Below are 72,089 nucleotides of genomic sequence, written 5' to 3'. Positions count from 1 at the left end.
GATATTACTCAAAATTGTACTATATACAACTCTTCCAATTATGAAAATGTAAAAAGAGAATGTTACAAAAACAAAATCAGCTGTAAGCTTATTTATAAAAATAATAATTATAAGCCTTAATCAATTTTTTTGTAAAAAAAAACGAAACACAAATTAAGTGCACGATAAATAAATGCTAACAATAAATTCACTTCATGAAGAGAGTTAATGCCTAAAGATGTTTCTCTATAAAGATTGTTAGATATGTGGGCAAGGAGTAAGACATGAAAATGTGGTACTATTACTTTCCTCGCCAAGTTCTACGAAGGCAGTGGAGCTCATGTCATGGCCGAGTGTTTTCCCTATTTGTGAATGCCGAAAGGAGAATAGATGAAAGGTTATTGTTCGGATTATATAAAATAAAGTAAATTGTTTTTTTTTTTTTTAATTTACATCTGTATGTAGGATTATATAAAAGAATATTTATTGTTGGAATATACATATGTACATATGTAATGTGTGATTTTACTTGGTTTTAGATGAAGTTATACAATGTCATATAATGTTGACAAGTAGTTGTTGATGATCATGCAAAAAAAATTGTCTTTTGCCGGAACGATTATTGCAATTAATAAAATGTTGGATTTGATCTAATAATGAAAATATTGGATATACGAGGTGAAGTTTTCTGATGTCTACTTGCATTCTATAGAGAGAATGGAGTAACTGATGAATTTGACTGATAGAGTTGGCGGAGTGATGTGTTAGAATGTTTAATCTAACAATGGACGTAGTGCAAGGTCGTCACTGCCCTCTCTTTGATTTTTTAGCGATTTTCCTGCATGATCAACATATCTCAACATACTCCAATTTCCTAAAAAAAATTGCTTTCTAAATTAAATAACTCCTAAAGTGTAAAATTGAACAAGTCTCAAAAATGCAAAATAGCTCCCAGTGAAACAAAAATATGAAATAATTTAATTAATTAATAAGTCGAAGAATTATTTATGTAAAATAACTTCTTAATACAATGGCAACAATAATGAAAGAACTCCCAATTTTAACAAAATATGCTTAAAGCAACATTCACAATGCTAGCAACAATTTGGTTTTTTGTCTATTCGTTTCTTGGTCATAATTTTTAATATATTTATACACTTCATCTTCGTGAGAAGGGTATATATAAGTTTATCGTTCCATTTGTAATTTCTATAATATAATTTTCGAATCTATAAAGTATAATATATTCTGGATCCTTATAGATAACGGTGTCGATTTAGCCATGTCCGTCTTTCTATCTGTGTGTATGAAGTCGAAGTGCTGGCATGTTGCCCTATCTCACGGTGGTACTTTTTCAACCACTGGGTGAGTAAAAAGTAATCAACTTACCACTGTTCCTTTGTATATCTTACACACAAATTTTGTACATGGATTAACATGTTCAAGCACTTTGCTCAAGTACTCGAGCTATCTAGTCTATTGCCATAGTAGTCACGTTGGGGAAAGACAGGTGTCATGATCAAGCTCAATTGCCATACATAATGTCGCTCACAACCACACTACTATGGCTCTGCTTTTCGGCAACAGCACCTAGAAGGGACGTAATTGGTAGTCTGAAACACGGATCATATTAATTGAGAAGACTTTTTTTCAGCAATCAAAAAGACCCACTGAGATATGTTGATCATGTAGGAAATCGCAAAAAAATCAAAGAGAGGGCAGTGACGACCTAGCACTACGTCCATCCTTTCCTTCTTGCTAGATTAAACATTCTAATACATCACTCCGCCAACTCTAATCAGTCAAATTCATCAGTTACTCCATTCTCTCTATAGAATGCAAGTAGACATCAGAAAACTTCATAAATATTCTTTTATATAATCCTACATACAGATGTACATTAAAAAAAAAACAATTGACTTTATTTTATATAATCCGAACAATCACCTTCCATCTATTCTCCTTTCGGCATTCACAAATAAGGAAAACACTCGGCCATGACATGAGCTCCACTGCCTTCGTAGAACTTGGCGAGGAAACTAACAGTACCTCATTTTCAAGTCTTACTCCTTGCCCACATAATCTAATAATCTTTATAGAGAAACATCTTTAGGCATTAACTCTCTTCATGAAGTGAATTTATTGTTAGCATTTATTTATCGTGCACTTAATTTGTGTTTCGTTTTTTTTACAAAAAATTTGATTCAGCTTATAATTATTATTTTTATAAATAAGCTTACAGCTGATTTTGTTTTTGTAACATTCTCTTTTTACATTTTCATAATTGGAAGAGTTGTATATAGTACAATTTTGAGTAATATCGGAAGGATTATGTCTATGATAAAAAAATAACGAATCGCTAAAAAGACAATATCATTATTATGATATACACTGAAAAAAACTGAAAGAAAAATTAAAAAGGATTATCAATGATTTTTAAATGGATTTCATAAATTTTATATTTGTTTTGCTATAATTTAAAATATTTTCAATATTTCAGAAATAGTTTTAACATACATATTAGATAAATGAAATGCTAATTTTTAATTAAATGGTGTCTCCAAATAATGTGCAGGCATAATGTAGAGTTTGATTCATTCATGATCTTAAACTAAATAACGAAAATAAATTGGTGAGTAAGAAGCGATGTATTTAATTTATGGAAAGGTAAACTTTTTGTTTCAACAGTATAAGTTGAACAACTCTACATTTGGTAAAATTTTTATGGCACGAGATTTGGTAGTTTGTATAATTTACTTTTACATTTTTTTCTTCGACTCTATGGCAGAAACATTCGAATTTACCATACAAAACTAAAATAGAAGTTTAATATTAATTTTGAATAAAATCAATAAATAAAGAAAATTAATTTAATTGTGTGACAGTGAAGAAACTCATTTGCAGTCAAATTATCTTCAATTATCTCGAAATTTATATGGAAAATCTACAAGTGCAGGGAGTCAAATGAACTTATGCTCCCTGCTGATATAATAATCTTAACCAGCCATATAATATTAGAGAACAACTATATGCTTTATATTGCTCCATCAAGGTATTAATACCTCATATCAAGCTAAAGCCAAGCATAACCTTAACAGCCTAAAATCGGTTTCCATATTACTACACACATAACGGATCATGAACAACCTTTTACATAAATACACCACAAAGGTTAAACCAAATTAATCTTAAGCACAACATCATCATCGTCATTATTAAGATCTGCATTAAATGCCAGTATAGTTTCAACTTATTATAAAATCGAAATTGAACTTTAATTATCGCTAATTAATGTTAAGTAATCATTGCTCAGATTGACTAATCACATGTTAAAATCATAAAGTATACAGTTTAAACACAATTAACCAATTAATACAATTAATTAATTACGTTTTAAAGCTTAAAATTATTCTACCTAACCTAAAAACGTGATTATGAAACTATTAATTACCAAATTAATCTAATCATTTACATTATTCTAAAAGTTATATTTTTAAAATTATTTTCTAAAATTATTTAAACACTAATCCAAAATCAATTACACACTATGCTAAAATCTAATATCTAATTAAACACTTTTCTTACATTTATTAAACTTAAAGGAAATACAAATCAATATAAATGTGGGGGAGATATTAATTCAGTTTTTGCTTTCCATGAACTCAAATACCTAAGCATAAAGTGTTCCTACATTTGTATTCATTTATATTACAATTCTAACCTAATATTCCAAGTTTTAAGTCTAAATATCACAGAAATTTATAAAAGTTAATGCTAATTTTAAAATCTATTCGTAAAATATAATCGGAACTATAATATGCTTACTTAATAAGAAGTGAACTATGTATATATCATAGAAGTCTATTAAACTTATCTATCTTATCTTGAACTCTACTTTTAAAATATAATATGAATTTAATTATAATATGATAAACTAACAAAAAGCACAAATAGATATTGATAAACTAAAACGTATTAACTAATCTGGAAAAAATATACCTATAATCAACGTTAAATCTAATTTCAACAAAAAAATTCCCATCATCCTGTTCCTGTTGGAGGCCATCTTCAGTGCTGAATGATGGGGTAAGTCAAGTTTAAGTATCGTAAAATCTTGAATTCATTAAACATAAAGGGAAGCAACATCATAAATTTAAATTTATGGAAATATAAATTAAACTATCAGGGTGTTTTCTTTAGGTAAATATGGAAAAGTAGTGTAAGATTTAATTTGAGTTATCTTTGGGGTTTTAATAACATTATGGCCTTTGAAACAATGGTAGGCGCGGGTTTTGAGACTAATCCTCTCTGTTCCATCTGAGAGAGATGTTAAAATAGGACATAAATTCTGACACCTTTTTCTTTAGTAATTTTATTTTGTTAATAATGTCTATTGCAAATAATCAATGGTTAAAAATATTTTTCAATTTTTACACTCATATGTATTCCATAATTTGTAATAAATTGTAATTAAAACAAGTAGGAAAGTATAGTCGGGCATGGCCGACCATATAATACCCTACACCATGAGTATATTTTTAAAATTTTTACTTTTTATAAAATTTTTATTTTTGTAAAGAAACTTTTATGTTGAATATTACCATAATTCCAAAATATTTAAGCCATTTATTGATAAAAAACTAAAATTTCTAAATAAGGCATTATATAGGTCAAATATGGGCCGATCCTCGGTAAATTTGGGAAAAGGATATATTTCTAAATAACAGTTAGTTTTGTTGAGTTTCATTGCGATACAAATGGTTACAAGTCAATTTTAGACGTTTAAGTCATTTTTTGAAGGGGGGTTTGTATGGGGGCTAGGGTCAAATATAGGCCGATCCTTACGAAAATCTGTAACAAAAGGACGTGTTTATAATAAAATACCATTAATAGCACACAAAAAATAACGTCCAAAAATTAATTTTTTATTTCAACAACTGTGTTTATGTTTGTGCTTCTGCTAATACATTCTCACCAGTTACTACTATATAATAAATACTATAAAATATATTTATTATCTGTAACAAATAGTTTGACGATTTAATGACGATTCCCAAAATATCTATAGTTAGTTAGATAGTTAGTTAGTGAGATAGTTATTTAGTTAGTGAGTTAGTTAGTTATTTAGTAAAATCAAATTTGTAAACAAAATCTTGCGCATTGCGATAAGTCTCATTTTTCGCTTGTCTCTATTTGACTCCTGCTGTAGTGATGTTTTCTTGTATAACTCTATATAAAAATACAGATTTTAGGATTTATCTCATGATACAACCATAGAAAGATGGAATCAGTAGGAAGAGTTGTCAATTCTCTGCCCTTGTTAAGTCAAAAGCGAAGAACTAAGAAGAGAAAAACACTGAACACTAAGAAGTGAAACGCTGTCAAAACTTACCTAAGTATACTGTCAGTAGGTACCTAACTCTAAGAATGTATTAGTAGAAGTCTCAAGCCAACATATTTGCAAAAAATCGTGTTTAAAAATACTGAAAAAATTATTATATATAAATTTATATTTGATTTATATAGATTTCTTTAAATATTTTGCAACATAATTTATCTATAAACAATATATATGGAAGTATATTTACTTTTTAATCTGTAATATTGAAATAATAAATAATTTAGCTTGAAGTTTTTCTCTTGTACCATACGAAAACTTACAACATTGTTTTTTTTCAGTTTTAATTTCAACAACAAAAATTAAATGTCAAAAAAAAATATAAAAAAATATTGTTTTAGTTTGTAAAAAATTTAATCTTTTCGGGCTTTAAATATATTAAAAGTGTGCAAAAAATAAAAAAAATATAACGTTAAGTGATAAAAAATATTTTCAAGTGCAATAAGCTATTTTTTAAATTTGTTGACAATTAGAAACTAGAAAAAACCAAGTTGTAAATATAAGTATTGAAAATGGAAAGTAAATATAAAATAAACATAATGTTGTGTAAATACGTGAAAAACAAATTAAAAAATGTATTTATTAAATCTTTACAGATCAAAAAAATCTGTGAAAGTATAAATTTAAATGCTCTATATTTTTCCTAAAATTTTTAAGTACGTTTTTAAGCAAATATGTAGGTTTGGAATCAATGGTGAAAGTTTTCAGAGTTACAAAACTTATACAAAAATTCTACCAATGCATTATTAGAGTTAGGTACCGAATGACAACTCCTTAGGTACCAACTGACAAGCCCCAATTTATGTTCATTGGCTAAAACAGTAGAGGGTTAATGTTAGTAAAATATCATAAAAATATTTATTTCATTCGATCGTAATATTTAAATTGTTTTTACTAAAATTATCATTGTACTACACAATATTAAAAAATATTGAGCATTTTTACCATTGTCCCTGTATAATATTAAGTTAGTATGTTAATAAAATATTGGTTCAGTGAGTAGGCCCTTAATAAAAAATTAAACAAAGCCTAATAAACGAAATAAAGACCAATAAGTACGAATTTTATTACAAAAAATACCAATTGCAAAACGGTAAGGTACCAAAAAGAACCTTTTGTAGAACGAAAAAGTACCAATAAGTCCCCTTTTATACGATCTTACCTAATCAAGGCCCTTCATGCTAAATTCCATGTTTCTAGGTTCAATAGTATAGTCATGCTTGGGCGACCATATAATGCCCTAGTTTGTATAGGGGCTAGGGTGAAATAAGGGTCTATCATTACGAAATCTGCACTGAACAGTGGGGCAGAATGGAAATTTTTTGGAAATAAATCTGGCATTTCTAAACGGCTGATCCGATCGGGATAAAATTTGGCGTGAGCGTAGCCAAGGAGTATTCGAGTTTAAGTTTTGAAGATGAACCCCGCAGATGCCCCAGGGACGGAGCTGTGGCGGCTCAAAGTAGGGTACCTACGACATGTAAAATTTTTAAACTCGTACTACTACTTATCTCTTATAATATCCGAGTTATAGGTATTTAAAATTTTAGTGATACAAAATTTACCATACCTTGGTCCGCCTTTTTTTGAATACCGGGCGTAATTTTGGACCAAATGGACTCAAAGTTAGACAACAAAATTTCCAATAGTATACAAAAAATTTCAGATCAATATCATTTACAGATCCAAAAATATACGTGTTTTAATTTAAAAATTCAAAAAAATTTAGATTTTTGCCGTTTTTTTGCCCAAAATGTGTCTTAACTCTTTTATTAATAAAATAAAATTTTCTTTAAGAACATATAACAATTTTATAGTTTTCTAAAAGGTATCTTTATTTTTTGAAAATGTTGCCACTGCGTCCTTCCGAATATGATCAGAAAACTGAAAGCTGTTTTGGAAACCTCAATATGTTTTCTATTTACTCCAAAAGTATTTTCCCAGCCCTGAAAGAAATGTGGACCCTATGGGCAAAAATGTAAAAATCTAATTTTTGGGATTTTCATTCCTATTTTTGGGAATTGCGAGATGCTCTTTGACCTTTTCAATTTTTTTTTGCATTTTCTTATTTGAAATGGCAAATTTAACAAGCGTTGAAGATTTCATTGAGTTTTGTTCATAAATAAAGATTTTGTCATATATTACATATTTGTTAAATTTCTAAAACTATGATTTATATCAAAATTTTAATAGGGTCGCAGATAGCTACAACAATTTAGTCCATATTTATCCCTTAATATCTTTTTTTAGTTAGATATGGAAATTCTCGACCCTTTACAAAAAATTTCAAGCCAATATCTCAATTACATTCAAAAATATGTTCATTTAAACCTGTGTCCTTTAATTTCATCTTTTTCATATTTTAGTATTAAGTATGACAGAACATACATTTTGTGTTGAATAAAATATTTGGACAATTTTTTAAATTCCCGCCCACCGAAATATAAATACAATTTAATACAATATCATCAGTTAGTATAATAGCTTTTTTTATTTGAACTGTTTATCTTAAACATAATACAATTAATTCTTACAACCTACTTATATAGTTAATTCCTAACACTACTTATTTTCTATAAAATAATCTGTCATATCGGTATACATATCCAGAAGGTAATATAAGTCCTTTAAATCTTCCTCGTTTTGAGATGATAGAGTTTCATAACAAATCCATCTTTTTCGCATAGTTGAAAGAACAGGATCAGAAGATAGAATTAAACTATTAAAAATATCTTCATTCTGTGATTGCCTGGAGCATTTTCTTGAGCTGAAAAGTTGAACATGCTTCAAATCACGATTCCTCGCTTCTTGGGCTTTTTCTGTTAACTCTCCAAGTGGAAGAATATTCGATTCAATTATTATTTGACCATGACACAATACTTTGTGTACTGTTGGTTTTTACTATTTAGTGCCATTAAAATAGTGTTAACTCTTCGAAGCAATTCCTTGTCGATTCCAGTTATTTTTAAAGTAATTTCAAAATCACGAAAAAACCTTCTCGCCGTATTACCGTCATTTGTACTACCGCAACTTGGAAGTGGTTTGTCGATGTTTAATCCCATCTGAACTTTAAATTCTTCTTGGATTCTGCTTTTTTCCGCAGCTCTCAGTTCTTTCAAGAGATTCTCTGGCACACTTCTATATTTGAGGTCGTATGCCATGTGTAAAAAGTAATCCAAAAATCGTATTCTGGCATGAAGTGGCGAAATTCCGAAAGACAGAACTTCTTCATTAATACTTCTGCTTTTGTTTATATTTGAGAATTGCGACTTTTTCTCATTACATATTGAGCATCTCCAGAAGGAAGAAGTTTCTGTTATGGCATTGCTGACCTTTCCATCAATCATTGTTAAGCTTAGCTGATATGATACGTTAATAGAGAATTCCTTTATTTTTATGCAAATGGGCTCCAGTGCATTTATTTCATCTTTTAAATATTCCACTAAATCTTTTGATGTTTTCTTTGACTCCTTTATATATTAAAATCCAATGGGTCTACAAAAATTATTGAACACGGAGTTGTATTGATCCATATATCTTCAAATGAATTTCCGATGCTTGACGATGATGGATTAAGGGAATATGAACGAATTCGTAATGGCACTAATGATGACATAAATACACTTTTGTAGTCTGCCACAAGCTTGTTTGTATTCTGGAAGTGCTGATAAACCGTCACATCCCCACTTACACATTAAGCCAACATCACATTTATGAATTTTCCTTAGTTGGTCTTCTGAAAAGTCTGACACAATTCTTGATGCTGTGTTTTCGAGCAAAGATGATATATCAATACAAGTTCCACATCATTAACAGTAATAGGTGATGGTAGGATAGTTTGTTTTTTTCCTGGATCGCCTTGTATGATGGTAATATATTGTGTCCTTTTTATGCAGAGCTTTCCTTAATATTTGGTACTTATTTCGACTGAGACCCAGTTCCAACATAAGCGCTATTGCTTCCTCTTCAGTAAAATTTGATTGTGATGTTGGAGTTGGTATATCTTCCACAATTCGCTTAAGTCGTTTTGGTGATGCATTAGGAAGAATAGTTGCAATATGTACGGCATCCATAGGTTGGTTTTCCTTTTTCAGCATTTCGTTAAATGTATCAGCAATTTCTTCGTATGACTTGCAAGGCGCTCCTGCTGATGTGTTGTAAGTTGAGATTTCCGTAGTAGTTTCCATCCAACTACGGAATTTTAATCGAAATTTCTTTTGATTTCCATTCACAGACTTACTTTTTACATCAAAAAGTTTTCAATTTTTGATATGCCTGTTTTGTATAATTTGAAATGTCTTCAATTCTTTCTGGCCCTTTTGAAGATACACTCCATAAAACGGAACACAACTCTTCGTACTTTAATGTAATCTTCATTGTAGATTTATTAAATACCAATTCTTGTCATTTCCGATACAGGTATTCTAAAAAATTACGATTTTACGATTTTAGGACTATATTACTATAACCTGAAATTATCATCACCTGTATATTTTTACCTACATGATCATAAACGAAATAGAACTAAATGATCTGTCGAAAAAATTGAGGTAAAAAATAGTTATAAATTTCTGAAAATTTAAGCATAATAGGACCTTTCAATTATAAGGATAAGCAAACAAATAGAAAATAGGTAAATATAAGATTTAAACATGTTCTGTCATATTTAATACTAAAATATGAAAAATATGAAATTAAAGGATACAGGTTTAAATGAACATATTTTTGAATGTAATTGAGATATTGGCTTGAAATTTTTTGCGAAGGGTCGAGAATTTCCATATCTAACTAAAAAAGATATTAAGGGATAAATTTGGACTAAATTGTTGTAGCTATCTGCGACCCTATTTTTGTCAAATAGTTTTAGAAATTTAACAAATATGTAATGTATGACAAAATCTTTATTTATGAACAAAACTCAATAAAATCTTCAACGCTTGTTAAATTTGTCATTTCAGATAAGAAAATGCAAAAAAAAAATTGAAAAGGTCAAAGGGCATCCCACAATTCCCAAAAATAGGAATGAAAATCCCAAAAATGGAATTTTTTACATTTTTGCCCATAGGGTCCACATTTCTTTCAGGACTGGGAAAATACTTTTGGAGTAAATAGAAAACATATTGAGGTTTCCAAAACTGCTTTCAGTTGTCTGATCCCAGCTTTAGGATTTTAGAACATGTCGCCCAAAGTTGAAGTTTTGATAAAAAATAGGTCATATTCGGAAGGACGCAGTGGCAATATATTCAAAAAATAGGACAAGTTTTTTACGCCAAAGCGTTCTGCGTAAAGATACCTTTTAGAAAACTATAAAATTGTTATATGTTCTTAAAGAAAATTAAAATTAATAAAAGAGTTAAGACACATTTTGGGCAAAAAACGCAAAAATCTAAAATATTTTGAATTTTTAAATTAAAAAACGTATATTTTTGGATCTGTAAATGATATTGATCTGAAATTTTATGTATATTATTGGAAATTTTGTTGTCTAACAAGAAAAAATTGAGTCCATTTTGTCCAAAATTACGCCCGGTATTCAAAAAAAGGCGGACCAAGGTATGGTAAATTTTGTATCACTAAATTTTTAAATGCCTATAACTCGGATATTATAAGAGATAAGTACTATGTCAATGCATGTTTTTTCAAGATCTCGAGCGCTTTCAGAAAATATAATCTTTGTATTTGGGTGAAAAACAAAAAAATTGCACGAGTTTAAAAATTTTACATGTCGTAGGTACCCTACTTTGAGCCGCCACAGCTCCGTCCCTGGGTTATCTGCGGGGTTCATCTTCAAAACTTAAACTCGAATACTCCTTGGCTACGCTCACGCCAAATTTTATCCAGATCGAATCAGCCGTTTAGAAATGCCAGAATTATTTCCATTCTCATTCTTCAAAATTTCCATTCTGCCCCACTGTGCACTGGCATTTATGCTTATGTAAAACTTATTTGTGCCAATTTTTAGATAAATACTAGTATATTTGACGTAATTATGGCATAAAAAGTCCAAATAGGGAGGTATGGTTGTATGGGGGCTAGGTGAAGTAATGGACCGATTTCACCCATTATCAATAGGCTTCGTCCCATGCTTGATCCAAATTTCATGAAATTATCTTAAAAATTGCGGCCTGTACCTTGCGCACAAGGTTTACATGGACAGCCAGCCAGCCGGGCAGACGGACGGACGGACATCTCTTAATCGACTCAAAAAATTATTCTGAATCGATCGGTATACTTTAACCAATATTCTTGTGTGTTACAAACATCAGCACAAACGTATAATACCCTCCCCACTATAGTGGTGTAGTGTATAAAAAGTCCCAGAAAATCCCCTTTCATTGGTTTTTACCTAATCAAGGCTCTACATACTAAATTTCATGTTTCTATGTTTAATATTATAGAAAATTCAAAAAGTATTATTGTAGAACGATTTAGAGAACGAAATTTCATGTTTCTAGGTATAATATTATAGAAAATTCAAAAAGTACCAAAAAATCCCCTTTTAAGTGTTTTCTCCCAATCCGGGCTCTCGCAGATATGTGGGATCTTCTGAAAACTGATTTCAAAATACACATATACAGCCCCCCGGTCATGTTGCCTTGATAAGTGTCACATTATGGTGTATTACAATGCGGGATAAGTGCTACCAATACCTGTGGTCTTCCGGGACTATAAATTGGTGTAGACAATTTACTGCCTGCCTGACAATTTACTGCCAAGGACTAGCCTTGCATAAATTGAAAAGACCTCGAACCAGATCACCACATAATCTGGTACTACGGGTGGTCAGTTGCCCGCAGGACTATGTCCTGGCTGGTCAGTTGGTTGAGATTCCTTTGGGATCCACGAAGTGGCTGTGGTTAAAACTTAAATAGCGGGAAGAGGGTTGCATTGTTAAAAGACTGATACACGGTGAATATGATTTTCATTATACATTCTGTTCCTTGATACTGGAGCTGTACGAACTAAACATCTGCAAGGGTATACTTGTTCTTAAATTCACAGTAGTATCAAAATACACGTACACTATTGTAAAAATATTAAACAGGCATGTGCAGGATGTGTAAGTTCGAACAAATGAGTTATAATTACATACAACTTGCTTAATTTAGAAACCGGATATTACTCGTCTCGCTAGTTGAGAGTTGTGTAGTGTTTGATTTAATTAATGATAGCAAAAACTTTTACGAAATTTTACGTACAAACAGCCTTCATGCTTTGTAACCATAGTACGGCGGTACATAACACGATCGTAAACGAACCTCTTAACAAGAGCATAAAAAATACAAAAATTTTATTTAGTTCAACAAAGCATGGTGATGTCGTTTTTTATACCCTACACCACTATAGTGGGGAGGGTATTATACGTTTGTGCTGATGTTTGTAACATACAAAAATATTGGTCCAATACCCACCTTAAGGTATACCGATCGATTCAGAATCATTTTTTGAGTCGATTAAGACATGTCCGTCCGTCCGTCCGTCTGTCCGGCTGGCTGTCCATGTAAACCTTGTGCGCAAGGTACAGGCCGCAATTTTCAAGATAATTTGATGAAATTTGGACCAACCATGTTTTTTGGCACAAGGACGAAGCCTATTGAAAATGGTTGAAATCGGTCCATTATTTCACCTAGCCCCCATACAACCGTACCTCCCGATTTGAACTTTTTATGCTATAATTACGTCAAATATTCTGCTATCTCTCTAAAAATTGGCACAAATAAGTTTTATATAAGTATAAATGATACTGCAGATTTTCGTAAGGATCGGCCTATATTTGACCCTAGCCCCCATACAAACCCCCCTTCAAAAAATGACTTAAACGTCTAAAATTGACTTGTAACCATTTGTATCGCAATGAAACTCAACAAAACTAACTGTTATTTAGAAATATATCCTTTTCCCAAATTTACCGAGGATCGGCCCATATTTGACCTATATAATGCCTTATTTAGAAATTTTAGTTTTTTATCAATAAATGGCTTAAATATTTTGGAATTATGGTAATATTCAACATAAAAGTTTCTTTACAAAAAATAAAAATTTTATAAAAAGTAAAAATTTTAAAAATATACTCATGGTGTAGGGTATTATATGGTCGGCCATGCCCGACTATACTTTCCTACTTGTTTTAATTACAATTTATTACAAATTATGGAATACATATGAGTGTAAAAATTGAAAAATATTTTTAACCATTGATTATTTGCAATAGACATTATTAACAAAATAAAATTACTAAAGAAAAAGGTGTCAGAATTTATGTCCTATTTTAACATCTCTCTCAGATGGAACAGAGAGGATTAGTCTCAAAACCCGCGCCTACCATTGTTTCAAAGGCCATAATGTTATTAAAACCCCAAAGATAACTCAAATTAAATCTTACACTACTTTTCCATATTTACCTAAAGAAAACACCCTGATAGTTTAATTTATATTTCCATAAATTTAAATTTATGATGTTGCTTCCCTTTATGTTTAATGAATTCAAGATTTTACGATACTTAAACTTGACTTACCCCATCATTCAGCACTGAAGATGGCCTCCAACAGGAACAGGATGATGGGAATTTTTTTGTTGAAATTAGATTTAACGTTGATTATAGGTATATTTTTCCAGATTAGTTAATACGTTTTAGTTTATCAATATCTATTTGTGCTTTTTGTTAGTTTATCATATTATAATTAAATTCATATTATATTTTAAAAGTAGAGTTCAAGATAAGATAGATAAGTTTAATAGACTTCTATGATATATACATAGTTCACTTCTTATTAAGTAAGCATATTATAGTTCCGATTATATTTTACGAATAGATTTTAAAATTAGCATTAACTTTTATAAATTTCTGTGATATTTAGACTTAAAACTTGGAATATTAGGTTAGAATTGTAATATAAATGAATACAAATGTAGGAACACTTTATGCTTAGGTATTTGAGTTCATGGAAAGCAAAAACTGAATTAATATCTCCCCCACATTTATATTGATTTGTATTTCCTTTAAGTTTAATAAATGTAAGAAAAGTGTTTAATTAGATATTAGATTTTAGCATAGTGTGTAATTGATTTTGGATTAGTGTTTAAATAATTTTAGAAAATAATTTTAAAAATATAACTTTTAGAATAATGTAAATGATTAGATTAATTTGGTAATTAATAGTTTCATAATCACGTTTTTAGGTTAGGTAGAATAATTTTAAGCTTTAAAACGTAATTAATTAATTGTATTAATTGGTTAATTGTGTTTAAACTGTATACTTTATGATTTTAACATGTGATTAGTCAATCTGAGCAATGATTACTTAACATTAATTAGCGATAATTAAAGTTCAATTTCGATTTTATAATAAGTTGAAACTATACTGGCATTTAATGCAGATCTTAATAATGACGATGATGATGTTGTGCTTAAGATTAATTTGGTTTAACCTTTGTGGTGTATTTATGTAAAAGGTTGTTCATGATCCGTTATGTGTGTAGTAATATGGAAACCGATTTTAGGCTGTTAAGGTTATGCTTGGCTTTAGCTTGATATGAGGTATTAATACCTTGATGGAGCAATATAAAGCATATAGTTGTTCTCTAATATTATATGGCTGGTTAAGATTATTATATCAGCAGGGAGCATAAGTTCATTTGACTCCCTGCACTTGTAGATTTTCCATATAAATTTCGAGATAATTGAAGATAATTTGACTGCAAATGAGTTTCTTCACTGTCACACAATTAAATTAATTTTCTTTATTTATTGATTTTATTCAAAATTAATATTAAACTTCTATTTTAGTTTTGTATGGTAAATTCGAATGTTTCTGCCATAGAGTCGAAGAAAAAAATGTAAAAGTAAATTATACAAACTACCAAATCTCGTGCCATAAAAATTTTACCAAATGTAGAGTTGTTCAACTTATACTGTTGAAACAAAAAGTTTACCTTTCCATAAATTAAATACATCGCTTCTTACTCACCAATTTATTTTCGTTATTTAGTTTAAGATCATGAATGAATCAAACTCTACATTATGCCTGCACATTATTTGGAGACACCATTTAATTAAAAATTAGCATTTCATTTATCTAATATGTATGTTAAAACTATTTCTGAAATATTGAAAATATTTTAAATTATAGCAAAACAAATATAAAATTTATGAAATCCATTTAAAAATCATTGATAATCCTTTTTAATTTTTCTTTCAGTTTTTTTCAGTGTATATCATAATAATGATATTGTCTTTTTAGCGATTCGTTATTTTTTTATCATAGACATAATCCTTCCGATATTACTCAAAATTGTACTATATACAACTCTTCCAATTATGAAAATGTAAAAAGAGAATGTTACAAAAACAAAATCAGCTGTAAGCTTATTTATAAAAATAATAATTATAAGCTGAATCAAATTTTTTGTAAAAAAAACGAAACACAAATTAAGTGCACGATAAATAAATGCTAACAATAAATTCACTTCATGAAGAGAGTTAATGCCTAAAGATGTTTCTCTATAAAGATTATTAGATTATGTGGGCAAGGAGTAAGACTTGAAAATGAGGTACTGTTAGTTTCCTCGCCAAGTTCTACGAAGGCAGTGGAGCTCATGTCATGGCCGAGTGTTTTCCTTATTTGTGAATGCCGAAAGGAGAATAGATGGAAGGTGATTGTTCGGATTATATAAAATAAAGTCAATTGTTTTTTTTTTAATGTACATCTGTATGTAGGATTATATAAAAGAATATTTATGAAGTTTTCTGATGTCTACTTGCATTCTATAGAGAGAATGGAGTAACTGATGAATTTGACTGATAGAGTTGGCGGAGTGATGTATTAGAATGTTTAATCTAGCAAGAAGGAAAGGATGGACGTAGTGCTAGGTCGTCACTGCCCTCTCTTTGATTTTTTTGCGATTTCCTACATGATCAACATATCTCAGTGGGTCTTTTTGATTGCTGAAAAAAAGTCTTCTCAATTAATATGATCCGTGTTTCAGACTACCAATTACGTCCCTTCTAGGTGCTGTTGCCGAAAAGCAGAGCCATAGTAGTGTGGTTGAGCGACATTATGTATGGCAATTGAGCTTGATCATGACACCTGTCTTTCCCCAACGTGACTACTATGGCAATAGACTAGATAGCTCGAGTACTTGAGCAAAGTGCTTGAACATGTTAATCCATGTACAAAATTTGTGTGTAAGATATACAAAGGAACAGTGGTAAGTTGATTACTTTTTACTCACCCAGTGGTTGAAAAAGTACCACCGTGAGATAGGGCAACATGCCAGCACTTCGACTTCATACACACAGATAGAAAGACGGACATGGCTAAATCGACACCGTTATCTATAAGGATCCAGAATATATATACTTTATAGATTCGAAAATTATATTATAGAAATTACAAATGGAACGATAAACTTATATATACCCTTCTCACGAAGATGAAGTGTATAAATATATTAAAAATTATGACCAAGAAACGAATAGACAAAAAACCAAATTGTTGCTAGCATTGTGAATGTTGCTTTAAGCATATTTTGTTAAAATTGGGAGTTCTTTCATTATTGTTGCCATTGTATTAAGAAGTTATTTTACATAAATAAATTCTTCGACTTATTAATTAATTAAATTATTTCATATTTTTTGTTTCACTGGGAGCTATTTTGCATTTTTGAGACTTGTTCAATTTTACACTTTAGGAGTTATTTAATTTAGAAAGCAATTTTTTTAGGAAATTGGAGTATGTTGAGATATGTTGATCATGCAGGAAAATCGCTAAAAAATCAAAGAGAGGGCAGTGACGACCTTGCACTACGTCCATTGTTAGATTAAACATTCTAACACATCACTCCGCCAACTCTATCAGTCAAATTCATCAGTTACTCCATTCTCTCTATAGAATGCAAGTAGACATCAGAAAACTTCACCTCGTATATCCAATATTTTCATTATTAGATCAAATCCAACATTTTATTAATTGCAATAATCGTTCCGGCAAAAGACAATTTTTTTTGCATGATCATCAACAACTACTTGTCAACATTATATGACATTGTATAACTTCATCTAAAACCAAGTAAAATCACACATTACATATGTACATATGTATATTCCAACAATAAATATTCTTTTATATAATCCTACATACAGATGTAAATTAAAAAAAAAAAAAAACAATTTACTTTATTTTATATAATCCGAACAATAACCTTTCATCTATTCTCCTTTCGGCATTCACAAATAAGGAAAACACTCGGCCATGACATGAGCTCCACTGCCTTCGTAGAACTTGGCGAGGAAAGTAATAGTACCACATTTTCATGTCTTACTCCTTGCCCACATAATCTAACAATCTTTATAGAGAAACATCTTTAGGCATTAACTCTCTTCATGAAGTGAATTTATTGTTAGCATTTATTTATCGTGCACTTAATTTGTGTTTCGTTTTTTTTTACAAAAAAATTGATTAAGCTTATAATTATTATTTTTATAAATAAGCTTACAGCTGATTTTGTTTTTGTAACATTCTCTTTTTACATTTTCATAATTGGAAGAGTTGTATATAGTACAATTTTGAGTAATATCGGAAGGATTATGTCTGTGATAAAAAAAATAACGAATCGCTAAAAAGACAATATCATTATTATGATATACACTGAAAAAAACTGAAAGAAAAATTAAAAAGGATTATCAATGATTTTTAAATGGATTTCATAAATTTTATATTTGTTTTGCTATGATTTAAAATATTTTCAATATTTCAGAAATAGTTTTAACATACATACTGGATAAATGAAATGCTAATTTTTAACCAAATGGTGTCTCCAAATAATGTGCAGGCATAATGTAGAGTTTGATTCATTCATGATCTTAAACTAAATAACGAAAATAAATTGGTGAATAAGAAGCGATGTCTTTAATTTATGGAAAGGTAAACTAAACTGAGAAAATGGTAAATTATGGTCATTAGTAAATAACCAATATTCACTGATTACCACTTATAGCTAAATTCACTACTTTTTGTTTCAACAGTATAAGTTGAACAACTCTACATTTGGTAAAATTCTAATGGCACGAGGTTTGGTAGTTTGTATAATTTAATTTTACAGTTTTTTCTTCGACTCTATGGCAGAAAGATTCGAATTTACCATACAAAACTAAAATAGAAGTTTAATATTAATTTTCAATAAAATCAATAAATTAAGAAAATTAATTTAATTGTGTGACAGTGAAAAAACTCATTTGCAGTCAAATTATCTTCAATTATCTCGAAATTTATATGGAAAATCTACAAGTGCAGGGAGTTAAATGAACTTATGCTCCCTGCTGATTTAATAATCTTAACCAGCCATACAATATTGGAGAACAGCTATATGCTTTATATTATTCCATCAAGGTATTAATACCCCATATCAAGCTAAAGCCAAGCATAACCTACCAGCCTAAAATCGGTTTCCATATTACTACACACATAACGGATCATGAACAACCTTTTACATAAATACACCACAAAGGTTAAACCAAATTAATCTTAAGCACAACATCATCATCGTCATTATTAAGATCTGCATTAAATGCCAGTATAGTTTCAACTTATTATAAAATCGAAATTGAACTTTATAGCTAATTAAAGTTAAGTAATAATTGCTCAGATTGACTAATCACATGTTAAAATCATAAAGTATACAGCTTAAACACAATTAACCAATTAATACAATTAATTAATTACGTTTTAAAGCTTAAAATTATTCTACCTAACCTAAAAACGTGATTATGAAACTATTAATTACCAAATTAAACTAATCATTCACATTATTCTAAAAGTTATATTATTAAAATTATTTTCTAAAATTATTTAAATACTAATCCAATATCAATTACACACTATGCTAAAATCTAACATCTAATTAAACACTTTTTTGACATTTATTAAACTTAAACTCAAATACCTAAAGCATAAAGTGTTCCTACATTTGTATTCATTTATATTACAATTCTAACCTAATATTCCAAATTTTAAGTCTAAATATCACAGAAATTTATAAAACTTAATGCTAATTTTAAAATCTATTCGTAAAATATAGTCGGAACTATAATATGCTTACCTAATAAGGAGTGAACTATGTATATATCATAGAAGTCTATTAAACTTATCTAACTTATCTTGAACTCTACTCTTAAAATATAATATGAATTTAATTAATTATATGAATTTAATTAATTATATGAATTTAATTATTAGCGATCGTGTTATGTACCGCCGTACTATGGTTACAAAGCATAAAGGCTGTTTGTACGTAAAAGTTCGTAAAAGTTTTTGCTATCATTAATTAAATCAAACACTATACAACTTCTTTTAGATTTGTGATCACAAAATGAAAATTAAATTTTTAGATGCTTGATATGTTGGATCATCTCATGATTCCCTAATTTGGGATATTCGCAGTGTAAAACAAGTTCTACGTCAACGTTACGATGCTGGTTAGAGAAAATGTTGGCTTTTAGGTAATATTAAAAAAAGTCATATTGTGAATAATATTCTTATTGGATTTTATAAAAAAATATTTTTAATACATGTAGGTGATGCTGGCTACCCTCTTGAGCTATATTTAATGACACCTTATCGGTCCACTACAGAAGGCAGTGCTGAAGCACTTTTCAACAACAAACATGCTAAGGCCAGAAATATTGTAGAAAGAACAATTGGTGTTCTTAAAAATCGTTTTCGCTGTTAACTTGGAGCTCGCCAGCTTCATTATAAACCTGCAAAAAACCTACATAACGTATGTATAGAATATCAAACTGATATTGTAAACTACTCGGGGATTATAAATAATTCTGAAAATATGAGTGATCATTTTGAAGTTGATCACACCGAAAATTCACAAAATACTGAAGCTTCAGAGATAAGAGAACAAAAAAAGGCAAGTTTTCTGTAAATGAAATTCTGTCTTTTTATTATAATGTATATTAAAAACTAGATAAAAATTCATTTTTATAAAAAAATAATAAAGGAAGAAATAATTAAAATACATTAAGTACTACATACATTGCTTTTCTAAGACCTCCAATTCTTTTGTTTTTATTTCCATTTTAATCTTCTTTAGTTTCAAATAATTGCTCGTCTCTTTGGTGTTGCCTTTCCATCATTTTAATTTTTTTTGTTCAATCTCCCACAGCTTTCGCTGATACCGACTTGACTCTTTCATGGCATTTTTTATATCGGTCATAGTATTGGAGATTTCACTGAATATTTTTTTTGCATGTCGGTGTGTTTTTCCAATAATTCCTGATGTTCAATATTCTTATGAATTTTAATTTTTTTCTTTGTATTAGGTAATTGTTGATTGGGATTGTTATTAATATTTGAAGTTCATCATTCATCCAAAATATTTTCCACCAAGTTTTCGATTTCTTCACATGTATTTTGAATTCAATGTACTTACTTCACCTTCGGGATTTAATTGTTTTTGGAACTGCATTAGGTTAGCTGCAGCTTCTTCCAATGGTGATAGTGAAAATTGTTTAAACGTTCCGCCGCCCGTTGCGTTTACTTCGGCTTTATTCTGATCCAATTTTATTTTCACTTTACATTTAAAATCTCTCCACACCTAAAAATATATTGCGCATTAAAAAAATTAAATAAAATAAATTTATTGATTACCTGTTGTCAACCATCGCTATCTCTAATAGGTGGGCCAATAGAGTTCAACTTAACTGCGATTTGTTCCCAATCGTTTTTAAAATTAGTTGGATTTGTGCCTCTACTAAACCCCTTTGCCAAGCATGGATTTTTTTTCCAGTTCCGACATTAGGGTTTTAAATTGCTTTCCGTTGGTAATTTTTATTTTTTTTCCCAATTTTTAATTAATTCAAACTTTATTTTATTAAATTTACCGACACACAGTGGGGCAGAATCGAAATTTTTTGGAAATAAATCTGGCATTTCTAAACGGCTGATCCGATCGGTATAAAATTTGGCGTGAGCGTAGCCAAGGAGTATTCGAGTTTAAGTTTTGAAGATGAACCCCGCATATGCCCCAGGGATGGAGGCTTAAAGAAGGGTACCTACGACATGTACAATTTTTAAACTCGTGCCATTTTTTTCACGCAAAAAAATGCTTGGACATACTACTTATCTCTTATAATATTCAAGTTATAGGCATTTAAAAATTTAGTGATACAAAATTTACCACACTTTGGTCCGCCATTTTTTAAATACCGGGCGTAATTTTGAACCAATTTTTTTTCTTGTTAGTTAGACAACAAAATTTCCAATAATATACAAAAAATTTCAGATCAATATCATTTACAGATCCTAAAATATACGTTTTTTAATTTAAAAATTTAAAAAAATTTTAGATTTTTGCCGTTTATTTGCCAAGACACATTTAACTCTTTTATTAATAAAATAAAATTTTCTTTAAGAACATATAACAAGTTTATAGTTTTCTAAAAGGCATCTTTCCGCAGAACGCTTTCGCGAAAAAAACCTGTCCTATTTTTTGAAAATGGTGCCACTGCGTCCTTCCGAATATGACCCATTTTTTACCAAAACTTCAACTTTGGGCGACATGTTCTAAAATCCTAAAAGCTGGGATCAGAAAACTGAAAGCAGTTTTGGAAACCTCAATATGTTTTCTATTAACTCCAAAAGTATTTTCCCAGCCCTGAAAGAAATGTGGACCCTATGGGCAAAAATGTAAAAAATCCCATTTTTGGGATTTTCATTCCTATTTTTGGGAATTGCATTTTCTTATTTGAAATAACAATTTTAACAAGCGTTAAGAATTTCATTGAGTTTTGTTCATAAATAAAGATTTTGTCTTATAATACATATTTGTTAAATCTATAAAACTATGATTTATATCAAAATTTTAATAGGGTCGCAGATAGCTACAACAATTTAGTCCATATTTATCCCTTAATATCTTTAATTAAGGATAAGCAAAGAAATAGAAAATAGGTAAATATAAGATTTAAATATGTTCTGTCATATTTAATACTAAAGTATGAAATAGATGAAATTAAAGGACACAGGTTTAAATGAACATATTTTTGAATGTAATTGAGATTTTGGCTTGAAATTTTTTGTAAAGGGTCGAGAATTTCTATATCTAACTATATCTAACTAAAATGATATTAAGGGATAAATATGGACTAAATTGTTATAACTATCTGCGACCCTATTAAAATTTTGATATAAATCATATACCGATCGGATCAGCCGTTTAAAAATGCCAGATTCATTTACAAAAAATTTCGATTCTGCCCCACTGTGCGACACCAATTTAAAGGTTTTGTAAGAGTCGTCGCCAAATCCCGTGTCGACAGAAACGAAGTCGATTCAACGCGACATTGACTTTAAAGCGCTTTACAAAATTGCAAATTATTGTCAACAACAGTCAATTGTTATCGATAACGACAATGCAAATACCGTTTTTAAGTATTTTCCTACACAAATTATTCGAAGTCAACAATATTGAGGCCATGCAAGCAGTAATATACGAACATGAAATGTACGCAAGCAGAGCATATACATATGTGCCGACGAAAACACTAAACAAAACGATAGTCGCGACTATGAGGTTACAATATTTTTACTATCAAACTTAAATATTATTTACTATAGGAAATGACTTCTGGTGTAAAATTTAACAAGTAAAGTTGGCAACGTCAGGCCTAGGTTATCTAAAAACTTTGCAGCAGATTTTGCACAAGTGTCTCATTTTTTTATATGCATATATGTAAAAAAAAGGTTTATAAGAAATAATTATTTAAAAGAGCTATCAATTTTGCAATACTTACATGTATTACCCGAACCTAGACAGAATACGGACGACCGAAACCCACTGCTGCACCTGCCAACACTATTGCCGTAGGACCTGCAAAGAGAAGGAGGAAGAGAAAATAAATATTCTAATATAGCTAAAATCAAATTTAACAAGCGTTGAAGATTTTATTGAGTTTTGTTCATAAATAAAGATTTTGTCATACATTACATATTTGTTAAATTTCTAAAACTATTTGACAAAAATAGGGTCGCAGATAGCTACAACAATTTAGTCCAAATTTATCCCTTAATATCTTTTTTAGTTAGATATGGAAATTCTCGACCCTTCGCAAAAAATTTCAAGCCAATATCTCAATTACATTCAAAAATATGTTCATTTAAACCTGTATCCTTTAATTTCATATTTTTCATATTTTAGTATTAAATATGACAGAACATGTTTAAATCTTATATTTACCTATTTTCTATTTGTTTGCTTATCCTTATAATTGAAAGGTCCTATTATGCTTAAATTTTCAGAAATTTATAACTATTTTTTACCTCAATTTTTTCGACAGATCATTTAGTTCTATTTCGTTTATGATCATGTAGGTAAAAATATACAGGTGATGATAATTTCAGGTTATAGTAATATAGTCCTAAAATCGTAAAATCGTAATTTTTTAGAATACCTGTATCGGAAATGACAAGAATTGGTATTTAATAAATCTACAATGAAGATTACATTAAAGTACGAAGAGTTGTGTTCCGTTTTATGGAGTGTATCTTCAAAAGGGCCAGAAAGAATTGAAGACATTTCAAATTATACAAAACAGGCATATCAAAAATTGAAAACTTTTTGATGTAAAAAGTAAGTCTGTGAATGGAAATCAAAAGAAATTTCGATTAAAATTCCGTAGTTGGATGGAAACTACTACGGAAATCTCAACTTACAACACATCAGCAGGAGCGCCTTGCAAGTCATACGAAGAAATTGCTGATACATTTAACGAAATGCTGAAAAAGGAAAACCAACCTATGGATGCCGTACATATTGCAACTATTCTTCCTAATGCATCACCAAAACGACTTAAGCGAATTGTGGAAGATATACCAACTCCAACATCACAATCAAATTTTACTGAAGAGGAAGCAATAGCGCTTATGTTGGAACTGGGTCTCAGTCGAAATAAGTACCAAATATTAAGGAAAGCTCTGCATAAAAAGGACACAATATATTACCATCATACAAGGCGATCCAGGAAAAAAACAAACTATCCTACCATCACCTATTACTGTTAATGATGTGGAACTTGTATTGATATATCATCTTTGCTCGAAAACACAGCATCAAGAATTGTGTCAGACTTTTCAGAAGACCAACTAAGGAAAATTCATAAATGTGATGTTGGCTTAATGTGTAAGTGGGGATGTGACGGTTTATCAGCACTTCCAGAATACAAACAAGCTTGTGGCAGACTACAAAAGTGTATTTATGTCATCATTAGTGCCATTACGAATTCGTTCATATTCCCTTAATCCATCATCGTCAAGCATCGGAAATTCATTTGAAGATATATGGATCAATACAACTCCGTGTTCAATAATTTTTGTAGACCCATTGGATTTTAATATATAAAGGAGTCAAAGAAAACATCAAAAGATTTAGTGGAATATTTAAAAGATGAAATAAATGCACTGGAGCCCATTTGCATAAAAATAAAGGAATTCTCTATTAACGTATCATATCAGCTAAGCTTAACAATGATTGATGGAAAGGTCAGCAATGCCATAACAGAAACTTCTTCCTTCTGGAGATGCTCAATATGTAATGAGAAAAAGTCGCAATTCTCAAATATAAACAAAAGCAGAAGTATTAATGAAGAAGTTCTGTCTTTCGGAATTTCGCCACTTCATGCCAGAATACGATTTTTGGATTACTTTTTACACATGGCATACGACCTCAAATATAGAAGTGTGCCAGAGAATCTCTTGAAAGAACTGAGAGCTGCGGAAAAAAGCAGAATCCAAGAAGAATTTAAAGTTCAGATGGGATTAAACATCGACAAACCACTTCCAAGTTGCGGTAGTACAAATGACGGTAATACGGCGAGAAGGTTTTTTCGTGATTTTGAAATTACTTTAAAAATAACTGGAATCGACAAGGAATTGCTTCGAAGAGTTAACACTATTTTAATGGCACTAAATAGTAAAAACCAACAGTACACAAAGTATTGTGTCATGGTCAAATAATAATTGAATCGAATATTCTTCCACTTGGAGAGTTAACAGAAAAAGCCCAAGAAGCGAGGAATCGTGATTTGAAGCATGTTCAACTTTTCAGCTCAAGAAAATGCTCCAGGCAATCACAGAATGAAGATATTTTTAATAGTTTACTTCTATCTTCTGATCCTGTTCTTTCAACTATGCGAAAAAGATGGATTTGTTATGAAACTCTATCATCTCAAAACGAGGAAGATTTAAAGGACTTATATTACCTTCTGGATATGTATACCGATATGACAGATTATTTTATAGAAAATAAGTAGTGTTAGGAATTAACTATATAAGTAGGTTGTAAGAATTAATTGTATTATGTTTAAGATAAACAGTTCAAATAAAAAAAGCTATTATACTAACTGATGATATTGTATTAAATTGTATTTATATTTCGGTGGGCGGGAATTTAAAAAATTGTCCAAATATTTTATTCAACACAAAATGTATGTTCTGTCATACTTAATACTAAAATATGAAAAAGATGAAATTAAAGGACACAGGTTTAAATGAACATATTTTTGAATGTAATTGAGATATTGGCTTGAAATTTTTTGTAAAGGGTCGAGAATTTCCATATCTAACTAAAAAAGATATTAAGGGATAAATATGGACTAAATTGTTGTAGCTATCTGCGACCCTATTAAAATTTTTATATAAATCATAGTTTTAGAAATTTAACAAATATGTAATATATGACAAAATCTTTATTTATGAACAAAACTCAATGAAATCTTCAACGCTTGTTAAATTTGCCATTTCAAATAAGAAAATGCAAAAAAAAATTGAAAAGGTCAAAGAGCATCTCGCAATTCCCAAAAATAGGAATGAAAATCCCAAAAATTAGATTTTTACATTTTTGCCCATAGGGTCCACATTTCTTTCAGGGCTGGGAAAATACTTTTGGAGTAAATAGAAAACATATTGAGGTTTCCAAAACAGCTTTCAGTTTTCTGATCATATTCGGAAGGACGCAGTGGCAACATTTTCAAAAAATAAAGATACCTTTTAGAAAACTATAAAATTGTTATATGTTCTTAAAGAAAATTTTATTTTATTAATAAAAGAGTTAAGACACATTTTGGGCAAAAAAACGGCAAAAATCTAAAATTTTTTGAATTTTTAAATTAAAAAACGTATATTTTTGGATCTGTAAATGATATTGATCTGAATTTTTTGTATATTATTGGAAATTTTGTTGTCTAACTTTGAGTCCATTTGGTCCAAAATTACGCCCGGTATTCAAAAAAAGGCGGACCAAGGTATGGTAAATTTTGTATCACTAAAATTTTAAATACCTATAACTCGGATATTATAAGAGATAAGTAGTAGTACGAGTTTAAAAATTTTACATGTCGTAGGTACCCTACTTTGAGCCGCCACAGCTCCGTCCCTGGGGCATCTGCGGGGTTCATCTTCAAAACTTAAACTCGAATACTCCTTGGCTACGCTCACGCCAAATTTTATCCCGATCGGATCAGCCGTTTAGAAATGCCAGATTTATTTCCAAAAAATTTCCATTCTGCCCCACTGTTCAGTGCAGATTTCGTAATGATAGACCCTTATTTCACCCTAGCCCCTATACAAACTAGGGCATTATATGGTCGCCCAAGCATGACTATACTATTGAACCTAGAAACATGGAATTTAGCATGAAGGGCCTTGATTAGGTAAGATCGTATAAAAGGGGACTTATTGGTACTTTTTCGTTCTACAAAAGGTTCTTTTTGGTACCTTACCGTTTTGCAATTGGTATTTTTGTAATAAAATTCGTACTTATTGGTCTTTATTTCGTTTATTAGGCTTTGTTTAATTTTTTATTAAGGGCCTACTCACTGAACCAATATTTTATTAACATACTAACTTAATATTATACAGGGACAATGGTAAAAATGCTCAATATTTTTTAATATTGTGTAGTACAATGATAATTTTAGTAAAAACAATTTAAATATTACGATCGAATGAAATAAATATTTTTATGATATTTTACTAACATTAACCCTCTACTGTTTTAGCCAATGAACATAAATTGGGCTTGTCAGTTGGTACCTAAGGAGTTGTCATTCGGTACCTAACTCTAATAATGCATTGGTAGAATTTTTGTATAAGTTTTGTAACTCTGAAAACTTTCACCATTGATTCCAAACCTACATATTTGCTTAAAAACGTACTTAAAAATTTTAGGAAAAATATAGAGCATTTAAATTTATACTTTCACAGATTTTTTTGATCTGTAAAGATTTAATAAATACATTTTTTAATTTGTTTTTCACGTATTTACACAACATTATGTTTATTTTATATTTACTTTCCATTTTCAATACTTATATTTACAACTTGGTTTTTTCTAGTTTCTAATTGTCAACAAATTTAAAAAATAGCTTATTGCACTTGAAAATATTTTTTATCACTTAACGTTATATTTTTTTTATTTTTTGCACACTTTTAATATATTTAAAGCCCGAAAAGATTAAATTTTTTACAAACTAAAACAATATTTTTTTATATTTTTTTTTGACATTTAATTTTTGTTGTTGAAATTAAAACTGAAAAAAAACAATGTTGTAAGTTTTCGTATGGTACAAGAGAAAAACTTCAAGCTAAATTATTTATTATTTCAATATTACAGATTAAAAAGTAAATATACTTCCATATATATTGTTTATAGATAAATTATGTTGCAAAATATTTAAAGAAATCTATATAAATCAAATATAAATTTATATATAATAATTTTTTCAGTATTTTTAAACACGATTTTTTGCAAATATGTTGGCTTGAGACTTCTACTAATACATTCTTAGAGTTAGGTACCTACTGACAGTATACTTAGGTAAGTTTTGACAGCGTTTCACTTCTTAGTGTTCAGTGTTTTTCTCTTCTTAGTTCTTCGCTTTTGACTTAACAAGGGCAGAGAATTGACAACTCTTCCTACTGATTCCATCTTTCTATGGTTGTATCATGAGATAAATCCTAAAATCTGTATTTTTATATAGAGTTATACAAGAAAACATCACTACAGCAGGAGTCAAATAGAGACAAGCGAAAAATGAGACTTATCGCAATGCGCAAGATTTTGTTTACAAATTTGATTTTACTAAATAACTAACTAACTCACTAACTAAATAACTATCTCACTAACTAACTATCTAACTAACTATAGATATTTTGGGAATCGTCATTAAATCGTCAAACTATTTGTTACAGATAATAAATATATTTTATAGTATTTATTATATAGTAGTAACTGGTGAGAATGTATTAGCAGAAGCACAAACATAAACACAGTTGTTGAAATAAAAAATTAATTTTTGGACGTTATTTTTTGTGTGCTATTAATGGTATTTTATTATAAACACGTCCTTTTGTTACTTCTTTGAGCACTATAGAAAATGAGAAAAAGTATTGAAAATACTTTTCTAATTTTCGATAAGAAAATTTACAACTTTTCTTTTCGGGGTTTTAAATAGTTTAAAAGTATCGCAAGTTAGTTTGAAAGGTGGATGTATACACATCAAATCCAAAGAAATTCACCTAGGCATTTATCGGACCTGTTGTGCGCTCCTTACCCAGTGCCACAGGTGGGAATCGAACCCACCACCTCCGGTCTACCAGACTAGAATACTAACCTACCGGAGGCCACTGTCGCAAAAAATTATAAACATTAAGTTTAAGAGATTAGAAAAACTATTAAGTGCTAATATCCTTATAATTTCGCGAAGAAAATCTGAAGTTTTGTGAGTGCGTTTAGTTCTCACAAGTGTTTTTTTTTTCTCAGAGCTCGTCTGTGTGAAGGGAATAAAATTTTTTGTTTGATAACCGCTTCAGTTTCGATACTTCTATTAATCCATATTTTTATTTGTATTAATTTGAATTGAATTTAGTTATCTGTATAATTCGACAAATATATTTCAAAATTCCTTATATCGAGTTCTTGTAAACATTGTGATATGATTTTCAGTAAATAAGGGCCAATATTTAGGTGAAGGATTAGGGATTAAATTAAAATTAATCTTCGAAAGTTGTTTTTGAATACTCAATCACCTAATTTTATTTGCTAGTTTAAGCAAATAAAATGGAGGTGGTTTAAACATGTGCAAGAAATGCAAAAGTGTAAACAGCTGATTCAAAAAAAATAATACAATTTTTTATTAAAATAAACATTAAAATGTTTGATTTATCGATAAGTATTAATTATGGGGACTTCACTATATATTTCTTATACCCTTCACCTTCGTGATAAGGGTATATATAAGTTTGTCATTCCGTTTGTAATTTCTATAATATAATTTTCCGACCCCATAAAGTATATATTCTGGATCCTTATAGATAGCGGAGTCGATTAAGCCATGTCCGTCTGTCTGTTGAAATCAGTTTTTAGAGGTCCCCAGATTTCGGCGAGATCCGAATCTTCAATAATTCAGTTAGATATGCTTTCGAGAAGATCGCTATTTAAAATCAGCAAAATCGGTCTATAAATAACGGAGATATGAGCAAAAATCCGAGACAACCTCTGAAAATTTCATCAAAAGAGCCACATTTTTTTCATGCTTTGTTAAAAAAGCAACAACAACACTGTGAATTGGATAAAGATGTGCGTGTGGGATGTATTTGGTTTTATTCAGCTATGTATTTTATGTTTATGTTTGGATGCTATTCTGTTCTCACGAAGGTGAAGAGTATAACAAGAACAAGGAGATAAAGCAGTAATATGTTGGTAATACAGCTCATATTTGTTTGAGGGTGGTAATACAGTTTAAAGGTAGTATTACAGATTCGGCACAGCCGAATATAGAAATATTACTTGTTTGTTTTAAATTTAAGTTTTCATTAATTTTCATATTACATTTGCAATTGTCTTCTTCTTTTTTATAAAACATGCATTGTTTTGATAACAAACAGTGATGTTTTTTGTTGTTTTGTATGGCAACACTGCGTAGTTTAATCTTGTACTCAAAAACATCAAAGGGGATTAACATCAGAATCAATTTATTTTTAGATTAACTAATCTGATTATTAATCGGCAATTGATTGCTAACTCAAAAACCCGCTCTAAGTGAAATGTATTATTTTAATTAAATTAAATATATAAACCAACGTATGTTCATTTTATAAGCTAGTGTCATCGGCGAATTCAGTATAACAAGCGAATTCGTTATATTTTTTTATATGTATGTATGGCATTGTGCCTGCACTTGAAGACGAATTGGCTCTCAGGGAAAAATTTCAAAAACAGCTGACAAATAAATCAAAGCGCATTTGCATTAAGCAAAAAATGTTTATAAATTTAAATCTGTTTATAATTTATGTTGATGCTTAAACTTTTAAAGTTCAAAAACACAAAAATATACCCTTATCACACAATTTCTATTTAATAACAAATTTTACATATAAAAGATAAGGAAATTAACCACCCAGCCGTCAAACTGATAAGTGGTAAGATGGCATATTAGTAGAAAGTAACAATCATTTCCCTAAAAGATAGGTAAAATTTCTACTTTCGGAAGTTCAATAAAATGAAAACAACTTTTAAGAGTCTAATCTCTAGATTACTTGGAGACAGTAAAGAGACGACTGCCTTTGCTCTCGCTTACAAAGGGGACACTAAAGTGACGACCTTCTTCATTCTCGATTACAAAGAGTTTATTTGTGACGAAAGACAAAAATATACGAATTGGAGTCATCCAGGTGGTTAACTATTAGTGGAAATTACTGTCTTTTTCGTATGCATTGACTCTTTGTCGAACTGCTGGGCAACGTTTTCAAAAAAGTTATATATAACAATACTTACCATATAAACTGAGTGTCATGCACTATTTGCAGTATTTGATTTTGCAGATTTTTACGAAGGTTATTATATTTTAGTCATTTATTGGTGACATTATCGTTATGTTCATTTAAAAAAATTAATAAGGTTGGTATTATGTTTTTTATTGTCATTTCCTTTTCCTACACGATGGAATAGAGCTTTTAAATGATCAAAGGGACTTTTACTACTCTTTGATGTTTTGAAGGTAATTCAATTTTTTCTTCGAATGTCATTGTCGGCATTAAAAGGAAATGGCTTTATTAGATTCTAAGAAAATCTAAAAGCTGAATCTCCAATAGTATAAATAGAAATTTTAGTTTCACATATACATATACTTTATATACCTTAAATCCGCTTACATAGTCCTCTATAGTTACACGTGACATTGATTTTGAAATGCCGAACAATGGCAATGATAAAACAAATTTACACACACAGGATTTTTTGAATGTGTTAGTGAAAAAAACTCACACGCTATGCGGTAAAAAAATAATGTTGCCTTCGCAAAATCTAAATAAAAATGAAATTTATACTTCTTCTTCCTCAATGATTGCTGGAATAAATTACTAACATAGCTTAAAGCATACAAACTTTATATTCAAACATTGTATTTGCTTTTTTGAAGTTTGTGTCCTTCTTGTTCATTCTTCCTAAATATATCTAAAGGTTGTAAAATGTTTTCCGCGACATACAGAAGTTATTCTTCAAACTTCCTTCATCAAAGTTAAGACCATAGAAAAATAAATAGAAGTGTTACTGAGAGTAAGAAATATTACTCTCTCACATGTACAGGTTCTGTGTGAATTTAATACAATTGTATGAGTATTTTTATTTTTGTTTACATAAAATAACAAAAATATGAAAGTACAGAATGTATCCGAATACATCATACCCTACCACATTGCGAGTAAGTAGCAATAAGTTATTTAGTATTTTTTAATGTAGAAGTTATATTCAAGAGATTGATGTTTGCTTAATTAATGAATGTACTACTCATTACAACAATATGTAATCAAAATTTCGTATATATAAAATTTGTTGAGCCTAATTTTATAAATACCCTATTCTTGTATAGCATGTACCGCTTACAAAAAATGTTCAATAGGCTAATTTATGGACGGATTACATCATTACATCGACGCAGGTGTTACAAACTTTAAGACATAAACAAAATTCCGTTCCCATTAGTGTGGTGTAGGGTGTATTTTGACTGCATTTAGGCTGCTTTGAAATTAACAATAATCGTTCATATCAAGCGTTAATTTTAGCATTAGCACAATTCCTTTGGCAAAATAGCCCCTGCTGCTGTAATAAACACTGCTAAAAGTTATGTTTTTCCTATAAAATTATTGAAAACATTTTCAGAAAAAAACAAATTTTTCAATCGTTTTTATTTTTTTAATATAATTTTTAAGTGTCAATATTGACTCAACCCAGCAAACACAAAGAGTTTATTTAAAATTAAGAATAATTTTTAAAGAAGATGTTTCTTACATTGGTCAACTGATATTGAATAAAAATGGCTAATTCAAAACATTATTTCATAAAATATCGAAATATAATGTCAAACAAAAATATAAAAACTTTTTAAACGAAAGAGTTTGTGTTTGTTGGGTAACATATTTTTCAACTAATACATTCTCACGACTTAGGTTTTTGACAGCAGACTTAGGTTTTGTCATTCTCAGTTTCAGTTCTATGTATACCTTTTCTATGGTTAAGACTAACTTGCACAAAAAATGTTCATGAACGATTCTTAAAATATTATTTTGAATTTCAGTCTCTTATATTCAAAAACTTGTGTTGCTAGTTACAATATATAACGCCATAATATTCAGAATTTTACTTTTGCATGTTAGGAAAGAAGAATTAGGATATGTTTCGTTGTTTGAATTCTTCTTATCCTTCGCCGGCATATCATTCTATGACGCTGAAGAGAATTGTTTGAAAAATAATTGCATAATCGAGCAAGCATGTTACTATTTTTAGAGCAAAATTTAAAATAAATTCACTATGAGTTTATATCTATTTGCTATTCTATATCTATTTCATTTACCCAGTAAACAATTGTTCATACATGTCTGATGTCAGAAATTTTCTGAAATAATTCTTATACTTTATCAGAATATTTAACGAATTTCTAAATTTCCCTTACACATTTTACAGAAAAATCGGCATATTACTGCACATTTACTGAAATATGAAACGATTAACACTTGTCCGCATATTATCGAAAGGGAGTTTCAGTGTTACGCCAATTATGAGACTAATCTGCACATTGGCGGAGGACAATTTGTTTTCTTATTCGTCTATTATTCTTTAGACATGAAAGAGAATAGTCTGTACATTTTCTGAAGTAAAAAAATTGGCTTACGAATTATAAGTAACTTCATTAGACTCGGGGGAGTTTTCCAGTTTTTCCTACCGAGCGCGTCTCCGGTGGCGGATAGGGGGTGGTGATGGACCATCTGTCCTCCCCCAGTTTTAGTTGACTCAAGCTGAGGTAGGGCAGATTGTCCACCACCTGGGAATATTATATTCTCCGCGACAAAAAAACTGGAAAAAACAACATTGAAAATAAAAAGATGAAAGTTACGGTGCGGGGCCTAAATAGCCCAGTACCGGCGGCAAGTGTTGATCCACTCGCGAGTCCCGTGTCGTCGTCATCCTGCAATCGTGAGCAAAATACACTACGGAGGTGGGTACCTTAGCCTCCGTGGCGGATAATGTGTACAGTATGTCATTGGCAAAAACATAGGGTTGAAAGAGAAGTATGTTCTCGGAGAATGCTCTAAGCTGTCTCAGCCTTTAAATATAGGTGAGGGTTCCGACTCTGAATCCTCAGATGATAATAACAACACCATTATAGCAAATCCCATAAAGGATGAAGTAGAGCAAATGGTGAAACAGGTGAGTAATAGCATAGGTAAATAACTACTAGAGTATTCAATTATTCGGGTTTTTATCTTATTCGGTTTATTCGACAAATAATTATTTGGGGTTTTAAGTTGGCCGGTTAATAATCGGATAATTCAAAATTATTCAGTTAATCGAATAAAAGCCATATGAATGTATGTTGTTCTAATAATTATTTCTTTTTTACAATATTTTTCTTCTAATAACAAAAAAAACAAGTTAGAGTGCTATATTCGGCTGTGCCGAATCTTAAATACCCTCCACCAGTTACTTCTATGTTATAACTTTTCTAATTGATCAAATATTTGTAGAAATAAGTTTTCTCATGTCTTTAATAGAAAAAATCCCAAAAGTTTAATCTATTACAATTCCAAGATTTACTGAACATTATTAATTTAGTAATTTGCATGTATGCATGTCATTTAGAGATTTTCAAAATACAAATACATATATAATTTTGATCTACATAAAATTTTTTTCAACACTAATTGATAATGCTCTTTAAATACGGTTAAAGCGCTTTTAGGGGCTGGACCTAGTATAGGAGAAATAGAATTTTTGTGTACAAAACTAATATTTTTGCCAAATTATGTATCAATAGCTTTATTTGGTAATAAGTAATGTGCGTTTAAGAAATTTTGGTAAAAGAACTTTGTATAGGAGCTATGTCCAATTATGTATATAAAGGCAAAATTTCAGAACTCTTTACCTATATCATTACTTGGTAATAAATATTGTGAATCTAAGTGATTTTCTGGACCTAGTATGAGAGCTATGACCATTTGGTCGTTTGTAAAACAAATTTATAGTGTTTTGCTAAATGTATGGATATAAATATTTGGTTATGAGTTATGTGCGTTTTTTCTGATTTTCGGAAGGGAACCTTGTATGTGAGTGTTTTTTTTAAAGGGACGTTATATGAGCTCTGAACAATTATTGACGGATCGGAAAAACATTTCACAATATCATTTTTCTGTATATGAACAACTTGTGCCAAACTTTATATGGATATCTTAATTTAGTAATGAGTTTTGTGTGTTTAAGTTATTTTCGGGAGGGGGACCTTGTATGGGAGCTATGACCAGTTATGGACCGAAGGAAAAAAAATTATTAGTAATATTTCTGTATATATACAGTTATGTGAAAAATAATAGAGCCACTTGTTGTTCTATAAATTTAAGTTTTTTTAACGTGTACAAAATGTTTTTAGAAAAAAAATTTTTTATGCATTTTTAGAATGTCTCTTTCTTATTGTAATCCCGTTATTTTTTCTGTAAATGAAGCAGCATTTATAACTATATAAGTGTTTGTATGTAAATTGAAGAAGAAAAACAAGTGTGAAATAAAATAGAGCCAACTGTAGGAACAATTATTAAATTTTTTATATTTTAATATTAATGTTAATTGTTTAAGAATTTATATTTATAATGAAAAATTAAATATTTTTAAATCAAACAATAACAGGAAAAGTTTTTGTATAATAATAAAATTGTAAAACTAAAGTGTTTTAAGAACGAGTTAAGTTCCTACATCTACTTTCCAGTGTGAAAGATATTATTATATATTTGATTTTATAGTTTATAAACACCAAATATGTATGGTTATTTAGCTCCGCAATATTATATAAAAACAATTATTCGTTAGGCAGGATCGCCAATTGATGTAGGAACAATTATTAAATTTTTTATATTTTAATATTAATGTTAATTGTTTAAGAATTTTATTTATAATGAAAAATTAAATATTTTTAAATCAAACAATAACAGGAAAAGTTTTTGTATAATAATAAAATTGTAAAACTAAAGTGTTTTAAGAACGAGTTAAGTTCCTACACCAACTTTAAAGTAAAATAGAATATCAAATTAAAAAACAACTTCTTTAATATTTTTTTTTTTTTGAAAAGGTGAGTAAAAAGGCAGACTATCTTATTTCTATTTTAATTAAAAAAATATTGAAAAATTACTCAGCAGAATGGGCAGAGGAAAACATTGTAGCGTGGAGTCCCGAAAATTGATAAAAAAGCTTCATCAAGAAGGTAAATCTCAAAGAAAAATAGCTGAATTTATTGGATGTTCAAAGAAAATGGTAGAAAATGCTATAAAGTATATAAAGAGAAACAAGAAAAAAGAGAGAAGAAGAAAAACCAAAATATCTGAGACTTTAAAACGAAAAATACTGCGTCATGTAAAACGGGATCCCTTTGTGACGTCATCCGCTCTTATAAAACAATATCAACTTGATATGGATACTTCTACAATACGGCATATGCTCCTTAAAAATAATTTAAAAGCAAGAAGTGCACGTAAAGTGCCTTATCTATCAAAGCGCAACATAAAACAAAGACTAGAATTCGCAAAGGAACACGTAAATTGGTCCGTATCTAAATGGCGCAATATTTTGTGGTCGGATGAGACCAAAGTAAATTTATTTAATTCGGATCGAAGTTCTCTTCTAGTCCGGAGACCCAAAAATAAAGAATTTAACCCTCAATATACCGTTAAAACCGTTAAACATGGAGGGGGGGTAATATTATGGTATGGGGATGCTTTTCCTATTATGGAGTTGGACCTTTATATCGCATACAGGATACAATGGATGCAAAAATTTATACTAATATTTTAAAAGAAGTCATGATGCCTTATGCTGAGTGGGAAATGCCGCTTGAATGGATATTTCAACAGGACAATGATCCAAAACATTCGTCGAAGTTGGCAAAGGCATGGTTCAGGGATAACCATGTGAAGGTTTTGGGATGGCCTTCTCAGTCACCAGACCTAAATCCCATCGAAAACTTGTGGGGCGAGGTTAAAAGATCTCTTAGAGGAAAGAATCCATCAAATAAAGATGAGTTGTGGACAATGGTTGAGACTGCATGGAAGAATATTCCTGTCACGACTTGTCAAAAGTTAGTGGATTCTATGCCGAAGCGCTGCTTCGCAGTATAAAAAAATAAAGGCAGTTCTACAAAGTACTAAGGCAGTATAAGCAGTTGTGTAAGCCATTATTTTATTTAAAATATTATCTTCTTTATCTTTTTAATAATTTTAGGAGGTTTGTTTAGATGGCTCTATTTTTTTTCACGGAGAAAATTAATGTATATACCGAACTTTTTCTTATTTAATTTTTAAGAACAATGAATTCAAATATTTAATTTATGTTTTTTTTTATACTATAATAAAAACCTAATAAAAAACAACAAAAAAGTTGAAAGAAAATTATTATCTGTCTAAATTTTTAAGTATTGACATTAGGACTTAAAGGTGGCTCTATTATTTTTCACACAACTGTATATATATATATTATAATATAATATATATATATATATATATATATATATATATATTATATATATATATATATATATATATATATATAATATATATAACGCGCATAACTCCTTACGAAATTAAGATATCGATATTAAATTTGGTACAAGTTATATACTTATTATATATATGTATATATATATATATATATATATATATATATATATATATATATATATATATATATATAATATATATATATATATATATATATTATTTATATATATATATATATTATATATATATATATATATATATATATATATATATATATATAATATTATATATATATACATATATATATATATAAGTATATAACTTGTACCAAATTTAATATCGATATCTTAATTTCGTAAGGAGTTATGCGCGTTTAACTGATTTTCGGGGGGGGACCTTGTATGGGAGATATGACCAATTATGGACCGATCCAAAGAAACTTTCATGGTTATATTTTTTGTATATAAGAGCAATACTTGAACCAAATTTAATATCCATATCTTAATTAAGTAATGAGTTATGTGCGTTTAAGTGATTTTCGGGAGGGGACCTTGTATGGGAGCTATGACCAAATATGGATCGATCGAAAAACCTTTCATTGTAATATTTCTTGTATAAGAGCAATAATTGTACCAAATTTAATATCGATATCTTAATTTTGTAATGAGTTATGTGCGTTTAAGTGATTTTCGGGAGGGGTCCTTGTATGGGAGCTATGACCAAATCTGGACCGATCGAAAAAATCTTTCATTGTAATATTTCTGTATATAAGAGCAATACTTGTACCAAATTTAATATCGATATCTGAATTTAGTAATGATTTGTGTGCGTTTAAGTGATTTTCGGGAGGGGACCTTGTATGGGAGCTATGACCAATTGTGGACCGATGGAAAATTTTTTTCGTTGATATGAATTGTATTGACGTAAAACTTTAAATTGTAAAATTTTGTGAAGATATCGACATTGTAACGGAAGTTATTAACAAAAAACACATTTTCCGGGAATATGAACATTTGTATGGGAGGTATATGAAATTATGAACCGATTTTTCCGATTTTTAATAATGTTGATTCTGGCATATATTGGTGTATCTCTGATAAAATTCATCAATTTATCTGCAGTAGTTTTTGTAAAAAGTACAAATAAATATGTGAAAAATCGCCATTTTTTTGAGGTTGTCTTAAATTTTTACTCATAACACTGAAACTATTTCACCGATTTTGCTGATTTTCAATACCAAACTGCTTAGGATAACAATGAATATTTTGTGTGAATTTTGTGGAGTTTCATTGCTTTGTTTTAACGTGAGCGTGTTTTATACAGAAAGACAGACGGACATATCTAGATCGACTCAGAATTTCATAAGGATCAAGAATATATATACTTTGTTGGGTCTTAGATGAATATTTCTTAGTGTTACAAACGGAATGACAAATTGATATATACCCTCTATCACCACTGATGGTGGTAGAGGGTATAAAAATACAGTTTTCCACTACTTCAATTCTATTAATTTTTATCTCAAATATTTTCATTTATTCGAGCGATTAATCGTTAAAATGTTTCCGTTCTTCTCAGTCGTCTATGACCCTCAAATGACAGGAACTCCCTGGCAAGGGCATTTGGGTCATCCATTAGTTTCGACAAGTAGGTTAAACAAGAGATTTTGATCTCCTCGCGTATTATGGGGACATTGAGATCCCTATGAATATTACTATTGCGAATGTACCACGGAGCACCTGTTATTGACCTTAACAGTGCTGACTGATTTCTTTGTAATTTTTCAACATTAGATGAGGAGGCTGTTTCCCACAGTTGAATGCCGTATATACATATTAGTTTTATAACTGTTTTGTACAAAAGCACTTTGTATTCCAAGTCTAGAGCTGCCCGTGGTCCAATTAGCCAGTACATTTGAGCTGACTTTAATTTAGCATCGAGTTAAAGATGAACAAAATAATTCTCAGTGCTGAATTGGGCAGGTTACTTATCATCGTAATTTTATCTATATTAGGTGATTGTCCTGCCTTAGACCTTTGATTGTCGTCTTCACGGTAGAGAACCGAAATTTTATTGGGCGTGGAACCACATTATTTATAATGCTAATAGAACAATCTGTATCATTTTCAGTAAACACATTCTCCAAGTGATTGGCGAATGCTTCAAGTTTTTCTGACGTATTTTTTGCCCATTGACCATTCTCTAGGGGTATGGGTGACTCATATGCAATAGGGCATTGCATATGTTTAACAGCTTTCCAGAGACTATATTCTGTTTTCTTAGTAGGGTCTAAGTTTTTGAGATAATTTCTCAGATTAGATTCCTTAGTATTTTTAAAGGCGATGTGAAGTCTTCTTTGGCACTGTTTATTCTTTATGTTTGGAGATCGCGATTGTTGCCATTGTCGCCTCAGTGTTCTCTTTGTTATTTAATTAGAGACTCAATGTTTCGAATTTTTGTAGTATTCCAAGGTGACTGGGGGTGTAGAATCTTTGACAGCATCTTGTAAGATATCCGTAAATATATCGACAGCGAATTGTATTTGATGGTCATTTTTCAAGGAAATGTTTTGTGGCAAGTGTGAGCTGACATACATTTTATACTTTAACCAGTTCGTCATCTTGTTAGGGAAACAAGAACAATAGTTTTCCAATTTATTTGGGGTTTCTGAGGTCTGTAGGTCAATAGGTAGGTTGGCCACTAGATATGGCATCTAGTCTGTTATGCGATATTGCTTCTAGCAATTGTATCATATTGCACAAGAACTTATGTTTTCTCCCTTTAACAGGATTATCCACATCGGATGCAACGGTGCTGAAGCAAGGTCATGGCAACATATATCTTGCATCTGTTTTGATTCTCCAACACTACCACCAACGTGAAGCTGGTCGAAGAGGCACAAAGGAAAAATAAGAAAATTGTAATAGGTTGTGATGCCAACTCCTACCATGTATCTTGGGGTAGTACTAACATCAATCGCGGAGGACAAGCCTTCATGGATTTCCTTAATACTACTGACTTGATGACATCGTACTTAGGTAATAAAGTTACCTTCGTCAATAGAATCAGAGAAGAATTTTTAGATATAACTATATGTTCAAAAGAGCTTATAAACAAAATTCAGGATTGGAGAGTTTCGGACGAGCACTCCTACACAACATTTCCATTATTGATGTTAGATGTAAGGAAACGTGTGAAGGTTGTGCGAACTTTTTAGTGCTAGTCAAAACAATTTGAATATAGTCAGTCCAAAGATTAGGCTATAGTTCAGACTATATATTCTATAGTACAGATTATTGACCACACTATAGACCACAGTATAGTCCATATTATAGTCAAGTTCAGAGCATTAACTAGTTAGTGTTAATGTTTAAAGAATTTCATTTAATGACCATTTATATCTGATTATTTTGTTACATATATTTTGTTTGCATAAGTAAGTCATAGAATCAATTTGCTTTAACAAATCCCATTTTTTATATATTTCTGGTCACTTTATGTTCACATTTTAATGCATTTTATTATTCTATATTTATTCAAAATTATAAATTACACTTTTGTGTTAAACTATTTCTTAGAAACCTAAATATTTCTTTTTTATTATTGTGGCAACACTACATAAATGATTAAGAGAAAAGGAATCTTCAAAAAACCTTATTTAATAAAAAAAATTTTGATTGGCACTACCTTCTTTTTTCTACTATGGTCTGCACATTTTCTGATATTTTTTGCTCGTAATTTTTTAATAAAAACCATGCACAAACCTGATTATATTTTGAAATTTCCCCAATGTACTTCAAAAGGCAATTTATTTTTATTTTCTAAGATGGTTTTTGAAAATCAAGTAAACAACGTCTACATATGTGATGATTAATGTTTAAATTTCTTTAAACTTTGGTAATACACAGAAACAAGAAAAAAATTACATAATTTTTTGTGGTATAATTTTATAATTTTAAATATATGTATGTACATATATATGAACACTATTTTCGTATATAAATTTAATGAGATTTTATCGTTTTTTATGCACCCTTAAGATGTCATGAATAAACACATGATTATTGAAGCTTATACATAATTATTACAATTAAACCAATATAAATTATATATGTATATAAAAATAGTTTTCATCAGACGTTGATGAGAATAGTCAGGCCATTTTCTTATACTTGATCAGACTTTTGAACGAACTGTGGGACATTTTATCGGACTTTTGTACGAACTATCGGTCATTTTATAAGACATTCGTCCGACATCAATCAGACTTTTTTATTTGAACAGACTTTTGTATGAACTGTCGCAAAAATGTCAGACATGTTATCCGACATTTGTCCGACGTCAATCAAATTTACCTCAATTTATGTATTTTTCACTAACACAATGAAAAAAATCATGTGAGTGTAAATTTGTTTGATCGTTGCCATCACCATTACCATTTAGTGAAAGCGAAGATTTTTGGCAACTTACATACAGTGGCTCACATAAGTATTCGAATTTGGTTGTACTTTGAAAAGAAACATAATTTAATAATATTTTTTGTGTGTGAAATTAATAATTAAATTTGTTATATTGTCTAGAGAGTCCTAAGGTATAATATCACACTCCTTAAAATTTAGAAAAATTACATTTACCTCAATTGATTTAACTTTTTTTAAAAAATAAATCCATAAAATTGCCTCACAAAAGTATTCGAATTTTTCCTGTATTTCATATATCACCATATTTTACGAAACACAAAAATGATAAACGAGTGGTTTTTTACTTAAAATTGTGTTAAGGGGTTACTATCAACCGAAATTGTATATTTTTGGCCAATTTGTTCCACAATTTTGGAGCATTTGTATCAACTTTTCATGTAATATCATTAAAATGGCAATTTTTGACCATATTTGCATTTTTTCTTTTTTCAGAAATAAAACCAAATTTTAATATTGGAATTTAATAGGCCCCTTGAGGTATATAAAAATAATAATTTTTGTTATAAGGATCTTAAAAGTTCCAAGATGTATTTTTGGTGTCGTTCTTCTGTCTCTAATTGAATTGTATGGATCTGAAGTACCACTAGGGTCGATATTTTCCGACAAAGTTGGCTAGTGTACATTCATGTACTAGCACTAATATATTTTAAATTTTCAATACATTATATCGGTATACAATTCCAAAACATGCCTTCACAAAACGCCATCCTATACATTAGATTTCATTTTTTACTATTCGTAACTTTCACGCTTATGTTGCCTATTACAATAACACTGTAAGTATAAAATTTTTGGTTTATTTTGATCATAGTAATCAATATTTAAACTGATATCGATAATTTGAGTTTGACCATAATGATACAGTGGCATGCAGCCTGGACGTCATTGGTATATAAAAATAACGATACTACCATATTGAATGGTGTTTCTTCGAGGCATGTTTTGGAGTTGTACACTTGAAAACTTAAAATATATAAAAGCTGATATCTAAAAGAATATATACAAGAAAACTTTCCCCGAAAATGTTTGACTCTTGTATTATGAAATGGACTTAAGTTCTAATATATTGAATAAGCGACAGAATAATGATATCAATAATATATCTTGGATCGTTTAAATACAGATTCTTGTAACAAAAGATACTATTTTTAGATACTCCAAGGGGTCTATTAAATCCCAATATCAAATTTTGATTTTATCTGTAGAAAAAAAGAAAAAATACTAAAAATTTTGCAAAAAATAACCTTTTAATTATATTACATAAAAAAGGGTAAATATCCACAAAAATTGTGGACCAGATGGGGCAAAAATATATCATTTAAGCATAAAAACCATTCGATTCTAAAATTTGTGTTTCGTATAATATGATCAAATACAGGAAATATTCGTATACTTTTGTGAGACAATTTTATGGACTTTTTTAAAAAAAAGCTAATTTAATTTAAGTAAATGTAAATTTTTCAAGTTTTAAAAAGCGTGATATCAAACCTAATGACTGTCTAAAACCATATAACAAATTATTTTATTTTTTTGCACACAAAATATATTACTAAATTTGGTTTCTTTTCATAGTTTACCTAAATTCGAATACTTATGAGAGACACTGTATATGCAACACGATCTTAAATGAACTTCGTAACAAGTGCCAGTGTTGCCACTTTGGTTATTATTAACCATAATTGGTTATTATACCTTTCACCTTCGTGAGAAGGGTATATACATTTAGTAGTATATTGGCGAAACTAATTGTCAAGGACCTAAGTCCCCTGTCAAAGACCTAACTGGTGAGAATGTATTAGTAGAAGCACACAAATAAACGCAGTTCAAAAGGTACCAAATAAAAAATGTATTTTTATATGTTAGTGAATGAAAATATTAGTTAATTATTTTTTGGAAAAGATATTTTATCTTAAAACATATTATAAACACGTCTTTTCGTCATTTTTTTCTGCACTAATGCAAAATGAAAAAAAGTATGTAAAATACTTTTTTAATTTTCAATACGAAAATGTACAACTTTTCTTTTTTCAGTTTTAATTAAAATTAAATGTCAAAGAATAAAAAATATTTTTTTTTTCGTTTGCAAAATATAAATTATTTTCGGGGTTTTAAATTAATGAAAAGTGTTGCAAAAAATAATAAACATTAAGTTTAAGTGATAAGAAAAACTAATAAGTGCCAAGGTATATTATTTTTATAAGGTAGAGTCATCGGCGAATTCAGAATACCGAGCGAATTGGTTATATTTTTTTATGTAGTTTGACAGTGTGCCTGCACTTGAAGGCGAATTGGCTGTCAGGGAAAAATTTCAAAAACAGCTGATAAATAAATCAAAGCGAATTTTTGTTAAACAAAAAATGTTTATAAATTTGAATCTGTTTGTAATTTAATTTGATGTTTTTAAAAATAAAACTAATTTCGTGTAGTATTATTATTGGTTTTAAAACATAAACGAATTTAACAGCATAAATTTTGTCTTTAAATAACGTTGTCAAAAGGATTGAAAGCAAACAAACAAAGCAAAATATTTCAGCAAAAATTCTACAAATGAGCTGTCACCAATTATTGTCATTTATATAAAATTATAAATATCAAATGGAATTAAAGTACAAATAATATTCCACAAACATCATATTACCTATAAAGAATCAGGCAGTCGTTTGCCGGTGGATGTCTATGTGCTCTGGTATCTATATCTATGTCTTAGGTATCGTTTTGGTGCTCAGGGTGAGTAAGTTTGTTAACGCATCATCTTCGTGTGAACTATTGACTAGACTATAGTATAGAGTAGACTACAGTCTAGAGTAGACTATAGTCTAGAATAGACTATAGTCTAGAATAGACTATAAACTAGACTACAGAGTAGACTATAGCCTAGACTATAGACAAAACTATAGAATATACTACAGTATAGACTATAGAGTAGACTTTAGACTAGAGTTTAGATTAGACTACAATAAAGACTATGCTATGGACTAGACTATTGATCAGCATGTACTTGAATCGCATGATGCGTTGTACTTCTCATTAATTGAGACCGCCGAAAGAGCCAATTATTCATGTATCTGTTGTTGGTAATACCACGGAATGTGAAGAAACACGTCTCAAGTTTTAATGGAAAACATATTGTAAGATGAATCTCGTTCTCGTCTTATAGTTCTACGTAAGTTTGTTTGAAATTTCTTTTTTATATGCACTTTTAATATTATTTAATTGTTTTTTCTTTATATAGAAAAATGTCGTTATATACAAAAATGTCGTTGTATAACAACTCAAGTCCAAGCTAGTTATCAGAAATTGCTAGATGCTACCTAATTTTTGAAACAATCGCGAAGTACTGGTTAATAATTATGATGGTCTTCTTTCTAATGGTATGTAAGTAAAGAAAATTAGTTATAGAATTTATTTTATCTATACCCAGTAGGATTTTGAGTTAACTTAAAACTAAATGAACAAAATATTAATTTTACATAATAATTTCGCAAAACAAATATTAATATTGTTTTTTTTTAGGTTTGGAGATCAAACAGACCTTAACAAAGGATTATGGAAACATTTGAGAATTGAAAATATCACCTATAATTAAGGAACAAATTATCATCACTAAATCGGCTGAAAATAACAAGAAATTCTAAATCGAATCGAAATCATACCCAATACAATTCAAAACGATCTTCCGTACCTAATTGAATTAATAAAACATTGTCTACACAAAACACCATCGACCCTTAACATCAATAGATGAAGAAGATTAATGAAAACTGACATTTAATTTAAAAACAGCAACATCAAATTCTATTTTCTATATTGAAATATACTTACCAATACTTACCACTACTTCCTATACATAAGCTAGTTACGAATTAACAAAAATCATTTTTTGTGTATCCTATTCTGAATACTAAAATATTTCTTACCAATAAAGTTTTTTTTTACCTTAACATCAAAAGAAGAAGAAGCTTAATGGAAACTGACGTTATCAATTTTTCAGCAACATCAAATTCCTTTTTCTATATTGAAATATACTTACCAATACTTACCACTACTTTCCTATGCATAAGTTAGATAAAAAATTAACAAAAAAAACATTTCATTTGTATTCTATTCTGAGTAGTAAAAATTTCTTACCAATAAACGTTTTTCCAGTTTAACACCTTCAAAAGTAAAGCTGTAATTTTTTAACAAAAACCTGATTTTTCAAAAAAAAAAGATTTAAGTAATTAAAAAAAATTACCATTAGAAATTGTATTTAAAAAAAATTTTTTTAAAGCGTTTTTTTCTTAAAATTTATTTGTATTCTTTTATGAATACTAAAAAATTTCTTACCAATAAACGTTTTCCCAGTTTAACGGATGCTGTAGCCGAACAATAATTACAGCTTCGGAGTAAAGCTGTAATATCTTAGTTTTTACATAAAATGAAATTTTGCTCTAAAACAAATGCATTATTAAATACACTTTTAACCAAAACTGTATTTTTTATTAATATTTTTCTTAAATATTATTTTTGCTTAAATGTTTTTTCACTAAATAATAGGTTTATTTTATAAAAAATAGATTTTTTAAAAATCCATTATTATTTGCAAAAAAAAAAATAGATTTTCACTAAACATTTGATTTTTACTAAAAATTAGATTTTTCACTAATGATTCTTCACTAGGAATTGGATAACACATACATTAAACAATGATGTTCGATTAGAAATTAAAAATAATTTTTTACTAAATCCTTTTTTTACTAAATCTTGAAACACTTACTCTGTTTGAGAAGCTTCCACTTTCCATATTTTCTGTAGAGGAGCTGTAGATTTGGCCAAGTCTTCAATGGTGAAATAGCGAAGTTCCGATCCGGATATGCCTGAATCGGATGCTTTTTCACCACCGATTGATAGTTCCATCTCCATTGGCACTATTGACTCCATTCCATTGTTGAATAAAGTTCTATCCTCGTTCACACCAAAAGAGTTCGACCGACTTGGCAATTGTTGAGTCAGTTTTATAGCATCAACAATTGGAACTGCGTTTGGCATCAGAAGTATCCGACGCCCTGCAGTTATTACATCCGATGGCAAAAAGTGGTCAATGCATATCTTTGCATTGTTTGTCAATTCCATTTGGCACAGGTCCATCCACTTTTGCCTCTTCGCGGGATCTTTTGGAACATTAAAAAATGTTCCCCCACCTACCTCCACTTTTTTTCTGCACATTTTACAGTACCGCATTTTTAATATTATTTTTAAACCTTTAAAGATTAAAAACTCACACAATTTCACTTTAATCACAAATTTGACATTAACAAAATGAAAACAAATTTTGACATTTACAAAATGTAAACAAAGTTTGACATTAATTCTACACCACGGCGAAAAATGAACATAGTAGCAAAAAACGATCAGCTGTTCTGATAACACTACCTTATAATTAATATATCTTGATAAGTGCTAATATCCTCGCAATTTTGCGAAGAAAATTTGAAGTTTAGTGAGTGACTTTAGTTCTCACAAGTTTGTTTCATTCTCTCAGAGCTCGTCTGTGTGAAGAGAATAAAAACTTTTTTTTGAAAACTGCTTCAGTTTCGCCTATATGTACTACTATATGGGTATATATAAGTTTGTCATTTCGTTTGTAATTTCTATAATATAATTTTCCGACCCCATAAAGTAAATGTTGATTTGTTTTTAATGATACTTTGTCCGTGGTCCAGCTACCAGCAAATCAAAAAGCAATTGGTTGTAAATGGATTTTTTCGTTGAAGAAAGATAAAAATGATAGGGTGGAAAGATTTAAAGCGAGGCTTGTAGCAAAGGGATGCAGTCAAAAGTTTGGCATCAATTATGAAGAGACGTTTTCCCCGGTAATACGATATGCAAATTTAAGATTGCTGTTCGCAATTGCTGTTGAACATGAACTTCATATGCATCAAATGGACGTTACAACTGCTTATCTTAATGGTAACCTTCACGATAATGTATATATGAAAATTCCTGAATATTTTGAAACTAAAAATTCTAATAATGCTGTACTCAAACTCAAGAAATCGTTGTACGGACTAAAACAATCTGGTCGTGAATGGAATTTCAAATTAGATGATGTTTTGAAAGGATTAGGATTTGTTGCCAGTCCAAGTGAACCCTGTTTGTACACCCGACATCATAACCAAAAGCTCAATTTTATTGCCGTATATGTTGACGATATTATCGTAGCAAGTTCTGACAAAAACGAATTACACGAAATCAAGAAGCAAATATCAAGTAAGTTGAAAATTGTTGACAAAGGTCCCTTAAATTATTTTTTAGGAATGGAAATCGAAAAGGATGGAGAAACTGGTTCGATTACCATAAGTCAGAAAAATTATATTAAGGATCTTTTGAGCGAATATAAAATGGAACAATGCAAACCAATGTCAACACCTCTAAACGAAGGATTTCAGTTAAAATGTTCCAGTGAAAATTGTGATAAGGTTAATGAAACCGAATATCAATCGTTGATAGGTGCTCTAATGTACCTAGCCCTCACAACAAGAGCGGATATACTTATTACATTCAGTTTGTAAACTTTCGCAAAGAAACAAGAATCCCCACACAGAACATCAAGAAGCAGCAAAACATATTGTCCGTTATTTGTCGAAGACTCAAGACTTCAAATTGCACTACCAAAAAACTGGTAACCCCATAGAAGGTTTTGTTGATGCGGATTGGGGAGGTGACCAGATAGAACGCAAATCATACACAGGGTATCTATTTTTCTATGCTGGATGTATATTTTCGTGGGAATCCAAGAAACAAAACACCGTAGCCCTCAGCAGCACTGAAGCTGAGTACATAGCTTTTTGCGCAGCAGCTAAAGAAGCCGTTTATTTGAAAAAATTGTGTTTGGAGCTTGGATTAAATAATTTGCAAGAACCCATTATCATAAGTGGTGACAACTTAAGTGCACAACAACTAATAAAGAACCCAGTGTACCATGCGCGGAGCAAACACATTGATATCAAGTATCATTTTGTCCGTGATATTTATAAAAATAATGATTTCATTTTGAAATATGTACCAACTAATGAAATGATAGCAGATATTTTAACTAAAAATTTAGGAAAAATTAAACATTACAAATTTACTGATTTAATGGGATTGTATTGATATTTTAAAGTATTTTTGTATTGAGGAGAAGTGTTGATTTGTTTTTAAATTGTACTTTACAATACAAATACTTTGTTTGAATTTTATGTTTTTAATCAATGTAGTTTGGTATCATATTTAATGTAAAAAATATTATTTGTCACTTGCTGAAAAACTTTTGTTGAATAAACTTCATTTTGTATAAAATATATATATATATATATATATATATATATAATATAATATATAATATATAATATATATATATATATATAATATATATAATATATATAATATATATATATATATATTATATATAATATATATATATATATATAATATATATATAATATATAATATATAATAATATATAAATATTATATATATATATATAATATAATATATATATATTTTTAGTATTTCGTTTTGTATGTTTGGATGGCTGTGTGTTACATTGCCTATTGCGTTTGTTTCTTGGTGTATTCAGTTTCGTATGTTTGGATGTCTGTTGGTTTTATTGCTTTGTGTAATTTGCTTTTTTGTGTGGTTATTTCGTTTGGCGTTCTTGTTCATTTTGTTTTGCTATTGCTATAATAATGATAAGAGTCCACAGTGGGCAGAATGGAAATTTTTTGGAAATAAATCTGGCATTTCTATACGGCTGATCCGATCGGGATCGGGAAATTTGGCGTGAGCGTAGCCAAGGAGTATTCGAGTTTAAGTTTTGAAGATGAACCCCGCAGATGCCCCAGGAACGGAGCTGTGGCGGCTCAAAGTAGGGTACCTACGACATGTAAAATTTTTAAATAAGATTTTGTCGTATATTACATATTTGTTAAATTTCTAAAACTATGATTTATATCAAAATTTTAATAGGGTCGTTGATAGCTACAACAATTTAGTCTATATTTATCCCTTAATATCTTTTTTTAGTTAAATATGGAAATTCTCGACCCTCTACAAAAAATTTCAAGCCAATATCTCAATTACATTCAAAAATATGTTCATTTAAACCTGTGTCCTTTAATTTCATCTTTTTCATATTTTAGTATTAAGTATGACAGAACATACATTTGGTGTTGAATAAAATATTTGGACAATTTTTAAAAATTATTTAGTTAGTTATTTTATATGTTATATACTATAACATTGTATATACAATAAAAAAATATAATTTTATTATGAGCCACGCACAACAACACCTAAATCACCCCACACAAACCACCTTTCCCGCCCACCGAATCATCAGTTAGTATAATAGCTTTTTTTATTTGAACTGTTTATCTTAATCATAATACAATTAATTCTTACAACCTACTTATATAGTTTATTCCTAACACTACTTATTTTCTATAAAATAATCTGTCATATCGGTATACATATCCAGAAGGTAATATAAGTCCTTTAAATCTTCCTCGTTTTGACATGATAGAGTTTCATAACAAATCCATCTTTTTCGGATAGTTGAAAGAACAGGATCAGAAGATAGAATTAAACTATTAAAAATATCTTCATTCTGTGATTTCCTGGAGCATTTTCTTGAGCTGAAAAGTTGAACATGCTTAAAATCTCGATTCCTCGCTTCCTGGGCTTCTTCTGTTAACTCTCCAAGTGGAAGAATATTCGATTCAATTATTATTTGGCCATGACACAATACTTTGTGTACTGTTGGTGTTAGTTCCCTTCATGGATACAGAGATACAAGTAATTTAGAAATTTCAGATGTATATTCCCCAAATCGATTTCCATTAATTTTATGTTTACTATTCAGTGCCATTAAAATAGTGTTAACTCTTCGAAGCAACTCCTTGTCGATTCCAGTTATTTTTGAAGTAATTTCAAAATCAAGAAAAAACCTTCTCGCCGTATTACCGTCATTTGTACTACCGCAACTTGGAAGTGGTTTGTCGATGTTTAATCCCATCTGAACTTTAAATTCTTCTTGGATTCTGCTTTTTTCCGCAGCTTTCAGTTCTTTCAATTCTTCATTATTTTTTGTTGATTTAGTAAGATTCTCTGGCACACTTCTATATTTGAGGTCGTATGCTATGTGTAAAAAGTAATCCAAAAATCGCATTCTGGCATGAAGTGGTGAAATTCCGAAAGACAGGACTTCTTCATTAATACTTCTGCTTTTGTTTATATTTGAGAATTGCGACTTTTTCTCATTACATATTGAGCATCTCCAGAAGGAAGAAGTTTCTGTTATGGCATTGCTGACCTTTCCATCAATCATTGTTAAGCTTAGCTGATATGATACGTTAATAGAGAATTCCTTTATTTTTATGCAAATGGGCTCCAGTGCATTTATTTCATCTTTTAAATATTCCACTAAATCTTTTGTTGTTTTCTTTGACTCCTTTATATATTCAAATCCAATGGGTCTACAAAAATTGTTTGAACCCGGAGTTGTATTGATACATATATCTTCAAATGAATTTCCGATGCTTGACGATGATGGATAAAGGGAATATGAACGAATTCCTAATGGCACTAATGATGACATAAATACACTTTTGTAGTCTGCTAATGTCCGACTTCCACAAGCTTGTTTGTATTCTGGAAGTGCTGATAAACCACATCCCCACTTACACATTAAGACAACATCACAATTATGAATTTTCCTTAGTTGGTCTTCTGAAAAGTCTGACACAATTCTTGATGCTGTTAATGATGCTTATATACCAATTCTTGTCATTTCCGATACAGGTATTCCAAAGTAAAAAATTACGAACTGTCTACCTATTAACATTTAGGACTATATTACTATAACCTGTAATTCAGTCATTGATATTTCTTATTAGTGAATGAATCGAAATTATCATTACCTGTATATAAACGAAACAGAACGAAATGATCTGTCGAAAAAATTGAGGTAAAAAATAGTTATAAATTTCTGAAAATTTAAGCATAATAGGACCTTTCAATTATAAGGATAAGCAAACAAATAGAAAATAGGTGAATATAAGATTAAAACATGTTCTGTCACATTTAATACTAAAATATGAAAAATATGAAATTAAAGGATACAGGTTTAAATGAACATATTTTTGAATGTAATTGAGATTTTGGCTTGAAATTTTTTGTAAAGGGTCGAGAATTTCCATATCTAACTAAAAAAAGATATTAAGGGATAAAAATGGACTAAATTGTTGTAGGTATCAGCGACCCTATTAAAATTTTGATATAAATCATAGTTTTAGAAATTTAACAAATATGTAATATATGACAAAATCTTTATTTATGAACAAAACTCAATGAAATATTCAACGCTTCTTAAATTTGTCATTTCAAATAAGAAAATGCAAAAAAAGAATGAAAAGGTCAAAGGGCATCCCGCAATTCCCAAAAATAGGTATGAAAATCCCAAAAATGGGATTTTTCACATTTTTGCCCATAGGGTCCACATTTCTTTCAAGGCTGGGAAAATACTTTTGGAGTAAATAGAAAACATATTGAGGTTTCCAAAACTGCTTTCAGTTTTCTGATCCCAGCTTTGGGATTTTAGAACATGCCGCCCAAAGTTGAAGTTTTGATAAAAAATAGGACATATTCGGAAGGACGCAATGGCAACATTTTCAAAAAATAGGACAAGTTTTTTACACCAAAGCGTTCTGCGTAAAGATACCTTTTAGAAAACTATAAAATTGTTATATGTTCTTAAAGAAAATTTTATTTTATTAATAAAAGAGTTAAGACACATTTTGGGCAAAAAAACGGCAAAAATCTAAAATTTTTTGAATTTTTAAATTAAAAAACGTATATTTTTGGATCTGTAAATGATATTGAACTGAAATTTTTTGTATATTATTGGAAATTTTGTTGTCTAACTAACAAGAAAAAATTGAGTCCATTTGGTTCAAAATTACGCCCGGTATTAAAAAAAAGGCGGACCAAGGTATGGTAAATTTTGTATCACTAAATTTTTAAATGCCTATAACTCGGATATTATAAGAGATAAGTAGTATGTCTCGTCGAGCGCTTTCAGAAAATATAAAAATCTTTGTATCTGGGTGAAAAACAAAAAAATTGCACGAGTTTAAAAATTTTACATGTCGTAAGTACCCTACTTTGAGCCGCCACAGCTCCGTCCCTGGGGCATCTGCGGGGTTCATCTTCAAAACTTAAACTCGAATACTCCTTGGCTACGCTCACGCCAAATTTTATCCCGATCGGATCAGCCGTTTAAAAATACCAGATTTATTTCCAAAAAAATTCCATTCTGCCCCACTGTGGAGTCGGGGAAATGATATACACTATGGTGAAGGGTATATAAGATTCCGCAAAGTCGAAGCACTCTCACTTGTTTTTATTTTGCATGTGTACATGTGAATTATTTTTTCGTTTTGGTTATTTTTTGCAAATATATAAATAATTTTATATCAACCATCAAAAAGTACTGTCATTGGTATCACATCACAAGCTTTTTTGGAGCAGAAATGTTCTTGTTAAAGCTTATGAGGATCGGCTCATTTTTAAGTGAGCCGATCAGAAAATTACTTCAAAGCTCATAATTTGCTATAAAACCGCAATATAGCAACAAACTTCAACATGATCATGTTTAAAGAACTAAAATTTCTGTGTACAATTTTATGACAATTGGTCAATAATTGAGCTTAATCCATATATTATGTCGCCTTGAGAAAATGACTTTAACGCTCATAACTGTCTTTATAATCCTATATGTTCTGTAAATCGAATCCGAGTAAATTTCTAGTTTAAAAACGAATTTTCATAAGTTTTCTCGTTTTAAAAACGAGCAGACAAATCTAGTCGACAGTAGATTTTAATAATTGTAACTTAATATAAATGCTATGGGCATTTTTTTCATTTAAAATATGATTATTTTTTTGAACTTTACGTTCAAATAAAAATTCGATTTGCAGAACACCAAATTCGGTTTAAAAGCCCCTCGGATTTGAATGCGAATAGATTTACAGAACAGACATGAATACTAGTATAGAGGCAAAATTCAACATGAACAAGTTTTGAGGGAACAAAAATCTACCTACCAAATTTGATACATACATACATACATAATTGAACCAACCACCTATACAAGTTCCATTTCTGAAATGAATTTATATCTTTAAATAAATTCATGACATTAAAGTTCTTATCCAAATGACAACATGAAATAAAAAAAAAATAATTTTGGTTACTTTTTTCTAAATTTATTTATTTATATTTTATCCGAATTTTCGTCAGAAAAAAATGTTTGTTGTGACAACACTGAAAATGACAAAAAAATACCAAAACAATTATATAGTTGTTTGAAAGCATTCATTAAAGCATGTTGATGTCGCTTTGATTTAGAAATCACAATTTATTACAAATTGTGATATGCATATATAATTGCCATTGACTATTTGCATTTTTGTCTACTTATAATTGTAATAATAGTATGTTATAATAGTATTTTATTCTTGTTTTGTTAAAATAAACACAAATTCTATAAAATCATTCATAAGTTGTCTCGAAACATCCCGAAAAAGATCATACATTATTCTGATTTGTTTTTTACTCTCAACTCTATTGTCTGTGTTTCTTTTGTATTTGTTTGCTTTTGCAGTCGTATTGTAGTCGTTGTTGCCACAACAAAAATTTTTTTCGGACCAAAATTCGACCCTTCACCAAGTATGCTTTAAAAAACAGTTTTTATTTATTTTGTATCTCTGCACACATGTCACACATAACGTACACACAAACAAATATAAACTGTAGCAGAAAGAAATATTAACCGTTGTACTGTAATACCACCGTCAAACTGTATTACCACCCTCAAACAAATATGAGCTGTATTACCAACATATTACTGCTTAATCTCCTTGTTCTTGTTATACCCACTTACCTTCCTGAGAACAGAACAGCATCCAAACATACAAAAAATACACAGCTGAATAAAACCAAATACATCTTCACACGCACATCTTTATCCAATTCACAGTGTTGTTGTTGCTTTTATAACAAAGCATAAAAAAAGGTGGCTTTTTTGATGAAATTTTCAGAGGTTGTCTCAGATTTTTGCTCATATCTCCGTTATTTATAGACCGATTTTGCTGATTTTAAATAGTAATCTTCTCGAAAGCATGTCTAACTGAATTATTGAAGATTCGGATCTGGACGATATCTGCGGACCTCTACAAACTGATTTCGACATACAGACGGACATGGCTTAATCGACTCCGCTAAGGATCCAGAATAAATATATACTTTATAGGGTCGGAAGATTATATTATAGAAATTACAAACGGAATGACAAACTTATATATACCCTTCGCACGAAGGTGAAGGGTATAAAAAGTAACCAAATTTTTTTTTATACCCACCATCAAGAATATGGGGGGTATATTGATTCTGTCATTCTGTTTGTAACACATCGAAATATTGGTCATAGACCCACAAAAGTATATATATTGTTGGTCCTCATTAAATTCTAAGACGATCTAGCCATGTCTGTCCGTCCGTCTGTCTGTTGAAAGCACGATAGAGTCCGAATGGAAAGAGCTAGAGGGTTGAAATTTCACATAAATAAATATTATAGGCAAGGTTTGTTTGGTATTGAAAATGGGCAATATCGGTCCACGTTTTCGGATAGCCCCCCTACAAGTGGCCCTTCGAAAAGCAACTTTAAGTCATAACTTGTTTAAAAAATACGAATATAGCTGTGAATTTCGACAGAAATAAGTTTTATATGATCCAAAATCAATATGCAAAAGTTTATGAGAATCGGTTCATAATTGACCCTTCCCCTCATATAAGGTCCCCTTTACAAAAGGACTTTAACGCTCATTACTGGTTTAAAAATACTAGTATATAGATGAAATACGACGTAATTAAGTTTTAAACGAATCAAAATCTATCTAAAAAAATTATTAGGATCGGTCCATGATTGACCTACCCCCCATATAAGGTCCCCTTCAGAAAATGACAATAACGCTCATTAATGGCTTAAAAAAAGAGTGTAGCGATGAAATTCGACACAAATGAATTTAATACGAACCAAATTCTGTCTACCAAATTTTATGAGGATCGACCCATAATTGATCCTACCCCTCTATATAAGGTCCCCTTCAGAAAATTACTTTAATGCTTTTAACTGGCCTAAAAATACTAGTATTAAGACGGAATTCGACATAAGTAAGTTTCATTCGAGTCAAACGAGGTTTGATATAGCCGGCTTTACACGATCACACAAGTAATATGATCTGTCAAAATTTTGTGTAGAAGAGTACGGATGGGATCCTCTAAAAGCAATATGTAATGAAACCATCACACATTGAGAGAGAATACGGATGGAAAATTTGGCAGTCGTATGGCTCTCTTCATTTTTTGAAATGATTCAAAAAACAAGCATCGCATCTTACTTTTTTATTATTATATACCAATCGTTTAAACACAAAAAATATAAATCATACTACTTTTATTCTCTTTTTATACCCTTCACCTTCGTGAGAAGGGTATATATAAGTTTGTCATTCCGTTTGTAATTTCTATAATATAATTTTCCGACCCTATAAAGTATATATATTCTGGATCCTCATAGATAGCGGAGTCGATTAAGCCTTGTCCGTCTGTCTGTCTGTCCGTCTGTCTGTTGAAAACCGTTTTTAGAGGACCCCAGATATCGGCGAGATCCGAATCTTCAATAATTCTATTAGACATGCTTTCGAGAAGATCGCTATAGAAAATCAGCAAAATCGGTCGGTAAATAACGGAGATATGAGCAAAAATACGAGACAACCTCTGAAAATTTCATCAAAAAATTGTTATAAAAGCAACAACAACACTGTATATAGAAAAAGATGTACACGTGTGTAGATGTATTTGGTTTTATTTAGCTGTGTATTTTCTTCTAAAATACACAGCAAAAAAAATATGATTTGCATTTTTTGTTAAAATAAAATAATTTTCCCTTTTGTTTTGCAAATATATTTTTTAATGAATTGAAAAAAGAATTATATGAGAGCAGATTGTGAGTTATTGTACAATAATTTTTATGCGAATAATGTAAGTTTGAAATTTAAAACTAACACAAATTTTTTCCAAATGCTTTTTAAAACAATTTTTTTACGATAAACAAAAACAAAATCTACGTCTCGTCAATGTTTACCAGCAATGAATACGAAAGTGTTGTTGTTTTACTCTTGCTTGTATACTGTTAATAACAACAACAACAAAACACACTGTTTATAGCTAAGCGCATTTACAAAAACAAAAGAGTACCAAGCGCATAGGGCTTGGGCACCCTTGGTTTGGATGCTGTTGGCTTCATTGCGTTTTTGTTTTTCTGTGTTTTTCGTTATGTATGTTTAGATGTCTGTTGGTTTAGATGCCTTGTGTATTTTGTGTTTTATTTCGTTTAGCGTTGTTGTTGTTGTTCTTTTTGTTTAGCTTTTGATGTAATAATAATGTAGTTGGGAAAAAATTTAAAATTTATAAAAGATGTTTAAAATACACTATTGTGAAGGGTATATAAGATTCCGCACAGCCGAATATAGCACTCTTACTTGTTTGTTATACGGATGGAATTTCATTTTGCTTTTTCATTAGACTTGTCGTACGTAAAGTGTGATCGTGTGAAGTGCCCTTAATGGGTATATCTCTTACTCTTATTTGTTTTATTTCATGTTTTAATTTGGATAAGAACTTTAAAGTCATGAATTTATTTAAAGTTATAAATTCATTTTCAGAAATGGAACTTGTATAGGTGGTTGGTTCAATTATGTTCCAATCATCATCAAATTTGGTAGGTACATTTTTGTTTCTGCAAAACTTTTTTATGTTGAATTTTGCCTCTATACTGGTATTCATGTCTGTTTTGTAAATCTATTTGCTTTCAAATCCGAGGAGCTTTTAAACTGAATTTGGTGTTCTGCAAATCGAATTTTTATTTGAACGTAAAATTCTGAAAAATTATCATATTTTAAATGAAAAAATGCCCATAGCATTTATATTAAGTTACAATTATTAAAATCTACTTTCGACTAGATTTGTCTGCTCGTTTTTAAAAGTAGAAAACTTATGAAAATTCGTTTTTAAACTAGAAATTTACTCGGATTCGATTTACAGAACATATAGGATTATAAAGACAATTATGAGCTTTAAAGTCATTTTCCTTAGGGGACCTTATATGGGGTATTAGCTCAATTATGGACAGATTCTCATAAAATTTTACAGAAAAATTTTAGTTCTTTTAAACATGATCATGTTGAAGTTTGTTGCTATATTGCAGTTTTATAGCAAATTTGAGCTTTGAAGTAATTTTCTAAGGGAACATCATATGAGTATGGTCATTAAAAAATGTATCGATCCTCATATCCTTTGAAAAAAACATTTCGGCTCCAAAAAAGCTTGTGATATAAGACAAACGGAATAACAAAAGCAATATACTTCCCATATTTTTTGATGGTTGGTATCAAAGTATAATAAGTAGTCGGACTCTTTGACAGTAGTACCTAACTCTGAGCTTGTGTTAGTGAAAAAGTACCTAACTCTAAATATGTGTTAGTACCAAAAATGTATATGTATTGGTGCATTCTAAACATACAGAGTTTTATAAAAAAGTTACAATTTTAAATTTGTTCGAATTTTCAATACCAAAAATTGAAACTCAGTTTGTAAATTAAAATTCAACAACAAAAATGAAATGTCAATAATTAGAAAAAAATATTTTTTTCTAGTTTAAGAAAATTAAACAAAATTTCGTATGAAAAGTGAAATAAAATTATTTTAAAAAATTATAGATTTTGTGTGCACAACCGTAATATCGCGTAAAATCCTTAAAAGTGGCCAAAAAAGTAAGTTAAACATTTGAGTGTTTTGACAAGTTTAAATTTCTCACAAGAGAGTCGAATTCACACGACACTCGTAGATGTGAGAGAGTAATTTCCTGTATATGAGAGTCGGAATACTTGTTATACTTTGGTTGGTAAAAAATAATTTATATCAGTGATTGCAAATAAATGATATTGTTAAATTTTCTAGGGAAAAAATCATGCAATGATTTTTATTTTTTAATTTTTATTAAAAAACTCAACAAATAATGATTATTTTCTGAGTTTTATTTTTTGTTGAGAGAATAACAGAGTTTTATTTTTTGCTCAGAAAATAATAGTTATTATGTGATTTTTATATTTCGTTCACAAAATAACAGTTATTTTCAGATTTTTATTTTTCATTTAGAAAATAATAATTATTTGTTGAGTTTTATTTTTTTGCTTATAAAATAAAACTATTTTTAGAATTTTGATAATATAGGAGAAATCTAAAAGCTATGATACACGATTGTCAGATCTTATAACGTTGTCAGTAAAATGTGGAGAAAATGTCCAACAACACGGTTGTCAGATCTTACAACGTTAGCAGTAAAATTTGCAGAAAATGTTTAACAACGGTGTAAATTTACAAATTTTATCTTGCAATATTGTCAGTAATACTTTTTCTGATAACGTTGCAAAAGTAAATTGCAATTTCACACAATTACTGGACATTTTCTGCACATTTTACTGACAATGTTGTGAGATCTGACAACCGTGTTATTGGACATTTTCTGCACATTTTACTGACAACGTTGTAAGATCTGACAACCGTGTATCATAGCTTTTAGTTTTCTCCTATATTATCAAAATACTAAAAATAATTTTATTTTATAAGCAAAAAAATAAAACTCAACAAGTAATTATTATTTTCTAAATGAAAAATAAAAATCTGAAAATAACTGTTATTTTGTGAACGAAATATAAAAATCACATAATAACTATTATTTTCTGAGCAAAAAATAAAACTCTGTTATTCTCTCAACAAAAAATAAAACTCAGAAAATAATCATTATTTGTTGAGTTTTTTAATAAAAATTAAAAAATAAAAATCATTGCATGATTTTTTCCCTAGAAAATTTAACAATAACATTTATTTGCAATCACTGATATAAATTATTTTTTATAAGCAAAAAAAAAAAAAAAAAAAATAAACAAAACTCAACAAATAATTATTATTTTCTAAGTGAAAAATAAAAATCTGAATATAACTGATATTTTGTGAACAAAATGTAAGAATCGCATAATAACTATTATTTTCTGAGCGAAAAATAAAGATCAGTAAATACTTAAGTTTTATTCTCTGAGTGAAAAATAAAAGTCTCAAAATAACTGTTATTCTTCGAACAAAAAAATAAAACTTAGAGTATAACAATTATAAAGTAATTTTTTTTAATAAAACTCATAATGATTACAGTCCCTGATTTAATAATTGCAAAAAAAACAAAACGAAAAAATAATTCACATGTATAATAAAAACAAGTAAGTGTGCTATATTCGGCTGTGCCGAATCTTATATACCATTCACCATAGTGTATTGTAAAAATTATTAGTTTTATAAATTTTATTTTTTTTTGTGACTACATTATTATTACACCAAAAGCAAAACAAAATGAACAACAACAACGCTGAACGAAATAAAAAAAAACAAAATACACAAGGCAATTAAACCAACAGACATCTACACATACATAACGAAAACACAGAAAAACAAAATAAACAACGCTTTAAAACCAAGCTACATCCAAATATACGAACAGAATTCACAAAAAGAAAACAAAATACATAACTCAATGAAGCCAACAACATCCCTGCCAGCAATTTTGTAGTCGACTACGAGAAAAATTCACTTCTAGTTAATATAATACATTAACAGTTAACATTACACATAACATTTTAAAATTTATTTTAGATTTGGATCAATGGGAATCATGGAAATAATGAACAAATCATTCATAATTTTATGGATACCGGTGTTATTATTAGTTCCCCTGCAGAAAACTGATGATAATTTTAACGAACTAATATCATAACTTGTATTAAAGCGAAATGTAATTTATCATAACTTGTATTAAAGCGAAATGTAATTTATCATAACTTGTATTAAAGCGAAATGTAATAATAGATAACTAGTAGTTAAATTTTGGGAATACAAAAGAAAACTATTACTTGACTTTTCAGCAACTAACTTTAAGTTAGTTAAAGAGTTACATTTAAGCTAATTATTTAGTAACTAACTTTAAGCTAGTTGAAAAGCTAGTTAAAGAGTCGGACAATTGACTACTGCGTAGGACATTGCCATGTTAAAATAGTCAGTTGGCTCCAATTAAAACAATCCAAGAATCAACCTTAACTAGTTGATGAAAAAGTCGGCTTTTAATGCATTTAAAGTTAGTTGAATTGCTGGCAGGGCATATACATCTACACACACACGTGTACATCTTTTTATACCCACACCACTATAGTGGGGAGGGTATTTGTGCTGATGTTTGTAACATACAAAAATATTGGTCCAATACCCACCTTAAAGTATACCGATCGATTCAGAATCATTTTGTTGAGTCGATTAAGACATGTCCGTCCGTCTGGCTGGCTGTCCATGTAAACCTTGTGCGCAAGGTACAGGCCGCAATTTTCAAGATAATTTGATGAAATTTGGACCAAGCATGTTTTTTGGCACAGGGACGAAGCCCATTGAAAATGGTTGCAATCATTCCAGTATTTCACCTAGCCCCCATACAACCGTACCTCCCGATTTGAACTTTTTATGCCATAATTACGTCAAATATTCTATTATCTCTCTAAAAATTGGCACAAATAAGTCCAGTATATATACTTTATAGGATCGGAAAATTATATTATAGAAATTATAAACGGAATGACAAACCTATATATACCCTTCTTACGAAGGTGAAGGGTATAAAAACTTAAAAGCTGTTATTTAGTTAATCTCGTTAAATTTGTGTTACGAAATAAACATAAATGCCTAACTATAATGCTTACATAGACTGAAGTCAGCTTAAGCAACTGTGCTTTGTACTTTTTCGATCTTCGCGGCCTCTATAGGATGTTACTACGGTTCCCTATTTATGAACCGTTGATTTAAACTATTCGCCAAATTGTAATAAATAACTTGTTTAATTATTTTTGTAATTTTAATTTATTTTTATTTAGTTATTCATTTATTTCTCTAACAAATTACATGTTCATTTTTATATAGATTTTTTAATTTAACTTCAACAATGATGTAACTTATTATCTAAATGTTAACTTTAATTTCACAATTTCTTTCTAATTGTATTAATACTTTTAATTAATCCTTTCTTTGTTTTTCAATAATACTTTTGACATATTTCTTACCAATATTTGGTCACATATATTCTATTTTCATAATTTATTTTTTTTATTAATTAATAAATTGAATGGGGTCAATACGGAATTGATCATATTTATCTTACGTATTTTTATCTGCAATTGAATTAATTAATTGCAGGAAATCTTTCTACAATTCAACATAATATCATTTTAAGTATTGGCAGTATAAATTACAATGGGATTTGTTTTATTCAAATTTACATGTGAAATGATACCCAGTAATAAGCTCCCTGTAGGAAATAAAGCTATAATTGCCTTAATTCTACTAGTACAAAATACTAGAATGCAGACACTAGTACAAATGGGGTTAGAGTTTATATGAAAAAATACTAATACTAGAAGTAGTTGCAGACTGATTTTTATTTGACATGTGTTGGGAAAAATAAATTTCAAATAGACAATATTTTTAACAAGTAGGAAAGTATAGTCGGGCATGGCCGACCATATGATACCCTACACCATGAGTATATTTTTACAATTTTTACTTTTATAAAATTTTTATTTTTTGTAAAGAAACTTTTATGTTAAATATTACCATAATTCCAAAATATTTAAGCCATTTATTGATAAAAAACTAAAATTTCTAAATGAGGCTTTATATAGGTCAAATATGGGCCGATCCTCGGTAAATTTGGGAAAAGGATATATTTCTAAATAACAGTTAGTTTTGTTGAGTTTCATTGCGATACAAATGGTTACAAGTCAATTTTAGACGTTTAAGTCATTTTTTGAAGGGGGGTTTGTATGGGGGCTAGGGTCAAATATAGGCCGATCCTTACGAAAATCTGCAATATCATTTATACTTATATAAAACTTATTTGTGCCAATTTTTAGATATAGATAGCAGAATATTTGACGTAATTATAGCATAAAAAGTTCAAATCGGGAGGTACGGTTGTATGGGGGCTAGGTGAAATAATGGACCGATTTCAACCATTTTCAATAGGCTTCGTCCTTGTGCCAAAAAACATGCTTGGTCCAAATTTCATCAAATTATCTTGAAAATTGCAGCCTGTACCTTGCGCACAAGGTTTACATGGACAGCCAGCCAGCCAGCCGGACAGACGGACGGACGGACGGATGGACGGACGGACATGTCTTAATCGACTCAAAAAATGATTCTGAATCGATCGGTATACTTTAAGGTGGGTATTGGACCAATATTTTTGTATGTTACAAACATCAGCACAAACGTATAATACCCTCCCCACTATAGTGGTGTAGGGTATAAAAATGTCCTTTGAAATCAGAGAATAAACAGTGAATGAATGATATTTTAGAAACTTAATGGCTATACCGAAATAAAATAAGGATAGAACCGGAATTTTTTCGAACTTTAATTTGTTTTTGTAAATAAAACCTTATAAATAAGTGAAACCACATAGGAGGAATACAAGTAGCAAAACTACGAAATATGGGAACTTTTTATGAATATTAGTAATAGCAATAAACTGGTTTTAAAGGACCCAATTGAGTCTAAGAGTATACAAGTATAATTCTAGAACTAATGGTACTAGTAATTTTTCAAACACAATAAATGTTAATTTGACCATTAAGATAGAATAGGAAAGTTTACAGTTGGGAACTATTGCTGGTGTTTTTGGTAGTATAATAATAGTTTGGTACTAGTTGCATTTGCTGCAGGGCTTATACATAGAGTCTCACTTAGTATTTGCGTTCCAATCCGCTGTGAATTAGCGTATTCGTTTCTGGTTTACAAAAACATGTGTAAATCGTTAGTTTCGCCGTAAGATTGCTGTTACGGATGAATTTCTAGAAAATATGTAGAATTCAGTCCACTACGTTGTGACAGCTATTTGCAACTGATAATTGTAATTAAACATACATAAATATTAATCCAATATTAATGTAATTTTATATTCGAGAACTGTGGTTTCCCAGTTTAACGAATACTCAGTTTATCGAATTCGAGTTTTAACGATATAACGAATTTCAAAATAAATTTTTATTAAAAGGGTTAATAATACAAAATGAGCACTAAATTTCATGATTACCCGAAGCTATTAAAAATAAGAATCTAAATCCAACTGCTTGGGTACATAGATTTCGAAATATGTATATTTCTTTTTTAAAATGTCGAATTTTGGTTTGTTTACAATTCTACATTTTGCAAAATCTCCCTCTCAATATTTAGTCTCATTAAAAAAAGATAGGAAAAAAGTTGTTAAAAAAGTTGTTATTCCAGATTCGTAATTCAGGTCTGAGTTGGGGAACAACTCTCGCGTCATCGCGGGTGTTTGTTGCCTGGCTTTCGACAGTTTTACGTCTCGCTCGCACTGGTGTAGTGTATTACTTCACATAACTGTTCAAAGTTATGCGTTGTCTACATTAGCCTCGTGCTTTCGTTTTACCTCAAGTGAGCTTATATTTAATTGGCTTAGACCACAGATTAATAAAATATTTGAAACATTTTATTAAAATTATTGAAATTGTTGATGGCGCTTGGACCAGCCAAGTAAATCTCCTATCCCTTGATTTTTTTTGAGGGGGCACGAAGTAATCTCAAATTTAACAAAAAAAAAAGTTGTTATTCGGTTTAACTAATTTTTCGTTTTTACGAATGTGCTTGACATATCATTCGTTAAACCGGGAACCAGTGTATTATTACATTATTAATTTTACTTAATTTTTATTAATTTTACATTTAATAAAACACCAGTAAATATTTATTCAACAAATTATTTACTAACTTTATAATGTTCTGATATTTATTTTATTATTTTCAAAAAGAGTTGCTATATTTTTAAATATAAACTTATTACACAAGAACAGTAAACAAAACGTCACAGATAGGGATGCCAATCGGGACTAATTTTTAAAAGTCCCGGGATTGGGAATTTCTAAATTCATATTACAATATGAATACATTTAGTATGCGCATACTAATACAGAAAGCTTTCCCATAAGTATTTTGTGAAATTTTTGGAAAACAAATTAATTCAAAGTACTAAAAGTAAAAAAAATAGGGAAACACTACAAAACTGGTCTATATCAAGTATAGCCATCGTAGTTCTAGCTTTTGCCAAGTTATCAGCAATATTATTTCCGGTTATATATCGTGCCCTCTTACCCAAATAAGAGAATTATCATCTCGCCATCTTATTAACAGGTTGAATGCCAGTATATATTCTGATATACCCATATCCGATAGTATCAATAGTTTTAGGAGATATTCGCATTTGAAATTTTAAATTTTTACCGCCCTTACTTTAGTTTTTTGATAATAGCGGTTCATAAAAATTCCGATTTTCGCCATTTTTTTATTCGCTTAACAACAAGTTTATATATTAAGCAGTGAAAGAATTATGTAAAAATCATGACTGAGTCCAAAGTTATAGGCATTTTAATTTAAAAAATTAAAAAAAGCGATTTTTTGCCATTTTTTTTTTTGGAAAAAAGTATCTTTTTCTTTTTAAGTTATCAAAAAAGTTTCTAAGAAGATGTATATGGAATTTATACTTTTTGGAAAGCTGACTTTACATAAAATACGATAAATGAAACAAAACCTAAAAATTTTTGATACCGAGGGGACCAGGTCCATCCAAAAAACCCTATTTTTATGGAAAATTCAATTTTGAGCAAAAAATCTCAAATCGCATAGTCGATATTAAATTATAGTGACCTGTTTTATATGACCCAATATGTTCTTAATCATTTTGTAACGGGTTTCGATAACCCCGCCCCTGGTATGGATATAATAGGCAAAAAACCAAAAAATCCCATTTTGGGATTTTTTAAAACTTTTTTGGGAATTCCGGGATTTCTTAAAAGAAAATTCAAAATTTTTATTTAATTTTGGATTTTGAGTAAAAAATCTACCTAACTGTAGAATTTTATTAAAAAATATTCATAAATAAAATTTTTATTGCAATTTGAAAAATTTGTATCTTTGAAATAACTGAATAAAAAATATTTTTTATTTTTTTAAAGTATTCCGCGATTTTTTTAATTTTCTAAAATTATATACAGTTTTGAAAAATAGACAAAATTAGCTTTCCATTGATATATAACATGCCTACCTAACGTTGAAGTGATAAATTAATTAGGGAAAACTCAACATCTTTTAGAAAATTTACCTAGTACTATTATTTTTATCAATATATGAAACAAATTTAAGAGTTAACCTTATGGATGAAAATAATAGTGCTAGGTAAATTTTCTAAAAGATGTTGAATTTTCCCTAATTAATTTGTCACTTAAAAACATTAGGTAGTGCTCGACGAGGAGATTCTATATACGATTTTTTTTAAATCGGAACTCAAATGAAGAAATAGGATCGTTTTAAAAATTTAACATAGCCGAGGTATCCTAGTTTGAGGACCCCCGTCGGGCCACTGGTTGGCCTATAAGGTCCAAATTCAAAACCTAAACTCCACAACAACTACTCTTTGTGCATACCAAATTTCATTAAAATCGGATTAACCGTTTAGAAGTTAGCGAATTATTTCCCTCTTTTTTTTTTCCTATACCACTGTGCGGCACAACTAAGTTTTATACTAGCCCAAGCCCCCTTTCAAATCCCCCCTTTAAAAAATGACTTTAATGTCCACAATCCGCGTAAAATGACTAGTACCATAGTGAAATTCAGCTTAAATACATTTTATGTAGCCGTAAATTTATCCTCCAAATTTTATGAGGATCGCCTCAAATAGAAAGCTTGGGGAAGCCCCTATATAAAGCAAATTTCAGAAAATTAATTTTTAACAATAAATTGCTTAAATATATCGGAGGTGAGGTACAAATCAAGTCAAATGCTTTATTATGAAAACTAAATCATAATTTCTTACTTGTTATTTTTAGATATCCGATAGTGTTTATGCCTATTTATTGCCTTTTTTTATATTTTAGCTTGTAAGTTAGTAGAGACATCTTGAGTTAATTACTCAATGAATAATGTAATTCGATTTAAAAATAGTCCGAAATGCTTAAAATTTTATGATCCTTTTTAAAAATTCCCGGTTTTCGGGAATTCCTGTTTGGCATCCCTAGTCACAGAATAGCAACGTTACAAAACTTTTAGATTATCTGAACCTGAAGATGTTGCCCATTTTCAATACCAAACAAACCTAATCTATAGGGAATATTTGTGTAAAATGTCTACCCTCTAGCTCGTTCGGACTCTATCATGCATTCAACAGGCGAACGGATAGACATGTCTAGATCGTCTTTGCATTTTATAAGGACCCAGAATATATATACTTTTCTGGGTCTGTGATTAATATTTTTATGTGTTACAAGCAGAATGACAAAATCAATACATCTTTTCTGATGGTGGGTATAAAAATACCAAACAATGCAATGAAACCATCACACAGTGAGAGAGAATACAGATGGAAAATTTGACGGTCGTATGGATCTCTTAATTTTTATAAATGATTCAAGAAACAAGCCGGTCTTATTAGATCAGGGATGTATTTTATGTAAACACGTATAAAAAAGTGAAACAGCTGCTTCCATCTGACTTTTTAATTGTTTTATACTAATCGTGTAAAAACTAAAAAATATAAATCATACGACCTTAATCGTCTGAAGGGTCCTTAAGAGTATGTTTAAGAATATGTTTACTACAAGCCGGTCTCATTAGATCAGGGATGTATTTTATGTAAACACGTATAAAAAGTGAAACAGCTGCTTCCATCTGACTTTTTAATTGTTTTATACTAATCATGTAAAAACCAAAAAATATAAATCATACGACCTTTATCGTCTTAAGGGTCCTTAAGAGTATGTTTAAGAATATGTTTACTACAAGCCGGTCTCATTAGATCAGGGATGTATTTTATGTAAACACGTATAAAAAAGTGAAACAGCTGCTTCCATCTGACTTTTTAATTGTTTTATACTAATCGTGTAAAAACCAAAAAATATAAATCATACGACCTTTATCGTCTGAAGAGTATGTTTAAGAATATGTTTACTTACTATGTTTTGCGGATTAAAAAGCAAAGATACATTCATATATAATGTTGATAGATAAACTAAGTTGCAAAATATTTAAAGAAATTTTCTAAAATATAAATTTAATAATTGTTTTCAATATTTTTAATTCCGATTTTTTGCAACTATGTCGGCTTGAGAATTCTACTAATACATTCTTAGAGTTAGGTACCGACTAACAGTAGACTTAGGCACTTTTTGACAGCGTTTTACTTTAATTATGATAATCTTTAATTATGATAATATTATTTAAGTCAAATTAGTTTTATTCTATAGTACTGAAATTTCACTTCCTAATAACTCAAAAAAATAACATTAAAATTACTTCCTTAGAATGACTTTAGCTGTGGTGAATTTGGATTCAAATAAAAAGGACACCCCTCCTATGACAATCCTGTGTTAAAATCAGGTCTTTTTCAGTAATTCCATGGAGTAAACGTTTTAGTCAAAACGTACACATTTAATGCAGTTTTGTACAATTTGAAAATTCTATTTGCTATTTTTGCGCACAGATATCTGCCGGTCCACACTAGGAAACTTTTGATTTTGCGTGAGAGAGAAAGCGTATCATACATCTCTCTCGCGGTGCGGAGTTTCTCGCACTCTGAAACTTGTTTTGTTATTCTTCTAATTCGTACAACAACAAATCAATGCAATTTACACGTAGTTTATGAAACAAAAGTTTCTTTGTATGGATATTAAGAAAAATTCAAAAGAGAATTAAGAGGAGGAATGTCCTTTTTATTTGATCCCAAATTCACTACATCTAAAGCAGACGTCGGCGCTAGTATTGTCCTGAATACGAATTTCGGCAGTTTACTTGTATACAGCACGATCGCATACAAACTTCTTAAGAAGATCGTCAAAATACAAATATTTTATTTAGTTGCTCGTCAGCATTTAACAAAGTAGGTTGATGTCGCTATGTTTCAGAAATTGCAAACGCAATTTGAATCAAGTAAAAAGTTATATTCAGGCCAGGCCGACCATATAATACCCTACAGCTGTATACGAATAAAATGTGATTTAGTTTTTATAATAAAACATTAAAGTTGAATTGTACCTTGCTCAGATATACTTAAGCCATATATAATACCCTACACCTGTATACAAATAAAATTAGATTTAGTTTTCATAATAAAGCATTTAAGTTGAATTGTACCTTGCCTCAGATATACTAAGGTCCAGGCTCTAAATACTTAATTTCATGTTTCTAGGTTCAATATTATAAAAAATTCAAAAAGTACCTTTTGATGAACGAAAAGTCCCCTTTTATTTATTATTTTATAGATTCTCATTTACTCCGGGCTCTACATGCTTAATTTCATATTTCTCGGTTAAATTTTATAGAAAACTCAAAAAGTACTTTTTGTAGAACGAAACAGTACTAAAAAGTCTCCTTTTATAGATTCTCATTTACTCCGGGCTCTACATGATTAATTTCATGTTTCTAGGTTCAATATTATACAAAAATCAAAAAAGTACCTTTTGAAAAACGAAAAAGTACTAAAAGTCCCCTTTTATAGGTTCTCACTTAATCCATCCTCTACATACTTAATTTCATGTTTCTAGGTTCAATATTATAGGAAATTCAAAAAAGTACCTTTTGTAGAACGAAAAAGTACCAAAAAGTCCGCTTTTATAGATTCTCATTTACTCCGGGCTCTACATGCTTAATTTCACGTTTCTAGGTGCAATATTATAGAAAATTCAAAAAGTACCAGTCGAAGTACGAAAAAGTACCAAAAAGTCCCCTTTTATAGATTCTCACTTACTCCGGGCTCTACATGCTTAATTTCATGCTTCTAGGTTTAATTTTAAAGAAAACTCAAGAAAATACCTGTGCAGAACGAAAAAGTAACGAAAAGTATCTTTATTATTAATTTCATGTTTCGATTTCAAATCAAAGAAAACTCAAAAACTACCAGATGGAGAATGAAAAAGTACCAAAAAATATCACTTGGTACCGGGTTTCCAAATAACACCTCATTAGCATATTTAGTGTTTCTAAATCTAAAAATTTTACCTAAATTGGATCATTGTATTTGAATAAAATCAAATTTCCAGTTTTTACCCCTTTTGGTACTTTTTTTCTACCCATTAACGAAATAAAAATTCTATTCCAAAATGTTGCAACATTGTAGTGGGAGCCCGTTATTACGTATTTATATGTATAAGTTAATAAACCAAAATCAATGTTTTATGAAAAAAATACCAAAAATAGGTACAATATTCACCCCTTAAACATCCGAATAACCAAAAAGTACTAAATTTATATTTTTATATTTTCGTCAAGTTATGAAGGAGTCAAAAATATTGTTTGAATGTTCACTGGTTTAAAAGATACATGGGGTGCAAAAAAAGTATTAAAATACAGTTTTTACCCGTTTATTCCCTAAAGGGGCCGAAATTGAAAAAAGTACCAGACACCTGTCCGCTTATTTTTTAAATGAACGACGATAAGCTTTAAACTATTTTTGTATCTTTTCTAGTTTAGGAGATATGAGGTTACCGATTTTACCCGTTTTTACCCTTTTTTACCCCCTAAACATTCGAATTTCCAAAAATCCCGTCTTAGTGGATCTATTTGGTGGGAGACCAACCCCCTGTCCAAATTTCATCTCTTTAGCTTTAACCGTTTAGGCTGTGCGATGATGAATCAGTCAATCAGTCAGTAACGTTAGAATTTTATATATATAGATATTCAATATTTTAGAAAGCTCTAAAAGTACCAGTACCAGTGAAGTACGAAAAAGTACCAAAGGACCTATTTTATTTAATTTCATGTTCCTATGTTCAATATTATAGAAAATTCAAAAAGTACCAGAAAATATTCCAGTTTAAATTTTCATTTACTCAAGTCCCTGATTGCTTTTAAAGATTCTAATTAACTCCGGGCTCCACATGCTTAATTTCATGTTTCTAGGATCAATATTATAAAAAACACAAAAAGTACCTTTTGAAGAACGAAAAAGTACCCTTTATAGGTTCTCACTTAATCCAGGCTCTAAACGCTTAATTTCATGTTTCTAGGTTCAATATTATAGAAAATTCAAAATGTACCTTTTAAAGAACGGAAAAGTACCAAAAAGTCCCCTTTTTATAGGTCCTCACTTAATCCGGGCTCTATATGCTTAATTTCATGTTTCTAGGTTCAATATTATAAAAAATTCAAAAAGTACCTTTTGATGAACGAAAAGTCCTCTTTTATAGATTCTCATTTACTCCAGGCTCTACATGCTTAATATCATGTTTCTAGGTTATATTTTATAGAAAACTCAAAAAGTACCTTTTGCAGAACGAAACAGTACCAAAAAGTCTACTTTTATAGATTCTCATTTACTCCGGGCTCTACATGCTTAATTTCATGTTTCGAGGATCAATATTATAAAAAACACAAAAAGTACCTTTTGAAGACCGAAAAAGTACCAAAAAATGCCCTTTTATAGGTCCTCACTTAATCAATATTATACAAAAATCCAAAAAGTACCTTTTGAAGAACGAAAAGGTTTCAAAAAGTCCCCTTTTATATGTTCTCACTTAATCCAGGCTCTACATACTTAATTTCATGTTTCTAGGTTCAATATTATAAAAAATTCAAAAAGTACCTTTTGATGAACGAAAAGTCCCCTTTTATAGATTCTCATTTACTCCGGGCTCTACATGCTTAGTTTCATGTTTCTAGGTTAAATTTTATAGAAAACTCAAAAAGTATCTTTTGTAGAACGAAACAGTACCAAAAAGTCTCCTTTTATAGATTCTCATTTACTCTGGGCTCTACATGCTTAATTTCATGTTTCTAGGTTCAATATTATACAAAAATCCAAAAAGTACCTTTTGAAGAACGAAAAAGTACCAAAAGTCCCCTTTTAT

At 29.7% G+C, this 72,089-nt stretch overlaps 2 pseudogenes; one reads left to right on the top strand and one right to left on the bottom strand.

Moving 5' to 3' along the window:
• The first annotated feature begins 19,745 nt into the window (after window positions 1-19,745).
• LOC111688278 lies at window positions 19,746-20,309 on the top strand (annotated as a pseudogene).
• Window positions 20,310-20,786: 477 nt separating this feature from the next.
• Window positions 20,787-46,872, bottom strand: LOC111688279 (annotated as a pseudogene).
• Window positions 46,873-72,089: the final 25,217 nt, after the last annotated feature.

This window comes from Lucilia cuprina, chromosome 4 (assembly GCF_022045245.1).
Source record: "Lucilia cuprina isolate Lc7/37 chromosome 4, ASM2204524v1, whole genome shotgun sequence".
Taxonomy (NCBI): domain Eukaryota; kingdom Metazoa; phylum Arthropoda; class Insecta; order Diptera; family Calliphoridae; genus Lucilia; species Lucilia cuprina.
This window is presented reverse-complemented; position numbering and strand designations above follow the sequence as displayed.